This window comes from Meleagris gallopavo, chromosome Z, assembly GCF_905368555.1.
Source record: "Meleagris gallopavo chromosome Z, MGAL_WU_HG_1.1, whole genome shotgun sequence".
Taxonomy (NCBI): Eukaryota; Metazoa; Chordata; class Aves; order Galliformes; family Phasianidae; genus Meleagris; species Meleagris gallopavo.
In genome coordinates this window covers 52,346,888-52,418,976 of record NC_139435.1, presented here as the reverse complement: position 1 = coordinate 52,418,976, position 72,089 = coordinate 52,346,888, and the positions used below count along the sequence as shown (strand labels likewise).

General features: G+C 41.0%; 2 protein-coding genes across 2 annotated transcripts; both read left to right on the top strand.

The window, feature by feature from the left end:
• Positions 1-43,061: 43,061 nt before the first annotated feature.
• LOC146542279 (uncharacterized) lies at positions 43,062-44,051 on the top strand. Its single transcript, XM_085214014.1, has one exon. The coding sequence runs from the start codon at positions 43,062-43,064 to the stop codon at positions 44,049-44,051; it is 990 nt and encodes a 329-aa protein (XP_085070140.1).
• A 5,966-nt stretch (positions 44,052-50,017) lies between these two features.
• Positions 50,018-61,445, top strand: PHAX (phosphorylated adaptor for RNA export). The gene is made up of 5 exons (XM_085213521.1): positions 50,018-50,197; positions 51,626-52,245; positions 55,723-55,843; positions 57,513-57,596; positions 60,167-61,445. Exons 1-5 carry the CDS (start codon positions 50,105-50,107, stop codon positions 60,434-60,436), a joined length of 1,188 nt encoding a protein of 395 aa, XP_085069647.1. The 5' UTR covers positions 50,018-50,104; the 3' UTR covers positions 60,437-61,445.
• Positions 61,446-72,089: the final 10,644 nt, after the last annotated feature.

Below are 72,089 nucleotides of genomic sequence, written 5' to 3'. Positions count from 1 at the left end.
TCTCTATGGCACACAGGATAAAAGTGAATGAACACATAGCTCTGTTTGGCTTCATTGCAACTAATGAAATGTATTGTACGATATGAATAAGAGCAAATGAGTTTTACAGCTGAGTGTTGTGAGCAAGTGTGCTGTTAATAAGCCCTCACTGCCCCTGATGAGCTAACATAGCTGACTGGCACCTTCCACCTTTCCCACTCAATCTTCAAGATACATGTCCTGACCAGCTGGCTGCTTGTGCACCTGTCTGCAACATCAATCACTTGGTAAAGTCAGCAACGACACTGACCGAGGATGTGGCCCTTGGGCCTGTGCACCAGGCTAAGGGGTAGTATCCCACCTGAAGGGAGTCAAGATGGAGAGGAAGCATGGACGGCTCTGCTCAAAGACTCCTCTTGTTTAAGTGGGAAAACATCTCACCTGTGTTGCTGGTAATAGCAGACAGAAGACTGAAAGTGCATTTGGGTACAAGGGGCACATTTTCACATTGAAAAATGTGAGATACCCCACCTCTGCAGGCACTCAAGGCCAAGTTGGATCGGGCCCTGAGCAGCTGGTGGGGGGCAGTCCTGTTCATCCAGAGGGATCTGGATAGGCTTGAGAGATGGGCCTAATGAAGTTCAGCAAGGCCAAATGTAAGGTCCTGCACCTGGGTCAGGGCAATCCCAAGGAAAAATGGAACAGGTTGCCCAGAGAGACTGTGGATGTGTCCCTCACAGACACAATCAAGGCCATGCTGGATGGGGCTTTGAGCAACCTGGTCTAGTCAAAGGTGCCCCTGCCCATATAGGGGAAGGAGGAACTAGATGATCTTAAAAATTCCTTCCAACCCAAACCATTCTATGATTCTGTGATTCTATGATTCTATGATATGAGCTCAGTGAGGTGGTGGGTGGTGTGTTTCAGCAGTGGTAACAGCAACAGTGGGACACCTCTGCTGGTGTAGATTGTTGCAAGCATGGCATGCAGGCTCTCGTTCATTGCTGGTGAAAATGTGTAGGTAATGGTGGTGACTGTGTTGAAAAATCATTTCGTAGCTGAGAATTTGCTCCGTCAAACAGTGCTACCCTGTCATTTATATCTGTTGTTGTTTCCATGGAGATAAATAGGACACATTACTTTTAGAGTGACCTACACATAATTCTGTGATTCTATGAAAGCGGATGTTCTGGAAAGACCTTCTGGAAGCCATTGTTTTCCTTGGGAAAAGAAAGCAATTTATTGACTAGTGATTTGCAGGGCTGCCTGTTGTCATGCCCTGAATCAAGACTTTGAATTTTTTCTCCCGATAACAAAACATGATCACTTTTCCTCCATTTTCTAAATACCTGCTCTTTATGATAGAGAAAACACAATCCAGTTTTAATCCTGAGCATCCATGTTTTGTTTATATTGTACAAAGAGTTGCAGCTTGCCAGCTGCAAACCATTCACAGAAATTCCATAAAACAGATCTTGATTTCTGAGGCCTTTTTTTCTTCAAAGTTTAGTGGTATAAAGCTGGAATGACTTCATTCAAATGCAGTATTGCAGAGGCAAGAGCATTGGCATCTCAGCAAAAGTTTGCTCAAGGTTAGACCCTAAAACACAGCCAGAAAAGAGTTCTCATTGCCTTTTGAGCTCATTTTTTTAAGTCCAAAGGAATTTAGGAATTAAAATACTGTTTAATTTAATTCCTATATAAGCTGAGTAGACCAACATTGAACAAATGTATCTTTAGAGTTGGTTCAAATATGATATATAAGAATTCTTTTCTTTTTCAATTTAAAAGCAATGCGAGTAATACCTTTAATTTTGAAAACTTTTTTTCATACTGTAAATTTTAAAGAGGAATAAGTGGATAGAATGTTTTACAAAACCAAATCTAACCCAAATTAAGTTATTTCAGGTCAAGCAAATTATCTAAGTTGATCTGGAGTGTTTTTCTTCCTTCTTAATTGAGGAAAACAAAAACAGTTTGAGACACTCTGTTACCACAATTCTAATTCAATCAAAAAGAAAATGCTGTTCCCATTAACTTGCCAGACAGAATCATGCAGTTCAGATTCATCCAGACTTCCCCAACTGCTTGTCCCAGAAATATTCAAGGCTATCAAGTGTGTGAAGAAGTTCACAAATGAATAGAGTCTGTGAGATGATAACTTCAGTGAGAACGTAACCTCACTGAAATTATCCTCACTGTGTGTTGGTAGCTTTGCCACAACACACAAGAAGAAAGTTTTGAAAGGGTCTGCTTCAAAATAAGGCAAACGGGATATGCAGAACTCCATGATGGATACCACCACAAAAGCTGCTTTTGAGATGATAGTCTCATCAATCTAGAAGATTTTTTTTTCAGGTTAGGATAAGTTGGCTTTCAGCCTTAAATCTGTTCTTAAAAATCAGGAGGGAAAAAAAAAAAATCCACAAGGTTTTTTAACATTTTCCTTTATCTAATGTGTTTGTTCAGCACATACATGCATAGAGCAGCATTCCAAGACAATCAAATTCTTAGGGACCTGGGTACCTGATGTCCCTGTAATATTTATGAGTAAAGTGGGTTTGCTGCAGTTTTCTCAGAAGCACAGGCAGAAAATATAATGACAGCACTATTCACCATTTGGGCGAATTTCCAAGATTTCCACTCTGCAAAGGAACAGTGCTCCTATTGTCCTTCTGGCAGAGCATGTGTGCTCAGATGACAACCATGTGCATCCCAGTCTCAGTCACAAGAAATGCCTCCATCAGATGTACATTTTGGAATGAACATTGCAGGATGCTGCTGCCATTAAGTGAAATGCCTATGCTGCCCACTCAAAGCAGATGCAGGTGGAAGGTGAGTGGCCCTAGGGCTGAATCTCACAAGTGAAGACAATGTATTACTCCAGCAAGTGGACAGCAAGCTTCTGGTGGAAGCAAGTCATGTGAAATTTAGAGGACAAGAAGAGCACACCAGTCTGAGGCCCAGCAAAGATGTGACTCAGACCAGGCCAGTGGTTGTTTTGGTTAAAGGACGCTCATCCACCAGCTTCAGATGCCTTCTCTGTCCTCTGAGACAAGAGCTCTGATCACCCACCTCTAGGTAAAAAAACTGAGCACACTGCTTCCTCACTTATGCAGCAGCATTTATCATTTTTTATTTCTGTATATCAGGCACAGAGAGGTGATATCACGCAAGGATATCCAATTAGTCAGGCTGAATAATAGTGAAAAGGAAAAAAAAACCTTCATGAAAACACCGGCTATTACTGATATCTGTTTAAGTACAACAATAGCATAACAGTTTTCATACTGAATACAAATTTGAGTTTGACATTTTCACACCAGAAACATATATAGATATATGTATATGTCTGTAAGGGTATGTGTGAATGGATATATACATATTTAATGCAGACTGTGTATACAGATACAGATATTACATATATGCATTCCATATATACATATATACATATAGATGTTTAGCATACACATATAAAGCACATTTAAGTAGCATTTAGTGCAAAACACTTAAATTAAGAACTTTGAACAATGGTGCCCATTTATTAGACTCACAAGACAGATAGATCTGCATCATTTTAACCAGCATACCTAACCTTACCTAAAATATTTTCATCCATAACATGACAGTACTGTTCCTTAAAAAAAAAAAAAAAAGAAGAACACCACAAAAATCTAACATTTGGTTGATTAAGTTATTTTCTTTATATTAAAAACAGCAAGATATAGCTGATAATCAAATTTATCTTTGGAAAAAGATGAGATAGAATTTATTTAAAGCAATGAAAAAATAATCAATGTCAGAAACAGCTATGATCTTCTTTAAGGAGATATTCTCTAATATTTTCCTTGCAAAGATTGTCTACAGGCCCAGTCAGTGATGATTAAGCTGTCAGCCACATTCCCTGCAGAGATGTGCCTTGAGTTAAAATCAGTTACACCCCTGATACTAGCTAGAGAAATACACCGATATTCACAGTGAAAGCTTAATGTCCAGTGTCCCAGTTATCTGTTACATTCACTGTCCATTGTGTTTTTTAAGCACAGGGTTCTTTTTGGCATTTGTCATTGATCAGTTACAGTACAGGAACACCACAAAATGAAGATGTCATCATGCACTACAGGCTGGGTTTGAACTGTAATCAAGGAGTATAATATCTTTTTTCCCTTGAGATATCTGGTTTGGTGCTTCCAGTTTTTCTGTTGGGTGTTCAGGTGGTTGCTAACAGATAAAACATAGAAGGTAATGTGTTTCTGTATTTTGAAATCATAAAGGGTGCTGCACTCTAGATTTCATAAAAAGACCCTGCCCAACATCTGCTTTGAGACACGTGCAGCTACAAGCAATTACGTCCTCAGTGATAAGAACTGTTCATGACCTTGAGATTTTATTGAGTGCTTCCCTGTCCATACTGACATTTTGGACTACTGTCAACTTGGAAGAAAGAATACCATCTGTTGAATTGCTATGGATAAATGTAGCCTGTTTGGGATTTTTTTTTTTTTTTTTTTTTTTTTTGCAATAAACCTGTGGTATGCAGACGATGCTTTTCAATAAAGGAATGTTCTCATCAACTTTTGGATTCATGGAAAGTTACTCATCTTTCTACCTCAGAAAGAATAGGTATCTGATGCCTGAGAATAGCTATTACATCACATATGAATAGGTGAGGCAAAGTTGTGAAAATTTACAAGGCAGTGAAGATTGCCATGTAATCTATTCTCCTTTATTTGTATTGCATCTGTAGGAAATACTCTGCAATTAACATACTACGAACATTCTGGTCCTGTGAGATGACCTCATTCTACTGGCCTTTTCCATCTCTGATTATGCTTGAAGTGCAAGTTACAGCAGATATTCTTGCATTACTAACCCCATTGTCATCACTTGCTTCATTCATTCCATGATATAAGATGTGGTATCCTGTGAAAGCACTGTGTTTACACATTGTTATTATAGGGTACTGATGTCAAACTGGGAAAATGCCATTTGGTAAATGCTTAATAAATTATTGACTTTTGAGAAATGCATGGGAAAAAAAAATAGATAATGCATACTTGGAAATAAAATACAGATGAAAAAGTGCTACACAATCCTCTTGTGTGCTACACAAGCATTGTCAAAGACATGGGAAACAGAAATATGAGTAAGTTTTCTGAGGTATAAGATACAAACTACTGCAATTATTTTTGTGAACACAATTGACTGTGACTGGGACCTTCCAATATGGCTTAATGTCTTTCTTACCTGACATATCCTGCCTTGTCTAATTCTAAGTGTGGGTAAGAGAATCTTGCCAAATATTTGTCTGGACAACCCAATTCCATTTCAGCTTCATGTCATATTAATATGAGATGAGGTTTTTTGTTGTCTTCTAGGCACCTGATTATGTGTCTGAAAAAGAAACAAGCCTTCATTTGAAATTTGCAGAAACTGCTTGAAGGAGACTGGATGTTACTTGAAAGCTAGAGAGCTGTGCTAGCCATGTGCTATGCTTGACCTAGGAAACGTGTACTTACTAACAGGTTTTATTACTTTAAGCATAATGTCATGCTATCATGGCAAATGGTTCCTGTCCAATGTGGCTCAGAGGAGCTTGAGTCTGCCCATACATGTCCATGCTTTTATTCTACTAGGTGCACATGTTGAACATCCGTGTTTCAAGTCTACAACTGACTAATTTAGTGCCACAAATATAACCCTGAGCTTCTTAAAACCTTTGTTCAGCTGTGGTCACATCCTGGAGTTGATTAATATCCACAAATGTTCTTCTGGCTCCTACAGGTCTGCCTGGTGTGCCTGGGACTGCCTCAGACTTGAAAACATTGTATGAGTTAGGTATTTCTCTTCCCCTCTAACCTGTAGAGCTTGACCAGTGGTTGTGTTCAGTACTTTCCTACCCAGTCTGACTCTGCTCAAAAAACTGTTGGAGATTGACTACAAAACTACTAAAACACTACCTTTTTTATCCAGAATGGCAGTGGTATATGTACTTGTAGTCATGTAGACTGTCTCTACACCACTCAGACTGAAGAGACAGCATTCATCTGGAACTAGCTGTTTCATTGCATAGCTTATTTTTTTCAGCATTTATTGTAAGGGCGATGGATAAGGAGAGCAGGTTGGACTCGAGCTGTAGTGATGGTGATTGGCTTGTCAATTCCATTAGGATCCAGTACCACCAGATGTAGCATATACCACCAGTCTTTATTATTCTTACTAGAAGTCACCAGCATTTCACCTCACAGTGTGTTAAAAGAAAAAAATAAAAAAAAAAAAAAAATAAAAAAGCCTGAGCTGTCCCTCTGAAAGGAGCAAAATGTGTTTACTTCAAGAAAATCTTTAGATTCTCAACAGAAGGGATGAGCCACCTCTGTAAAATCTAGATGAATAGTATTGTAAAGTAGCTAAAAAGGATTTAGAAAATATTCTTGTCTTCACTGCTAATTTTTCACCACTTTACAAAATTTCTTATGCAAATAGTTACATTCAAAGTAGCCACATTATAGAGGGAACCTGGACTTGATCTTGGAAAATAAAACAGGAAGGCAGTAGATGGAGAAATATATTGCACAGTAATACAGCAAAATTACCACTGGGGTTTCTGCTTTCCTGTCAGATGGTAATGACAATACTTCAGTATAATGTAAGGATATGGTAACAAAAGGCATTTATTCCATTATTGCCATTATTACTGAATTCCTGAATGGCTAATAAAGGAGGAAAGGAGACCTCCGCTAAGTGAAAAATAAGTCTGGCTGCAAATGCTTTTGATAATTGGGAGTTTCTTCTGAAATAATTTAAAAGATATAGGGATGGATAATCAAGTAAAGTAATATGGACTTTATCTTGAATGAGGAATAGCATTTTTGTTGGATTTTTTTTCTTCTCTCCACTGACCACTTAAACATTTGATCTACTTCAATATGGTAATTGAATCTGGAAAATATACGAACATTGTTCAAAGAATATATGCTTATTATGTCCCTTGTTGTATCACTATTCTGTGCATCACTATGGTTACTGCAATAAAAAGGTAGGTTTTTTTCCCCCTTTTGTAACTTAGCAGAATAGGGCATAAATATTTACTAAACAGCATAGAAACTAAATCTCCAAAGTTCTTTAAAACAAATCTCTAATTATGGAACATAGTTCTACTAAATTACATGTCCAAACAAACATTCTCTGCTAGGATTTCAGTCATTTCAATGTTCATTTTGTGCTAGAGCTAAAAGGAAAAATTCTCTTCTGCATGTAGATTTATTTCTCTTTTATTTCTTTGATCACATCTAGGGTTTTTCTGGGTATTACATTGTAAATCTAAGCATAAACACTCCTGGGATAGTCAGATGCATGCAAGCTGATTCAATATTGAAACAAAGAGAAAACCCAAGCTCAAAAGTATTGACTAATCTAAAATTAAACAAATAATACCCTGACATGGTAAAACGGAATTCTTTGCCAAGATTTCCTTGGCCTCTTGTTCTCCAGCTAATATTAATGTTTTTCACTGTCCATGGCTTGGTTAAAATCTCAGATAGATAAGTTCCATATACGTGTTACATTTTATTCTTATTTAAAATAAGCCCTCAGGACAGACCTTATAGTACTCTGCATTCATATGATTTTAAGCAAGCTCAGGTGTGACTAAAGTACCCGCAAAAGGTCATTGGTTTCTTCTTTTTCTGTTCCATGTTCCACCCCTTGCTTTGTAACACATTTTTGGCCAGATTCCTGAAACAACTCAGCCTGTAAGCTCTGTTGAAATCCTGACCACACAGCTTTGGGGTCCAAATGGAGCAGAGCCCATTGCAGAATCCATTCTGAAAAACGCTGGTGTGGCTGGCAGGACTGTGCAATAAAAAACAGCTGCTTGTATCTTGAGAAGTTACCTCGTTTGGAAATGACCGTGCTGTGCTGTTCCTAAAAGTAACAGCAGTAAGATTAATGTCCTGCTGCATATTCCTCTCTGACCAGCAAATCTCAGGACTGGACATTTGGCTGGACATTTTGTTCTGCTAGCAAGTAGAAAAACCAAGTATCAGCTATTAAAATATACCTTTTAGTCTCTGAATATAGCAAATAAAAAATGCCAAGTTTGGCAAACCTGCTCTACTTTCACTAACCTTCCTCAGATTCATGCTCGCTCACATGATCATCTCCTGGCTCAGAGAAGTATAATTACAACATTATTCTGTGGGGACAACCTACATTTCCTGTTGAATTCAGCAGAAGTTTCATGAAGACTGATAATAAACTGTAAGAATGTCGAAATCTTATCTTGCCTCAGTAAGTGCACCTGCTGATGACCTTTGCAAGGTTTCTTTCCAAATAGTTATCTAACAAAAGTGGAGTGGGTTATTTGTTAAGTGCATCCTCTTAAGGCACCTGCTGGCTTGCAATCTGTGAGAATAAAACCAAGCCTGTTTCAAGGGAGGAGCATACAAAACTTGCTGAAATCTTCATATACTGTCATCTAGTATTAAATCATAGCAACTACAGGATATTGTTTGTAATTTTAATTCCTAAAACTACTAATAAATCACTAAAGTGCATAAACTTGTCAGTAAATGGTACTGAGCAATTCTGTAAGAGGGACTTTTGACTTTACTGGCATTGAAACTACACAAAGATAGCCTGTAAAACAGTTCACTGGCTGAAAATGAGGGAAGCCCTACCCAAAAAAGCAATATCATTAGTCATTTTTTATTACGCTGTGTTTGCGTAATTCCTCTCCTTGAGGGAGGTTTTGAACAGGAAGGAGGATGGCCTTTGGCTGCAGAAGTACAGGTAATAGTATTGACAGCCACTAAATTTGAATATGTCATGCTTGCTAACAAGCAAAACATGTAATACCTAAGATGCAATAAATGAGAACAGCTTGAAAACATCCATTACTCTGTTTCTCTCCATCTGTGTAATGTTAACTAATGAATTCATATACTGTGCATTTTTACAAAGCTTTAAATTAAGCAAAATTAAAATCTATTTAGAGATTTTCTCTTCTACAGGATTTCTTTTTCTGCACACCCTAGTAAAAATAAAAATGATGATAATACAATTAAACGTTATAGTAAACCTCTGGAACTGATATCTCCAGAAAAGGACTTATGTCAAAGTACTTATGGCAACTACAAATATTCAAAAGCTGTCTCTGTGTAAAAATAAAAGAACGATGCCATGCTTCCTGAGCATTTTCCAAAATGGCTGTCCATTTTCTGGATAGTTTTAAAAAGTATTGTCAGATCAAGATTTTAACTTGAAGCTCTCCTAGTTCAACAAGAAAAGATTCAGCTCCTGGTGTCTGTGGATGAAACAGAAACCTCTGTTTTCTGCATATTTCAGAAGTATTTCTGCATCTTAGGTGTCTGACGGAGGAATCTGAAACCATTATGAAAAATATATAAATAAGTAAAGTGCAATATCAAGGTATTCTCATTTTTTAAGTTCTTTTTTAATTCTTTTTAATTCTTCAGAAATCCTAGGCCGTGACTCTACACTTGTTGTCAATTCAGGTGATAATACTAAATGGACAAGTTTTTGCAATGGAAATATTCTGTAAAATGAGAAGTGGAAGAGCTTAGCTTCTTTGTGTCAGAGTTTGCTCACACACGCTCCTTCGAGAGCACCTCTAGAGCAGAGGGTGCATTTATGTGATGGCCTGGTGTGCCTGATGTACAACCTTAATGACTACAGGGACATTTTACAGCTGGAGTTAACTGGTGTTCCCTCTCAGCCATACATACGAGCTCTAGCCTAAGAGGGGTTGTTTGTCAGAACTTGGCTGGACTTTATTCATTTATTGCGCTGCTAGCACAATTTTTTTGGTTGTCAGCCAAGTGATTTAATGGTGCTTTTCCACAAATGCCTTTGCACTGAATCTGTATGTATTCTGGAAGGACCAAGTCCTACAACTTCTCCAGAAAACCCTAACAAAGCTATACAAGCAAAAGCACTGCTGAGATCCAAGGGGTTTACTCCTGGAAGTCATGCAAGTGTATGCTCTGTGCAAGTATCAGAGTGAACAAAGGAACTCACACATTATCTTTTATCACTGTTCTTACAAGTAAGTTGAATTAGGAACAAGGAAAATTTGTCCCTGTAAGGCAGGGAATCTGCACTGTAAAAACACACCAGTGCTTAGAGTCATTAGCGTCTTTGGTCTGCCAACTGTTTCTGTGGACAAATGCAGCTACTAAAGCAGAATTCAGATAAATTTAGCCATCTTCTTTTGTGTAAAAATCTTTGGCAAATCTTTTATTTTTCTTGTAGTTTCAGCATGGGAGCCATGTCCAAATTGCTATGGAAGCCACAGCCACTGAAGTGCATGTCCACTTTTTTGTAGGATATGACTGCACATGAGCTGTATATTAAAAAATCAAGGAAATGGTATGATTCAATGTTTTTTGTTTTTTTTATGCAATAATTTAAATCTTGTATTAGCTAAATGTTCAATGAAGCTGGAAACTTAGAAAGAACTTTGCTACGAACCAGATGTAATTTCCGTTACATTTTTGTCCACTTAATAGAACTGCTAGGGTTCTAGGCTGAAGTTCATTATGGCATCTGTGCTGTTTTTTCATGAGCAGATCTTGTTTGCTGTGCTGTAGTTAGAGTACTAACCATTTTTTTTTTTTTTTTGATTGAAACAGGAACCCATGAGAGAATATCATCAGATGGGATGATGACTAGTCAGCCATGCTTCCAAATGCTTAACCACATACTTTGTCTAGACCATGGGTGTCCAACCTTTCGGCTTGCATGGGCCACAGTGAGTGAAGATTGTCTCAGGATGATGTTTAGCTGTTGCGGAGTAATGAGTGCTTTCTTGGGGCCAGGCCAGGTCACTCAGGAAGGAAGCACTGCTGCCATGATGGAGTGGCAGAAGGGGCAGGGGTAACTTCTAGCTGTACAGGACCCCATGTGGCTCATAGGCTGTGGGTTGAACATGCCTGATCTAGTCTATAAAAGGAAAGTCCAAGGCTAGGTATGGAACTGAAAAGTGTCAGCAAACCCTTTCAGCAATGTAGCACTAGTGTCTTCCAGACGTTACTCAAGTGCAGGCATGGAGATTAACTCTAGTGCTTATTTTCCTAAGGTAACTGGCCATAGCAGTACTCTGGCTAGTTTTGCCCACGGCTGCCCAGGAACCAAGGGTCCTGGAGTTTGTAGTGCAGAAACATCTGTGTAAGTTGCATGTGAGCCTGCTCAGGCTAAGAAGCAGTTTAGCTGGTTAAACCCCATGTAATGCATGCTTCCATTTTGCCTGTATCATTGCACACTGATATCATGCTGAAGTTACTTCCTTTGTAAAACAATGGGACTCAGTGAAAGAACTTCATACAATTCAAGTTAATAAGTGAGCACCAGTTCTTCAGAGGTAATATTCAATTTTCTCACATGCCAGAATTGCTCTAGTACTACAGCCATTCAGAAAATAATTTTTTTTTTCTCCTGTGTTTTTCTCCAGAAGCACCACAGAAATATGTGAATAGTCCCAAGAACTTAATTTTTGTTAGGATTTTGACAATGAATATAACAGACAGATATAAGGAAGATTCTGTTGTAATCATTGATTTACAGCCTTTGCAGCTAGTTTTTGGCAAGGATGAATATGTGACTTTTAAAGGATGCCAGTGGCTTTCTTGATATGTGTAATCATAGCAGATAGCTAGCTGTTTAGGACAAGGAGTTATTTAGGAGTTATTTTGTGTTTTCATTAGTTTGACAGAGCCTCATGAAGTCCATAATCCTTTGATTTCACTGGAATGCAGTGCAGCTCTCTGTGAAAAAATTAAGATGCAACAATTTCTTTATTTCTGCCTTTATTTTCAGTGTAGGCTGTACAAGCTCTTTTTAAAAAGATTGTCTGCTTATTTGTTTTTATTTGTTTGTTTCATCTGAGTGAATTACTTTTGTTAAAAAAAAATACAGTAAAATGCCTTCATAGAAGGCACAATCTTAATTAAAAATACTCAAAACATAAATGATCAGACCATCTGGAACTTGAGCAAGGCTCGTACAGATGTTATTTTAAAGTAAGTAATGTAATCTATAAAGCTTTTTGTGGTTTCTGCTTACAAAAGAATGGCTTCCAAATTTTCATGTTGTCAAGCAGAGAAGATTCATTTTTATTCTTTTTTTTTCATATTTAACTCCAAAATAAATGAACTTCAAAATGAAATGAATAATCTGGAAGATACTAGAAAAATTATATTGCACCTTTATCTACAATTAATTTCAGATTTTAAAGTAATAAGTTAGACTGAAGGTCCATAGCATGTTGTTTGTTGCTTGTTTCTGAAAGTGTCTTACTCTCTCTGCAAAAACCAAGGGGAGCTGCTCAATGTTTTATACCACCAGATATGATTGAGAGAGACTAAGTCAATTGTTTTTGATCTCTGCAGGAAACTGGAGTATATGGTCCTTCTGATTTTAAAACTAACAGCTACATTGCCTAACCTTAGATCTGAAGCATAAAATAACAAAAGAAGGGAAACAATGTCAGGTTCCAAATGGGAATAAATACTGTCAAAGAAAATTTTGAGGGGTAAGCAGGTTCAAGGGCAACTGGGAATGGCTTTAACACTGAAGACACGTTGAGAAAGTTCTTCTGTTTCTCAGGAATTATCATATTTTTAACCAGATTTTAACCAGCCCCACGTGGAAAAACTTCAGCAACCTTGGAGTTTGTTTGCCATTCCTAGAATCCAGAGTGTCATGTACTCCACGGAAGAGGGGAAAAGTATCAGATTAAATCTGCTTTTCCTGGTTGGTAATTATCTCGAGTGGAATGTTAAGAAGCTTTGTGACTCTTGGGTAACAGAGCTTGTTTATCTTGGAGTTTGTTTGATCTCTGCCAAGCTCCTCCTGCTCTTTGCTCTCCAGTGACAGCTGCAAGTACAGGTTCTTCTGGGTCGTTCTTTCAGCCATTTTATGAAGCCAAATGTGTTCATTTCTCAGCACTCTGTGCAGGATGTGTAGGGATGAGTCATGAAACAAAAACTTGATAAACTGAAGACCCAGCAATTATGTTTTCCAAGCCTGAAAGAGAAACATTTGAATTCCTAAGTCTTCTATTTGAAAGATCAAAAGTAAAGACAGTAAAATGAAGACCACCTCAAGCTCACCTCAAAAAAAAAAAAAAAAAAAAAAAAAAATTTAGTGCTTTGTTGTCATTTGATTGGAATAATGATCTCTGGAAGTCACCTGTTCTGGGACCTGGAATATCTTTAATCTGGAAATAGTTGGCTTCACAATAACTGCCGTATGAAATGAGTTCAGGGGCTGTTTGATATGCTTTTCAGAAAACTTACCTACAGGTCCTGTAAGCTACATTTTGATTTCCTCCCAGTTATTGCTGGGAGCCCACAAGTGGTTTCTGCAGCTCTTTCGTTCAGAAAGTCTTTAAAGTCAGTACTTTATTTCTTTGAAGATAAAGTGGCAGCATGGCGAAGAAGTTTTACACTTGCAAGCAAAATGTTTTTTATAAAAAAAAACAATATTTTGTTTCATTGGTGTATACATTGCGATGAAGGCTCATTTAGCCATGCTGGAACATAGCTTGCTAGAAATACTCATATAGGCTGTTTAGCTCTATTAACAGTTGCTGTGAGTGCTCACTTTTCTTATTTTAACCACATGTTCATGAGAAGGCATTTTCTGCTGATGTCATGAAAAGTCTAATATCTCATGCAAGAATGGCAAAGAAAGACCAGCATAATGCAACAGAATGACGCTCCTTATTCTGTGTTGTTCTGAGATCTAAGCTGATGTGTTTTCTTTTTTTATGGAATATTTTAAAAGAAGTGGGATTTCACTGTGTTTTTTGTTTGTTTAATACTGCACCACCAGATCTTAGCATGCAGTGGGAGTTACAAGTTCAAAAGTATGGCAGTGATGGCAATTAAATTTCATTTTGTTTAAGGGGAAAAAAAAATGCTGTGGAATTCTTCTAAGTGGCTGCAAAGCTATTATTTAAAAAAACAAAAAAAACCAAAAAACAACAACAACAAAAAAAACCTTAAAGTACAAATCCCAGTACTGTTTGCATCTATGGATGGCAAGGGGATGTGTATGCAAGTGTACCACACAGGCCTAGCATAATATGCAACTAACTTAAGATTAGATCTAACCCCACAGAAATCAGCCAAAGCAATACACATAAAATCTTCCTTGCACTTTTGTTGGTTCTGAATGAAGTTATGTGTGCTGTGGCTTTAGTTCAAACTGGTAGCAGTGATGTCCATAATTAATATTTAGTACTGAAAGAGAAGTAAAAAAGTTTCCCCCATCACCAGCACTGAAGAATCATAGTCACAATTGGGTATTAAAGCATTTGCAGCAGTAAAACCTATGTTTTCAGTGATTTTTTTCCTGAAGCAAAAAATGAGTTAACTGGGTAAAATTTCAAGTTATATGTTAAAAATAAACACCTGGCAGAGTACTGCTACATCTGGAGCACACGACAGTATTTAAATTACATTTGGCTTGCCTCTGTGTGTTTCCCAGATGCTAGGGCACAGAGAAGAATAATTAAAAGCAGTAGGTTACCATGGTATTCAATATACTGCTGTTGAAGAATTTGTGTTTGTGATTTGAGTGAAAATCACCTGGGAAGTCATGGTTTTGGTGGAGGAAGATGACATTTATGAGTGACAATGAATTTATGAAAGCCATCTCAAGGGGAAGAAGCAAAGATTTCAGAGCAGTGAAAAGCTGTAGGAATCACAATGTAGTTAAATTAGAAAGGTACTTAAAGAAGAATAAAGTCCATCCTGCTGAAGAAGAAATATAAAATACATACATTAAAATGTCACAATATCAACTATTGTCAGCTAAGACCCTGATAAAGAAGAAAATGCAAGCAAAATAATGCTGGGTACTGACAAAAAATATGAAGAATGTAGAAAACTGTGGTAGTTGGGCTGCTTTTCTGGTGACCTGAGCTCAGGTCTCAGTTCTTCTACAGCTGGGTAGATTTCCTGATTGCATAGGATGCATTGGAGAGGCTGCCATTTAGTTCCCACCTCAGAGAGGACTCAGCAGACTCCCGTAATGTGCCTGTAACTTTGGATTTGAACACACGAAAGCGCACAGTGACATGACAGCTGAATATCCCTCTCCCCACAGACAACTATTTACAACCACATTTTGAGAAAAAAAGAAGAAAAAAAAAAAAAAAAAAGAAAGAAAGAAAAAAACCAAGGCCTTTTCAGCTTTGAAAAAGGCCTGTAGTGAGCTTATGGCAATCTTGATGTGAATGCCAGGAGCTGTAAGGAAATTGGAAGATTTTCAGTGCTGCCTAGTATGGTCCAAATAGATAAGGATAAGCTGTATTTGATTAATGTCTACAAATTCCAGATGAGCGTTTTTCTGAGTTTACTAGGATTTCATTCAACAATTCATTATTTTGCATCTTCATCTGAAAAAAAAAAAAGTCCATTTTATCTAGCAATCGCCTTATCTTTCTTCTGTTCTTTCTTGTGCAAACTCCCTAAACGTTCAGATGTTATGAGTCAGGATGGGCACTTCCCAAGATATCAAGAAAGCAAGCACTGATTTCAAGTGTGAGTTGAGTTCTTTGTATTTGTTTCAATTTCTGAAGTTGCATGATGCAGTCATCATATGTGTTCCTACTATTTTTTTTTTTAATAGCTTGGCAAGTAACAAACTTTTATTTTAAATTCATATGAAAACTGTGACTGTCATGTATGCACCTGTCTCCAGAGGCTGAAGTTTAAAGAATGAAACCAAACAGGTAAGACAGGACTTTGTGTTTCAACCCTGTGATCTGAAAGATCACGAGAAGCAGAAACTGTTAAAATAAAATAGGTGTCTGTATTTAACCAGAATACTCATGTAATAATACCTAATGAAGTCATCTCATTTGAGTTAATTTGCAGGCACTAATTCAAGTATAGGCACTCTGCATTATGTGAGGCTAAAACTTCTCCTCTATGGGTAATGTGACATCCCCTGGCAGGGGACCAACCAAACAAAAAAGATGGGAAAGGATTTTTTTACCTCAGCTTCCCCATCACAGCTTGCAGGCAAAACTCAGCTCAGCAGCTGCAGAGAAGGAAATGGCCGCTGTGGATCTTTTCTCTTTTAAAGGTAATGCAGTCACATGCTGCTTCTCACTCCAGGTCACAGCAGAGCCAACAATGAGCTGCCTTGCATTTTCTTCTACAGCTCTATTCTGAAATGCTCCAGGCTCCTTATGATATCATCTAAGCTTCAGAGTTGTCTTAATGTAAAGAGTAAACACTGAAGGATACATCCTGACATTTTTCTTTTACTTTGCACAACCTCTCAGTGCTTTTAATGGAGAGAGAATGGGTATATCAGGAGCTGGTAATCATTTGGTTTATTTTCAAAATGATCACAAATAAATTTTGGTTATGGTTACACCAGACTGGCAGTGTTTTTTCCTCTATGCACTTTTCTTTTTGAGGAAGTAATTGTAGAGTTTAATTGCGATATAGAGCAGTTGTGAAAATGCTAAGCTTTAACTCTTTTCATCAAACATATGTTTACTTTCTCTCCTGAATATTTATGAATGTTGTTTAGCATATTCTTTCAGAAACAGTATCTGTCTGCAACACTGCAAATCTATAATACATTAAATCTCAATTCTCTTTACTTACAGTGCATCCCTGTGGATTTCACGCAAACTGTGGTAAAAGTTTTGGCCATACCCCAGGATCCCATATTTAGAGCCTTGGTACTGGAAGCCATTCCTCATATGAAAAATCCTTAGTAAGATTTTTGTGTCAACATTCTCACATACGTTTATTATATATTACTCAAGGCATTTACTCAAAGTCAGGAATAAATATTGAGCGAAAACAAAAGTGTTTAGCTCTGTAGAAATAAGTAAAAAATGCAGACAACTGAAACCAAAGTAAATATACCTCAATTTTAGTATCTTTAAAATTGAGAACTTATCTTATAGTAGTTCCTTTATTCTATGTGAGCCATAATGTAAATAGCTTAAAAGTCAAAGTACACCAAATTGACCAGGCAGAATTTTAATCCAGCAAAGCAATTTATAACCATATAAGGCTCCATGCTCAAATAAAGGAAAGTACACAAAATAATCAATTTACAGTAATGGAGACCAAAGCAAAAAGAGAGATTGTGAACAACAGATTAATATTCACATGAAAAGCTACTCCTCTTTCATTTAAAAGAAGCCAACCAATATTTCTAAAAAACTTTTTCATAGTGATATACATTTTGCAATTAAATTTTCAAGTAAGTTTACATGGGAATAAGATCCCAAATTGGGTAGGGCATCACAATGCCCAGTAAGGCATGATTTATTTGCTGGTATTCACTGATTGAACATTATGTTCTATAAATTCACACTATAAATGTAATTAATAGTGATATGAAGATTTATGCAATTGTATAAGCATTTCAAGTATGCAAAGACTGAAAGCTGTAGAGGAGTTTTATGCCAGGTGGTAAATTTCTGATGATTCAAAGATCAAAATCTGGTAATGCATGTGTCATTACACATTTTGTGAGCATTACTGTTGTCTCATTACGTGGCCACTTCAATGCAGTCTTCTATTCACCCCACATCCTTGCGTTCCACCTTGCCCAGTGGATATCAGCTCTGTATGGAAATATGTCATGTGATTTCCACTTAAGTTCAGGCACATTAAAAGATTGGTACGTAGAAAATTCCCTCATCGAGCCAGACCATGGTGAACACTGGAGGTGTTCCTTGGGCTCTATTACACATGCTTCCTATTGCTAACTGGAATTCTACAATCATTATGATTTACACAGTTTTTAAAGTAACTTATTATGTGAAGTCAGCTTCTGTTGGAAGTGCCTCTTGGAAAGCAGAGTGCTCAGTGCGGAAACAGAAGCAGCTGGATTATCTTTGCACCACTAAAGGGTGTCATCTGGACTGATCAGCATGAGGAAATTTGCACCTGTCAGGTGTACTTCATTCTGACATAGAGAAAAATGGTTTCAGTTAGTGAAGGCTTCCAAGAGTGATATTAAACAAAACAAAACATAATAAAGGTTATCAGTTGTAAAACCTGTTCTTATTCTTCTCCAAGACCACAGCACATATCACATTCATAAAACCAGACATATAAGCAACTCCTTTTTATTCCTGTAAATAGAGAAAGCATCAGGTAGTTCTTTCTGCCACTTGGCCAACCATCTTTGGAAATGGCTATTACACACTGGGCGAAGAGACTTCCCAAATCACTGTACAGACAGGAGTTTTGAGAAAAAAAGAGTTTCTAAAGACATGGAGGTCACTGGTTTGTTTGCTTATAGCCTGTATTTGATAGGTGCTTTTGAAAACTTCCTTCTGTCAATATTCACTTTTTGTTCTGATTTTGCTGCAGTGTTGTTGGAAAGCTCTGCTATGTAATCCATGGCCAGGACATTAAAACAGACGTTGTTTTGTATGTCAGGACAGAGGGCCTCATCTGTGTCAAAGACTGCCTAAGATAAATGTCAGGAAGGAAGGAAGGATACAGAAATTTTCACCTTTTGATAATTAAATTTTTTTTTTCTCTAAGAAACAGGCAAAATTCCAGCAATCTTCTCTCTCTTACCACTGATATGCACTCTTTCTTTATGTATAGACGGCTTAACCAGGAACCGTAAGGTTCTGGTCCTGGTTCATAAAGTGCTGCCATGATCCCACAGCCAGAAAACTGGTAAAGATTAAAGTTACCTTTAGTATGTTCAAGAAGGCCATTTTTTGCACTTGCTAAACAAACAAATAAACAAGCAAACAAAGAAGATACATATCAAAATATTATTAAAATGTTTTCTTAAAGAGAATGCATGTTGGAGGGATGCCTGCCACTGGCTGGAGTAACTTGCTGTTTTACAGTCCTCTCCTATTTTTTCTTTTTCCTGAGGATATCCTTGCAAGGACAGACATTTTTTCCCTCCTGAAGTAGGATTCACTTGCAGCTGAGGAGCATCAAGCAGGAGGTAATGTCTTGAGTCCTGCAGGTCATCAAAGCCCAAATTGAAGCAGTGCTACTGTGGCAGTGTGAGCCATTTCTCCACCATGATCTCCCCATATTGCTTCTTCTCTTCAGCTGCTCTGCTAGCTACTACCGCTTCCCTTGGATTTGGTGTTGAATCAGGTCCCCAGCCAGGTCACACACAATATTTAGTAATATATTATCTATTTACATGTGCAGATCACTCTAAAGCAGATTTCCATTTCTTAGCCCCCAGCTAACTCTTAATTTTAGAACAATTTTCTCCTTCCATTAAAAGGAAAATTGAAAGCAAAGACTTTCACTCTCTGAGCGCTGTCTTGTTCATCACAAGGTTGACATCTGTTCCCTGAGATGTGGTGGGAAAAGGCTCACTTAAACATTGTTATGTAGGCCAGATTTTCATTTCCATTACTGCTGCAAACCATTACCATTTTTCCACTTTATGGAATGCATCTTCCATTTATTTTTAACAGAATTTTTTCCATACACAATAAAGCAACATATGTAAAATGTTCAGGCCTGTCTCCTAGACCTTTCTACTTATTTCCTCTTCCTTCCACTGGATTCCTACAGGGTACTTTGCTGTTTTTGGTAATCTTTTCAGAATTTGTTTGTTTTTCCTTTTTCTTTTGGACAGATGATTTCTCTATTAGGTGCCGGGGACCAGATTTTAATATCCAGTATATAGTATATGTAGTATACAAAACTGATGAGGCCTTAATAAGAAGTTTCCTATCCTCTTTCCTCTCTTCTGTCCCAAAATCCAGATCTTGGAAAATCAGAGACACAGTCCAGTGAAGAGAAAGGAAGCAAAGGAGTGGCAAGTGGTCATGCCTGAGTATAATTTGGTTTCATTTCCATTCCAAAGGGTGGTCATGTTGTAAAGGAGCAAAATATTGTGGATGGAATCAGGTCTAAGCAAACATGCTCAGATGGGCTTTCACCCTTATCTAATGTAGAACCATGAATCTTTGGAATGAAAAATATATTGTAAGAGAGATTTGTGAAAGATTTGTCAAGAACAGGGAACTGGAGGAGCAAAAGCAACTTTTTAGGACCTGATAGCAGTTGATCACATGTAGTTTAAGTGAGAGTTCACTGTCCTTTACTGCAGATTTATGACATGCCACAAGATTTGATACTGGGAGATATTAGAAGAAGCACTGGAAGGCTCCTCAGTTTTGACAGCAGAAATTCCAGAGAACTTTGAATAATTAATATTCCACTTAAATGAAAGAATAACTTTTTATGATGCATTATACTGGCTATATTCCTTTCCTACTTCCTGAAAAGTAGTTCTCTGGTTTCTACAAGTGAACTTTATTTTCATTAGTGAAGAGGCTGCTGAATCTTGCAGTTGAGTATGGGTAGTCATGTAAGAGTATGTGACTACAATAAGAGTTGATGCAGTGAGTCAACAAGAGGATGGAGATTTCTGTTTTTCTAAATTCTATAGCTGCTAAAGAACACTTTGTTCTTCTTTACCTAATCATTTAGAAATGTAGAGCAATAAATAGTCCAAATATTGCTCTAACCATCAAGAAAGCCAACCCCCTTGGGTTTTGCTGAATATCGGAAATCAAAGCTTTTGCAGAGAGGTTTCATTCCTGTTAAAGTGCATGGAGTACAGGCTGAGTTTTGACTGGAGCAGCCTTTGCTGTGAATACATTTACAAAAGTTTGCTGTGCCCAAGCGGAGGCACCAACACCACCTGCAGGTCCTGGTTCCTCTGTTAAGGAGACTGAAAATTCCCTCAGCACCCCAGGACAGACACAGGCGGCAATACACATCACCATCTCTGGTGATAGAGCCTATCTGCTCCACCTTTACAGGCTTTGACAATGATGAAGTGAGCTGCCTACAGGCTGCAGAATCCCCGGGCTACAGCTGCTTCCAGGGATGGCAGTGGTATGGCAGTTGCCCAGGGGCTGCTGAGTTGGACTGAGGTATCAGAGGTCTTATATGTGAGCCTGACCTCAACTCCTTCAAATCTGTGCTTTGGGAAATGTTACTAATGCTTGCTCTGAGGCAATGCTTTAGCACTAATCTTTTGCCTTTGCATCTCCAGGTTTGTGACAGTGGTCACTGTTCTGCACCATATTCAAAGAAGTATAATAAAAAACTGCAATCCATGTGAGAAGGGAGAAGAAACAGAGCATACGGGTAGTTTGATTCCCCACAAGACCTTAGTCTGACAGGCAAAGTTTCCTCTTCATACTTCTTAAAATTGACCCACATCCTTGTTTTTCTTCATTGTCCTTTTCTTCTTTACAAATTGGCTTGGTTCTAAGGACTGAAAATCAGGGGCAATAAAAGTAGGAGGGAGATATACATGGAAAGGAAGAAGACTACCTTATCCTATAATGGATCTGAGTATTTCATTGGTTATTAATTTTTATTGGTTTATTGTTGTTGTTGTTTTTTAATTTTGTAATAGCAACCTCTGGTGGTTCACAGCAACTTCCACAGTTCCGTAGTGAATATGTTTGTTATAGAAGTGCTTATGTCAGAAACACCACTATCTACTCCCAGATGAAAATTGTACTTTACTGTGAGCCAGCTTTCCAAGATTGGAAAATGATCCCACTCTTCTCTTATACCCAGATTTACTGTAAATTACTCTCCTCTTTCCCAAATAACACCTTTTTTGTGTTGGTGATATGCTTCAGATCATGTCTTATTCAGGATGCAGAAAAAGCAGGGAGCTGCAATTGAAAGTGATCCCACATCTGGCCTCTGCTTTGAAGGCTCTGCCAACCAGCTAGTGAAGGCAGGTGCAGGAATTATTGTTATCCCAGTTTTACAGATAAGGAAAGCAGGCACGGAGAGACTGGTTCCCAGTCTGAGTAGCATATACAAAGAATGGAGATGAGAAAGGTGGCAATCTGTACTTAAAAAACTATGGAGAAGACGAAATGTATGCAACAGATGCCTCTGTTCTGGTTTTGTTATCAAAGTTTACAGCTCAGAAAAGAAATGAGAAACCTGATTACAAAAAGAAGGGTATAAGCAGAAACATCCTAAACATTTCCTGCTGTATTCTGCCCTTTTAAATATTAGATGCACATGCTTCAGGCCTCGTGTGTGCTGTAATAGTATGTTTAAAAATGGAAAAGGAAGAAAGAAAAAAAAGGAGCTAATTTGCAGTTCTTTCAGTGAGACTGCAGTGCGTGAGCTCTCCCTAGTGGGATCACAGATGCCTGCACTGCAATAGCTGGGACTGGTTGCACTGTTTCCCATTCAACTTTTCCCCACTACCCACATCTACTGGCCAAGTATTCACGAGGGTCCTGTTCTGCAAATGAATTTAGGTGCAACGAGGACCAAAGATTCAACGAAGAATCTTAATTCTGAGAGATGCACAAATCTTATTTCATGTGACCCTCCTGGTGAATGTAGGATCCTTGAAAAGATTTTTTCCCCTGCCTGCAAGAAAGATGAAATGAGTAACACAAACAGCAGCTTCCAGTGAGAGAATAATTTCAGTTTCTCAGTGTTATTCAGTTTTAAAGATAATTTTTTGTTTTACATCATTGCTTGCTAAACAGAGTTTTCTCTTTTGCCCCAGCAAATGATAGTACTAATAATATGCAAATCTCTTTCTCAGCACTCTGAATCCTGGATTTTAAAAAGTCAGTGATCAGAACAGACTGTGATTTTTCATAAGGGGTTTGCCACATAAAATTTTAAAGTACAGAAGCATCAGCTAATCCCTTTTAAAAATCTTGCCAGTTTTCAGATAGAATTGTGATTTCCTCATGTTTCTGCAGTGGTCATATCTCTTCTTAAAACTGCATGTGTTTTTGAGGTGGAGGGGGGGAAACAGTGAACTGCCAAATGAAGATAGGCACATTTAAATTAGAAATAAGAAATACATATTAAACACTGCAGGAGATTAGTCACTGGCTGAGCTAATTCAGAAAAGGACGTGTCCACTATCTCCTAATGTTGTTCATGCAAGTTGGGTTGCTGTTCCAGAAATAGGCCTTAGCCCACAGTCTGTGTGGTTGGACAGTGCAATAGTAACTGCACAGAATTTCCTGGCCTTCAGTCGGACCAGATGAGTTAATGGTCTCTCTCTGGATTTAAAACTATGAATACACATTACAAAAGTTCAAAGAATTGATTGAGAGTTATTTGTGGCACAGATGTGCTGAAATTTTGCCACAGGCACCTTCTCAAAATGAAAAAGATGTTGATTTTAGTAACTGTTTCTGAGCGACCTTTTGTTCATGTTCATCATAATTAGGTTAAACTGTTTTTGATATTTTTTTTTTGTTTTTGAGATCAAGCCTGGACTGTCTGAGGTTAAATTTTTGAAACTATGAAGATAGCTGACTTCTACAGAATTCTGTGATTAACTACAGAAGGCACATGATTTCTATAGAATAATGTAATCACATGTCTTGCCCTCAATAGCTTAAGGTAACCAACACACGCTAGGTGTATCTATCTGCTCCTTAAGTAACTATCCCTTTACATTAAAGTAATTCTGCTATTGCATAAAGTTCATTGAAGAAAAAATTCTATGAGATCGACAAACACGCACAAGTTGCAAATCATTTCAGCTTTTATATTTTCAAATATGTCTTTTTAGAATGTCAAAGTCTAAAACAATCTAGTGAAAACAGGGATCCCATCAAGGTCTTTATCTAATGGAAAATAAATGTACTTTGGGGGAAAGTCATTCGGAGTGATGGTTTTAAATTAAATTCTTTTCTTCTGAAGTGTCACTGTGGAATAGGGAGGAATCTGTATGAAGTTTTTTTGAAAATGAAAAAATACATCCCACACTCATCCAATGCCTACAGATGACTTGGCATTCAGCTTAGCACCTTATCAGATGTTATCTTTGTAGGTGTCCTATCTGTAGATGGTTTAGAAAAAAAAGGCTTAACTTCATAAACCATAGGAACAATCACTTCCTGGCCTTAATATACATTCAAAGAATTTCTCTTTAACATCTCTGAAGTTGTCTGACTTAAGTATTCCACTTACATAATGCAGCACAGAGTGGTAATAATGAGAAACTGTATTCTGAAATCCTGCAGGGACTGTGTGAGTTTCAGTGTGCATCTCTTGGACCAGGACTGGAACATATCAAAATATCAACCTCAAGCCAAAATGTTGTACCTGTAGCATTTCTTGAAGAAAAAGTTTGGCAGAAGTTGAGACCAAAGAGGAAGAATGCACAGCACTGACTGTATTTATATTCACTATATAATTCATGTTAATATTCTTGTTCTAAAACTTCTCTTTTACAGCCTATGGCTTCTGACAGACTAGGTAGTAGCTATACCATAAGAACACGTGGATCAGACAGAGCAATGGGAGCAGATTTTTCTGTTTCCAACCCTGAATTGTTGTTAGCTAAAATCATCAGTCAATCTCACATGTTCTTCTATAGCCTCATGTTCAGTCCTTCTTCACAGATAAGACTGATGGTTAACACCTGCAAGAGATCACATTTTTCCATATTTTTTCAGAGTTCTGAAAGCTGAAGAGTAGAGAGAAAGCAATAAAACATGCTTAGCTGGCATCACATTTTTTATATTTATGCTGCATATGATAAGGGAGACTGTAAATAGGACATAAAAAGCATTGCTATTGAAAATGTGAGAGTATATCAATATATCAACATAGAAATGGAAGACTCTTCTTTGAGAAAGAACCAGCTCATATCTTCACTTTGAGGGAAATTATGGCTCAACCAGCATCTTTATTGTTTGATTCTGTTTCAACAGCTGTATGGACAAGGGCCTAATGGTGGTGGTGACTGCTGGCAGCTCCTCTCACTGCCAGCTGCATGCTGGCAGAAGGGCTACAGCAGTTTGTATACACTGCTGTTACCTACTTGCTCTCGCTCCCAGTTGATTTCTGCAATATCTGCAGCTTTCCTACTCCAGGAAAGCTCTGTCTTTGAATCCACAGTCAAGATTTGACCTGACGGACGTTGAAGTTAATATAAACCTTCCTTTGACATCATAAATAGTGTTTTTTAATGAGCCATATCTATGAACACACTGATTATTTCAAAATGCTTTGTGAAAAGAAGACAGTAGCTAGTCCAGGTCATGATTTTCCTTCACAAGGAAAACCGCCCAGTCTAGGGTCATACTTCAAGACTTACTTAGGTTTGTCCCAGCTATCTATGACTGCTTGGCTTTCACACAAATCTGCACTTTGCACTCAAAATACAAGACTAATACGAGCTCTACTTCCAAACGGATTAACTCTTTTGTTCTCTGTAATATAGAAGGAAGAGCTTTTCCCCTTCTTCAGTTCACATGCATACCATATCATCACTTTCCTGAAAGATACAGAATTTGTTATATATTTCATCTGTACCTTCACCCGCTTTGCAGTCACCCTCTCAGAAGAATAAGCACACTGTGGTTCTGAACAGGAAGATGAGGCCTCAGGGTACTTTTTCATTGCTATACATAACTTCTTCCGTGATCAGTGCAACATTCATTGAGTATCGTCTGTGAGTACATGTTGGAGATAAAAGGCACTATAGGAGTAAGGTCCACCTCTGCCAGGCCAGCACCTACACTACAGGAGCTATCCCACTAAACTCTGTAGAAAAGGGACATCATGCTGGAGAAAACATTTAGAGTTAACCACTCAACTAAGAAATGTAAATTGTTGTCTATAATCTATATTCTCATTCAGTGCTTTCTCATCACGCAAGGAGACACAACTGATTACAATATCTTACACTACTTGTGTTCAGTGCATACAATAACTGTGTTTGTACCTCTTCTCCTAGAATGACCTCTTTTTAGGTCATTCCTCTCCTCCCTAATATAGAAATCAAAGAGTGGAGGAAAACACAGTCTTCTCCATGCTCTTATACTGATGCCAATGAAGTATATCCATGCAGAGAGATTGAATGTGTGCTGTCATGACTGAATGACTGTACTACAACAAAGCAGAAAATAATCTGTAGCTTGGGTTGATGGGCTCCTGGTCTGGGAAGAAGGAATCGCCTGCATATTTGAAGAAACAGTAGCATATGTAAAAGTAATTTTTCAGTTGAAGAATTTTGGCAGAAGGTAGGAAATCATTTCTGGTGTATCGCATAATGGAAAAGAACAGTTCAGATCCTGGACTAGGACCATCCAGTCCTGAGGAAGGTGGTGAGACAGCCATTGCTGCCTATGTGTGCACTCACAGTCTGTATGTGCACCAATGCACGTATGTAAACAGACTTTCATTGGGTAGGAGAGAAAAATGCCTGGCTTTTCATTGCGGTTTCTGCATGTGTTATCTTTCACAGGAGGTAAGAATGACAGGACATGCCTGTGTTGAAATGTAATTGCAAAAAAAAAACTGCCTGAAAAAAGTGAAACTAGTTTTCATGATACGCGAATAAAAGTGTCACTAAAGAATTCCATACCAAGAGATAGAAAAAGAGGATATTAAAAATAGAAAGAGATCTTCGGTATGACTGTGCTTTTCTTCTTTTTAGTCCTTCCTTTTCTTTATTCATCACCTTAGGCTTGATTTTTCACCATATGTGTCCTCCCTAAATGAATAATAAGGGAAAGGCAAGCATTCTCTTCTTTCTTCCTCTCTATTCATTAAATAATAACAATAATTAAAAACAAAACAAAAACAAAATAAACAACAACAACAAAAAAAAACTGATACCTTTCCAATTATTTACATGTAAAACTCAGGAAAATGTCAAAACTGGATTCAGAAGTACAAAGATCTAATGAGCAATTGTATCAGAGTATCTTTCCAGGAAGTGATTTATTTTCCTTATTGGGAAGAGGAAATAATATGAAGCAGGAGAAACCATTAATAGACAGGGGATAGTGGTGCTGGGAAGTCCCAGCCCTGCTGAAATCCCCAGGACCAGAATTACAGACAGGTAATGGCTTCTTCTTATTTTAGACCAGTATATTCTATTCCTCTACAAATCTCCTAAAAATAATAAAATATTTTTATTTGCTTTTCAGTGAATGGGAGAGTAACACCTGTTACCAAGTGTTCCCAGCACATTATTTTTGGCAATTACATGTTTGATTCTGAACTGTTCAGATTGCCTCTGCTTCTGTTGTTTGCATTCATTAATCTAAGATGCAAGAACAAAGAAGGGATGACAGAGAGCACTTGGTATGTTTCTAAAAACATCTTCTTCTGCAATACCCTCTCCTGCATGCTGAGATAGGTAGAGCTGAGGGCTTGAATCTCTGTATAACTCAGTTTTCTTTATACCAGTTTGGCTGCAAGAAGGAATATTCCTTTTCCTTCTGTCTAAACTTGACATACTGTACATATTGGTGACTATTTTAACTACTGCAAGACCTGTTCATTCTGGTAGAGCACTTTGGTTTTAACACTACTTGTACACTTTGCTTCGGCTATAGGAGTAGAACTCTATCAAAGGAAAGGAAATACTTTAAAATCATTTGAGTTCCAGTGTGTGAGGACTCCATGCACACCCATTCCATTCCAAAGGTCTGCCTGCTTGATCTCAAGGTAGTGTACAGCCTTGAAAAGAGCCGTTGAGGAAAGCTATGAGAAATCTCCACAAGAAATCTCCAAAGGACTGCTTCTTTGGAGCTCTTTGTCTGAGCTACATTGCAGCCATACTGTGCCTGATGCTGTGTACTGTATAGTTCATAACCCAATGACTTGTCTTCCTGGATTGACCATGGACCTACCCCATCCTTACAGGCTTGTACTCTTTTTTCTGTATACCTTCCATAAGCACATGACTGGCTCACAGCTCTTCCTATTCACATGAGCAACCTCACACATGGGTTTGGTGAAACCTGACCCTTTTGTACCTTTGATTAGGGTGAATACAGCAAACACACTTCATATCAAGGCACGCAACACTGTGAGCACAAGACTGCTCTCACGTTTCTGTATTATATAACCCTTAATCTTTTGTTAAAAGAACTGGAATGTTTATCTCCCTGAGTTAATTCCCTGCTGCTGGGAGAGGCTGGGAGAGTCTACCTATCCTGTCAGTGCTTGCTCTCTTCATCTCCCCTGGAGCCTGGCAGATCTCTTCCCATGCTGCCTAGGTGGTCCCTCCTTCTCTCCTTCTAGGACAGCAGCACATTTAGCCTCCCCATTCACAGTCAATTCAAGGCTATTTTCCAGTAAGGCAACATTCCCTGAGGTTCATTGGAAGCTCCTATTGCTATGTCAGCTGCACTGTAAATATCACAGTGTCTTCTGTCAGGGTAATATTTTTAAAAGAAAACAATATCTGCATAGCATCTGTGCAAGAAAAAATTACTCATTTTTTCTGCACCACAGTTTGCACGATCTTCATTCGCCACATCCAGGGCTGAGTCCAAAACCATTAGAACTATTGCTTAGAGCAGCTTCTTGAACAGGCCTGCACTGAAAGCAAGATGTGGGAAAAAAAATTAATCATAGAATCATAGAATGGCCTGCGTTGAAAAGGACCACAATGATCATCGAGTTTCAACCCCCCTGCTATGTGCAGGGTCACCAACCACCAGACCAAGCTGCCCAGACCCACATCCAGCCTGGCCTTGAATGCCTTCAGGGATGAGGCATCCAGAACCTCCTTGGGCAACCTGTTCCAGTGTGTCACCACCATCTGTGTGAAAAAAACTCCTCCTAATACCTAACCTAACCTCCCCATTTGTCTGCAGATGTTAAAGGGCTGATTGGCCTCCTCCCACAGCTCGTGCTTGGCATGTGTCTGGGGGGCCACCATGGCAGCTGCTGCTCATGTTGTAATGGATATGTGTGGGAATACAAGAAAAGCTGTTCAGAGCAGCAGCTGTGGAGCAAGATAAACAGCATGAGAAGCAAGGACACCTCTAGAAGAAGAAAGAATGTCTCACAGCTCTGATGAGATAAGGGCCTGCATGAACAGTTGAAGAGTATTTATAGAATGCTCTGTTGACATGTAAAGGTGGATGGGAAATTTGTAGGGGTGGATGGGAAAGCTAGGGAAAGAAAACTTGTGAAGGTATATAAGTGATGTGAGAACTTGTAATAAACAATTTGGATCATTCACATCTGAGTCCATGCATCAGACGCTGCAGATATGTGCAATAGCAGACTGGCAGCAGTCTGTCCCTGGAACAGCTGGACAGAGTAGAGGCAACGCAGAAGAACTGCTTTCTACACTTACTAGATTTAAAATTAATGATAATAAAAGTAATATTCAAGGAGTCATCTCTTTTGCCCATTCTATCCCATCTGGCCCGTTTTGGGGAGATTTTGTTTTTGTTTTTAATTGTTTGGGGTGTTTGTTTGTTTCTTTGTTTGTTTGTTTGTTTTCCTCTACTTCTTAAAATACCAAAGCAATTGTGAACTTCAGGCAGAATGGCAATTTTGTCCTAACAAATTAGAAAACAGTAAGGATGTAGGGGTAGTTACCTTTAAGTCATTCTTTCTCAATTAGTCCAGTTTCAAAGCAATTGGTAGAAGGGGGAGCTGCACAGCTGTCACAGAGAAACAGACTGAGAAAAGGTATCCTTCTCAGCTACAGTGCTGCAATATAGGTTACACTTGTCTCTGCTGATTTGTGGTGTTCACTTCCCTTTTGGGAGAACAAATGTCAGCTTGGATCATACGCTTTTCAAAGGGGTGATGTCTAGTCTAGCTTCTCAAAGAAAGTACACAAGTTAAGTAAAACAACAGCTCTAAATCTTTCAGACTCAGCTGTTGAAGATGCTAGTCACCTCCTGTGAATTAAGTGTCAGTAGGAAATGTTCTGTAGGAAATGATGGTCTTTGCTGGCTAAATGAATGTACCATCCTGTTAAAAGAGATCACACATCCTCTGTAAAAAGGGATAAATAGTCAAGGCAACAGCATCAGCTGGTATATTAAATCCCATTTAAGCACATTAAGTACCTCTCTAGTCCTCATTGCCATCTAAGTGCTCTCTAGCTGTATTTTCATTTTAATTCTGTGAAATCAGGATGATCTATCAGTCTGATTTTATAAATCAGATGAATTTGCAGTGTGTATCGTGATTGTTCTTCTGCACAGGTATCCTCAGCACAGCAAATTGCACTTTGGTTTCTAGAGATAAATGGGTCTAATATATCCAGCTTGCTAACTCCAATTGGCTCTTCTTGTTTTTCATTCAGCTAAATATATTATTTTTTAATAGGGAAGTGACTTTATGTCTTTGAAAAAAAAAAAAAAGATTTTTTTTTTCAAATTTTTTGTATTCCCCTGTCCTCTTTGACCAATGTTCATCTCACTGCAACTAAATAGAAGTTAAAGAGATTGATCGCCCAAGGATTATATCCTCTATCGTATTTTCATTTTAACATTCCTGGTGTCTGTCCTGCAGTGGCTGAATCTCTGTCTGCCTTGATTCCATGCTGGCAAATCACTGAGTTGCTCTGATTAACTAAAGAAAAAAAGAAAAAAAAAAAAAGAGCTATTAACAATGATTGGAATTTTGACTGCAGATCACCAATGTGTCTATTTCCATGCAAGAAAGTCTCTACAAGTTTGCATTCCCACAGACCTCCGCCAGTTAGAAGCCGACTGCTCCCATGGCTGATACAGATTGTGATGAGGAGGTGACTTGCCTTGCCTTCTCTAAACGTTGAACTGTATTCAGTAGTCCTTGTTTTCACTTGCATCTTGTCTCCTGCATTAGCTCATTTTTGCATGCGAGTGCAGTGATAGCATACTCTCTCTTCATATTGTATGTTTCTTTTCTTTCTAGAACAATTACAAAAATGAACAAGAGAAGGCATTTTACTCTCTACTAACATTGGATCCCCCTACTCTGTCTTGTCAGAGTGGCTCTGAAAATCAGGATGGTCAATATTAAAAACACTTTTTAGATTAAGAAGTTTGTGAAGTAACTTGCATATCTCATGCTCATACAGCACTTCAGAAACAGAAATCTAGATTTTTTTAATAGACCCAAAGGGGAAGAAGTGATGGGCTTTTACAAATGAGTTAAGAATATCTTATGAAATCGGCACAATTATCAAAGGAAAATTGAGCAATTTAAACTGTTCTTTTTATATTTGCTGTCAATCTGTGGGCAGAAATTGTTCTTCCTGCAGTGGGCACAATCTATCTAGGAGCAGTTCTTTCCACAAAGAAACATCTATCTGCAGAGAGTATTTCCACAGTCCTGTACGGACTGCTAAGACCATGATAATTTTTCTTGCTCAGTGGAGAAAAAATTGCTTTGCAGTTCATTTCACTAAACCACATTGTAACTCCAAGGTGGCTTTGTTAATGTTTTTGAAGACAGACTTTCTGTTTGGTTTGCACTTCTCCCTGAGCCAGGAAGCTGAAGAGGGAAAGAATCCTAACTGATTGGAATTGGACTTGAATTACACATTGTAAGCAACTCACTAAGCCCATGTCAACTCCAGCAGTTGTTAAAGTCACTAACCAGAATATACATTTCTGTTGTTTGCACTGCAATTTAACAATCCTCTGGAGTCAAACTGAATACTATTTGTGATATTCATCTATGAATTACGTATGTATTTATGTATTACTTAAACAAACGAGTCCCTAGAATGAAGGTATCTCATGTTTCTAATGTGAAATCTGTAATAATGGGTACCAGTTTCAGTTACAGCAGAAAATGTGAAAGGTTTTGATTTTCTTTGCCTGAAAGATGTTCATTTTTGAATACCCTCAGATGATCATTTTCATTAACGCATGTAGCTTCTTGAAGATGATTTTCTTAACTTTCCTCATTTCTGTTTGTCTACATTTTGTGGAAGTTTTATCTGCAGATTCCTTTTCACTCAGTGCAGCCCAGGCAAGCCAAAGATTGGACACCCATAGTCTAGATCATTACCAGCTTGAGTTCTTGTGGCTGACAAGAGGGTCAGCTCTTCCTCTCACTGACAGTAATATGCTCCTGTCCTCAATCTCACATCAGCACTAGGGAGTCCGTGGTTACACATTGCTACACTATTATCATGTTTCGATAGCATTTTTTTTCTTCATGTTGTCCATCCCTCATATCTGATGCCCCCTCCTTAACATATTGACCCAGGTCTTGGCAGGACTGAGATGTAAAAGGAAGCGCTAAGCTGAAAAAAAAAAAAAAACACGCTGCTTTAGCTGGGGTTACTGCTGTGCAGCCTTATTAAACATTATTCTGGTAGAGGAAAGACGTTAGTGGACCTCAGCACACTACAGATGGAGCAGCTGGAGGAAGAAACATTTTCCTCTGCTTCACTGTCAGAGAAAACAAAGAGCAGCCCTCGTCTTGTTACGTTGCCACTGTTTCAATGACAAAGCCAAAAGAAAGGCAGTCTTAACCAGCATTCCTCTAATCATGATTACAGTCATGCAGTATTCTCTTAGTTCGACCTACCGTGTCTATATCACTACAGTTGAACAACTCAGCAAAGGAAATGACTTGTAAGAACAAGTAGGCTTTTAAAGGAATTTTCCAAGATTTCCTAGTGGTTGTCTCTGACCTGCTTCTAACGACAAAGTTGCATTCACTTTCAGACATGCAAAATTTATGTTGTGAAATCTTTCAAACTCAGTATTCCATAAGATGTGGTCATGCCAGCAAAGGCATTAGGTATTTTTGTAATGTGAATGAATTCATTGTTGAAAATTTCCTGTAACAGTTTAATCTTTCTAAGAGAAAAACTGATAGTCACGCATGCAATGAGATTGAGATCTTTAATTTCTTGGATAAACTACATTAATCTGAATTTTATCTGAATCTACAGAACAGGAATGGTTAGTTCTTTTTCTTTTGCTTCTACCCCAAGACATAAGTCCTCTAAACTCCAGCGCACTAGCATAATAATAGCAGAAGTCTCACTTCAGTAAGTATTTACAGCTTAAACCCCTGACAAAACAAAATATAAAATCCGTTGTCTGACTTCCATATTTTTTTTTTGCTTATGCAGATTAATAGTAGGGGGCAAGTAACAGTATGGAGTAGCTTCCCAGCAGCTGCAATGCCCAGTGAAGCACCTCCAGGCTACCAGCCTTCAGGTAATCCTTGCTCCTCTGTTATCAAAGCCTGCTTCTGGTGTAGGTTTTTCACCTTTCCTGCCAGGACAGCAGATCATAGTGCAGATCTAGCTCTGATAAGACTGTCAAGTGAGATAGCTGAGCTGACCTGACAGCTGGCTCTGGAGGTAGGCAAAAGCCTATGGAGAGCTATGTGTCTCCTCAAACCCTCCATCACTTCTTTTGGTCTCTTAGTGACCCATATCAGGTCATGAGCATGGCCAGCATCTCAGTCCCTTTTGGAGGAAGTAGGCTTTCTGCTGGAACCAAACCTTTCCATCCCCAAGGGCCAAGTGTAAGAACCCATGAAGAGGATGCCACAGCAGTGCACATCTGCTACACCTCAAAAATCTGAGTGCTACCACATGAGAGTCCACTTGGCAATGAGTTTTGCTTTAACATATGACATAAAATTAATGATAACTGCAGCTCCAGCCTCACGAACTGATCTGTCTTTTGTTTAGACAATCATTGACGAGTTTTTGGTTACGCAGCTCATGCAAACTAGTCTCACATTTTCTTCTTTTAATGAAGATTTCATTTTTTAGTGAGGGAAGAAAACAAAAGCAATCAGAGCTGTTCCCTACCTGTCATACTTGAGATGCATCTTAGAAATTCAAGGCAAGCAGTGCTAATGCAGGGTAAGCTAGTACAAAACAAAGCTCTGTTCTGCATTTTAGTTTGCAATATTTTTCCTATGCTAAAACACCAACTCCATGGCTTGATAAAATAAATTCACAAAAAAAGATATATTTGGCAGATTTCATATATCTGCAAGGAACAAGTACAAATTATAATGTTCTAGGCACACACTGCACTGCACTGTACATCAGAAAAATCCAGGATTTGGGAGTTGTCCAAACTGCTGCAACAGAGTAGGAGTGAGTACTGACACTGTTCTGCAAACAGAACTGAAATTGTGCTTTCCTGTAAGGAGAGGGTGTTAGAGAGGCAGAGAGGAGCCATCTGAACTGTCAAGTGGAGATGCAAAGTGAATAAAGCTTTCTTAAGAAGCAGCAGAGTGATAGGCTTTTGCAAGGTATACAAGAAAACCTGAAACAGCAACTGTGCCTGTGAATTTGTGAGAAGGGTCTTTTCCCAAATAAACTTAGTAATTCATAGTTTTCAGGGTAACAAATAGAAATAATTTTAATTAGCCTTTGACCCATGCAACATAAAAATTGATGACTTATCTGACAGAGATATAACCTGGAAGGTTCATTTGCTATATTAAATTGAAAGGCCAAAAAAGAGAAACTCGTATTCAGTTACACTTTCAGGAACTCAAGTATCCACATATCATAACTTCAGCATGAATATAGTTAAGAGAAGCACAAACTTTTGTGAGATTTCTTCTTATTATGCAATCAATATAAAGTGCATGCATCACTATAAATGAAGTGATATGTATGTTTAGAGACATCCCATCAATTCAACAATTTCTTTGTAACTCTTAACTAGGAAATCGCTCTCCTCTCCACTCCAGACCAATCCACTCTCTTCCCTCCCGTGTCCTCTCTCCCCTTCTCTCTCTTCTCCTTGCATTAGTTTACTTTCTGATAAAGTAAGGATAAATACTTTGAGTTTTTTATAAATCCTTAGCCTGGCTCAGATTTCAAAATACCATTTTTCTGATTACACCTCTTGTACCATGTATCATAGTTGAGAGAAATGGCAAGCTAACAGGTCTCCCATAAAACCTAAGTCACATGGCCTAACCCCAAAGCTTTAGCTATCCCCTGTTCAGTGACAAGATTCCATTTACTGTTACTCTCAACTCATTTACTTCACCGCAATCATCACAATAATCTGTTGGAATGCTTGGTTAGATTCAGTCAAGCACCTGCAGGAATTTGCTAAAGACTGAAACAGAGCATACCAAATATTTACTTAATTTGATGCATACAGAGGCTGAAAATATTAAGTCAAAGGAAATGTGAGTATTGGCAGGGTGAAGGACACTGGGACTTGCTTTCAGCTAGTAAAAAAACCATCAGTGGTGTCTGAATAGCCACTACCTCTAAAGAAAGATGACCTGCAGCTTAGTAAAACCTGTGGTTAAGATTTTTTGCCCCTTGGATCCCCTTCTGGGAATCACATGGGGAGCTCCCAGAGTTCTTAAGATTAAGATTCAGCAGAAACTTGCAGTGGAAAAGAGCTCCGAGGTTTTAAAATATAACCAAAACGTGATGCTATGAGTTTCACTCTAAGTCATTTTGTTTGCTTATTTTAAGAATGAAAAACTGTTTTCCATTTGCAAACTTTTTACTCTGTATAGTCATATAGGTTGAAAGCAATTTCTCCAACTCTTTGTAATAATCTTTTCATTTTCTTTCAAAGGACTGGTTGAAGTCCACAGTTTTAAACCACCAGCTGAAAAGGTAAAAATGTGCAGCAAGGTCAGAATAGTTTCTTCAAATTTCAATCTCATTTATCTACTTATTTCCTTTTTTTTTCCAAGTAAGACAAGTAGAAAAGTCCAAGGCACTCTGTGACTGCAGTTAATGATAGAAGGGAAAAACAAAAATTAGAAATTTCATATATAACTTCAGTGTTCAAAATGTCTTACCCTTTTGGAACAGGCAGGCGGAGGGAATTCAACCAGTAGATTCTCATGAAATAAATGATTACAGTTTTTAAGTGGCATTTACTAATCTTGGTTCTCACTTTGATGCTTTGTATCAAAATTTGGCTGTGGTTGATACACCTATGGCATAGCTGCTGCATAATTGCTCTCCCAGTTAGTAAATACAAAGACTGTTATTTATTAGTCTGGAAATACCGCAATGTGAGGAGCAGTAGTTCTAAGTTAGTGAAAACATCACTGATGCTAATTGTCCTTGCTTGAATTTATATAATGACAGGTATGTTTATACAATATTTCTGCTCTCTTGACACGCATGCAAGCTGAGCTCCAAAGAATGGAAGAAAACAAAGTGGTTTTATTCCACCTACAGGGAATAAAGCTACAACTCAGCTCAGACCAGTATCTATCTGAGTTACTCTCAGACTACACAGGCAGGCTTCTGTATACAGACACTCATGCACAGAATGTCTGTTCAAAAAAAACCCAAAACAAAACAAAACACAAAGCTAGCTTATTTGTATCTTGATATAAAGTACTGATCACCTGGGGAAGCAAATATCTTAAGGATTGGTTGTAGTGGAAGAAGTCCCTGTTGCAGGGACTTGCAACCTACGTTGTTGAATAACAGTTTTTAAATTATTCCTGGCACAGCAGGAACTGCCCTGAGAGAAATTCATCAGGACAGTCAGAAATTCTCAACCAGAGACCTCCTGCACCACTTAGTCAAATCTTCTGTGAGGATGGCTAGGAGCTCAGCCACTCACCTACATTCAAATCAGTCCATTTTTACAAACCATTATCTCATCTATGAAAATATCTAGAAATGGAGTTTCTGGACCACCCAGGGAATTAATTATGAAAGTGAACCAGGTGTGTACAAAGGTGTTGCCCTTATACCCAGGAATACTTCAATTATAAATAAATGATTACTCATACCTCACTTCTAAGTTAAATCCCATAAATCTTGCAAAACTTTGGTATAAATAAAAGCAATAGGTTTGGCTTCTTCTGTGAGAGGCAGGACATTAGTCCTAGACACCAGTGGCCATTCCACTCACTACTCAGCAGACAACAGAGTGAGCAAATCCTGACTTCATACAATCATAGAGTTGTTTGGGTTGGAAGGGACCCTAAAAGGCCATCTAGTCCAACTCCCGTGCACCACTGAACAGGGATCCTACAAGTAAATCACACCGGTCAAATCCCCATCCCACTTGATTTTGAATGTCTTCAGGGATGGGGCATTTACCACCTCTCTGAGCAACCTGTGCCATTGTCTCACCACCCTGATTGTAAAAATCTTTTTCCTCATATCCAATCTAAATCTCCCCTCTTTTACTTTGAAACCATTTCCCTTTTCTTGTCACAAAAGACCCTGGTAAAGAGTCTCTTCCCTTCCTTCTTACAGCCACCCTTAGATACTCAAAGATTGTTATCTGGTCTGCTCAGAGCTTTCTCTTCTCCTACCTGAACAGCCGCAGCTCACTCAGGCTGTCCTTGCTGGGGAGGTGTTCCATCCCTTGGATCATTTTTGTGGCCCTCCTCAGGACATGCTCCAACAGATCCATACCTCTCCTGCACTGAGGACTCCACACATGAACGCAGTACTCCAGGTGAGGTCTCACCAGAACAGAGCAGAGCAGAGGAGCAGGATCACCTCCCTCACCCTGCTGACCATGCTTCTTTAGATACAGCCCAGGATATAGTTGGCTTTCTGGGCTGTGAGGGCACATTGCTGGCTCATGTCCAGTTGCCACCCACCAGTACCCCAAGTTCTTTTCCCATCAGTATCCCTGAGTCCTTTTGGTAGGGCTGTGCTCTATCCTTTCATCCCCCAGATCATACTGATGGTGGGGGCTGCCTCAACCTAAATGCAAGATTGTGGCTTTATTTAACTTTACAAGGTTCTCCAAGGCCCTCTGTTTGAGTCTGCCTAGGTCTCTCTAGATGGCATCCCAACTTCAGGCATCACACCTGATACATACATAGATCACACCACAGTTTGGTGTTATCCACAAACTGCTAAGAATGCACTCAATCCTGATCTCAGTGTCACTGATGAAGAGTTTAAACAGTACTGGTTCCAGTACTGAGGGACCCAACTTATCACTGAGGGACACAACTTATCACTGATCTCCATCAAAACACTGAGCCATTGACCACCACCATCTGGATCCTATCTCACAACTATTTCCTTACCCATCAAAGAGTCTACCCATCAAACTCACATAGTTTCCAATTTGGAAATGAGGATGTTGTCAAACACCTTACTTAAGTCCAGATAGATGACATCAGCACCTCTTCTCTTGTCCAGTGATGCAGTAACACCATTAGACTTTGACTTTAGGTTTATAAAAGTTGTTCAAAACAGACCACCCTTCCTTAGGAAAGGGACATTCAGAGAAGTTGTAGCAGACTTTTGCAACGGCAAAGGAAAACAGAAAAAGCAGGATCTCATAAAAAGCATGGCTTTTCTCATGGGTACAGAAGGACAGGATGAAACTGTGAGATCAGCTTTGCTCATTTATCTGTGTGCCTAAGTCCTGCCACAGAGCCAGGCCTCACTCACAGCTGAGTCGCCCAAAAAGTGTCAAGTACACAGTGATATCAAACCCAGAAAACATGGTTATTTTCCACTACGCATGGTGTGTCAATGATTTTCTAGACGGAAGATTTTGCCATACAATGTGTATGAAAAATGGTAGTTCTGCTGAAGAAAATGTATCTGAAAACTTTATCTAGAATTAAAATGTGAATGCCTGTGTGAGCATTGAATTGTTTTTCACATTTTTTTCCAGCTCCGATCTCTTTTAATTCCCTTTGAAGCTTTTTCCAGTTCTAACTGGAATGGAGACAAAAAAAAAAAACTATGAAGATCTTTTCCTAGATTTGCTAATATTATCCAGCATTTATCAAATATAGCTAATCAACAATAATGTCAGGTATATAGTCAGTGTGGCTCTGGTTTTAAACCACTCTGCTGTTGCTGTTGGAAAGAAGAATGGTAAATACCCTCATGTATTTCTGTGTTTCCTGCTCATGCAGGCTCTAGCCCAAACATTTCTGACATTTTCCTTAGCACTTTTGTGTCTTATCTGAAAACAGACAGCTGCAGTACAGTCACAAGACATTTTCTGCCCTGTTTTGCCTTCATAGTAAAGCAATACATGAAAACAGAGACAAGAAAGATGTCGTGAACATTTTGTCTGCAATATCTGTCAATTGATATATTTCATGCTCCCTGTGGCAGTCTGTTTCTAACTAGAAGTTAGAGCAGCTGCTTTCAAGGAAATAAAAAGCACAAGACTGCTCACCAAGCAATGCTGACTGAGATCTCAGTGCTGGCTGTTGAAAAGCTTTATTGGCAAAGTCCAAGCCTCCTGGAAGCATCAACTGCTACAGCTGCTTTCCACTTTTACTAGTGTAAGGGAACTGGGAAGGAGTTGATGCTCAATCATGTTGCTCAGTCAGGCAACAGATTTGTACTGGGCCCAGTCTGTTCAACTTCTTCATCAATGACCTGGAAAAAGGCATAGAGTGCACCTTCAGGAAGTTCACTGGTTATACCAAATTGGGTGGAGCAGACATAACAAAGGACTGTGATGCCATTCAGAGAGACCTCAACAGGATACAGCAATGGGCAGAGAAGAACATCATGAGGTTCAAAAGGGCAAGTGCATAGTCCTACACCTGGGAAGGAATAACAGCATGCATTTGTATAGGCTGGGGACTGACCTACTGGAAAGAAGCTCTGCAGAAAAGGACCTGGGTGTCCTGGTGGACAGCAGGTTGGTCATGAGCCAGTGGAGTGCATGGCAAAGAAGGCCAATGGCATCCTGGAGTGCATTAAAACAAATGTGGCCAGGAGGGCAAAAGAGGTGATCCTCTCCCTCTGCTGAGCCCTGCCGAGGTCAAATACGGAGTAATGTACGCAGATCTGGGCTTCCCAGTACAAGAAAGATGTGGAGGCTCCTAAGGCAAGTGAAAGAGGGGGGCTACAAAGTTGAATAAGAGGCTGGAGTGTCTGTCTCTCCTATGAGGAAAGACTGAGGGACTTGGGGAAGGTCAGCCTAGAGAAGAGAAGACTGAGGAAGAATTTAATCAATGTGTATAAATATCTTAAAGGAGGGTGTCAAAAAGATGAGATCGGGCTGTTTCAGTGGTACTGGGTAAAAGGACAAGAAGCTGTGGGCTCAAACTGAAACACAGGAAGAAAAAACCTATATGGCAGTAAAAAAAATTGTGGCACATAAGAAAAAACTTCTTCACTGTGTGGGTGACAGAGCACTGGAACAGACTGTCCAGAGAGGCTGTGGATTCTCCTGCTCTGGAGATATTCAAAACATAGTGTGTTTTAGGTGACCCTGCTTGAAGCAGGGAGTTTGGACTAGACGATCTCAAATTGTTCCTTCTAAATTCAACCATTCTGTGATTCTGTGATTTTGTTATAGGAGCAGTAAGGCTGAGCTGGTTGTCCTGCAGACACACCATTCAGATCCAGTCTTCCAGACTGCAAATAAAGTTTTGTCACAGATTCTTTCAAAGACTGCTATTTATCCTTTTTGAGATTTCACTGAAGCCTTGGGAGCAGTTTCAGCTATGGTTTGGTCGTTTTTTAATCACCATATTTTTAAGAGACAATATTTCTTTTGGAATAAGTAATGGGGTTTTTTTGAAATATTTATTTTGAAATAATTTCCTAAAAACTTACAGCAAACATTTTGTTAATCAAAAGCAGTTACATAGAGAAGTAATTCAACAAGATGAGTAGCAGTTATGTTCCTCAGCTTAAGCAGAGTCCCTTTCAGCATGTTAAAAAGGAAGAAAAATGTGCACTCACCAAGTTTTTGTTCCACTGTTGTCTTGACTGTGTGATAGCTCTGTCCTGACAGTTATCTTGTGAACAACCTTGCAGCTTGTGATCTTAAAACAAGTAACAGAAAATCAAAGCATGGCAAGCTGCTAAGGTTCATCTATGTATGCAACGGGCAAGATAAATCATTGATGAATCTGAAACAGAACAGAGGGCATCTGTTCTCAGCATTAGCCATCACTGAAGACAATAGACTTGTGCAAACTATAAGTTGACCAAAGCACTTATATTTTCACATTATTTTGTTTTTATTAGCTTGACATACATCGATAACTTTGTTCCACACTTTGTTTTTGTATTCCTCCGGTTTTTTTTTAAGAATCAGACTTGTTGAAATATTTAAATATTTATCTTGTTATTTAAAGGTACTGTATTTTCATCACTCATGGTTTCTTCATCCATATAACAAAAGCGATAGGACTTGACAAAGCATGAACTCATTTTTTTCCATTAAAAAATGAAAAGCAAGTACAGAACTGATGGACAGTAATGACGGACAATTGGCTGAATATGAGCCCGCAGTAAGCAAGGACAGAACTGATGGACAGTAATGACGGACATTTGGCTGAATATGAGCCAGCGGTGTGCCCAGGTGGCTGAGAAGGCCAATGGCATTCTGGCTTTTATCAGGAATGGTGTGCTGAGCAGGATCAGGAAAGTCATCCTGCCCTGTATTCAGCATTGGTGAGGCCCCACCTCAAGAACTGTGTTCAGTTTTGGGCACCTCAATACAGAAAGTGCTGACCAATACATTGAGGTGCTGGAGCAGGTCCAAAGAAAGGCAACAAGGCTTGTGAAGGGCTTGGAATATGCCCTACGAGGAGAGACGGAAGGATCTAGGGCTGTTCAGTCTGGGGAAAAGGAGGCTGAGGGGAGACCTTACTGATCTCTTCCAATATTTGAAAGGTGCTTACAGCGAGAGCGGGGTTGGTCTCTTCTCACTGGTGACAGGTGACAGGATGAGAGGAAATGGCCTTAAGTTGTGCCAGGGGAGGTTAGGTTGGATATCAGGAAAAACTTCTTTACAGAAAGGGTTGTTAAGCACTGGAATAGGCTCCCCAGGGAGGTGGTTGTGTCACCATCCCTGGATGTGTTTAAAAAAACCATTTGGATGTGGTGCTCAGGGACATGGTTTAGCAGAGTTAGGGTAGTATGATTAGGTTGCAGTTGGACTTGATGATCTTTAAGGTCTTTTCCTTAAAGATGATCTTTTAAGGTCTTTGCCACGGGAGAGTGCCTGATGTCACTTCCCTTGATTTGATGGTGTCTCAACCAGTCCTGGAACTGGGACAAGAGAAGGCTCAGGAAGTCTAGGCACTGGGGCCTATAGGTCAGGACATATACCAGTCTAGGGAGAGGTCCTTTCCCTCCACACCTGACACCCCAACTGGCAGATCAGATACTGGATCCAGGATTGCTGATCTCTATCCATGCCCATAACCCACCATTCACCCCTTAATTCTTTCCTCCTAATGTTGCTAAGACAAGGTTTCCCAAAAGTTGTGAAGTAGCTCAAGGCTGACTTGATTTCCCATAAAACTGCAAACCTTAAGTAGATATAATTGTGAGAGGACCAGCAACTGCAGGACAGCTGTTCTATATAAATTTCCCACTAAAGTAGATGATTAGGTATGGACCGTGAGCATTATTTCACCTTGAGCCATCCAAAAGGAATTCATGAATGTTACTTGCACCCACCCCCCGCAAGTGCAATGCAGCACTCAGACATTAGGAAGGCGATAATAGAAGATATTCCAGGAAAGCACCTGAGAAGGAGAATGCTGACAAAAGAGCAATGAGGGAAAGTTTGAAAAGGCATTCCCAAAGCAGGACAAGGGGAAGGCCAAACCCGATTTCTACGCAACATATTAGTGAAAAATCTACAGGTTAATACTGAAGAAACAGAGGAAACAGATGAACAAGTAGAGTTGGTTTAATCAGAGAAAAAGAAAGGCCTGCGCATTAATGTCAAATGTCGAGCATAAAAGGTGGACAGGAATGAAGGGGAAGGTAGAGCAAATCAGGAACAGGAAAAGGAGGTAATATCTGAACAAGCTGGGTGCTGTGGGGGGGGACAGCCCATGGCAACGTCGCCAACCAACAGTCTGTGACATCACCGGGTGACGGATTGTGACAGCTTTGCCCTCACTGCTCATAGTGGGGTGCCAGCAGAGCCTGGCTCAGTCTGGCTCGTTCCTGTACCGTGCTGAGCAGCTCTGCGAGGCTTGGAGGTCGAGCAAGGTTTTTGGCTGTGCTGTGCCGGGTCGTGCCTGGGGCTGCTCGCAGCATCTCAGTGCCTGACCCCGCAGTATCGCTCCTATTTCCCCGGCCCTGCCCAGTGCAGGCAACCGGGACCCTACTGAGCGCACCCGCAGCAGCGGAGGTGAGTGGTGCAGGGACACCTGGGTCCCTCAGGGCAGCCGTGGGGAGCCTGGCCCTGTGCCAGCGGGGAGCACGAGAAGGCCCAGTCATGGGCTTGGGAGGGCTTTCTGCTTAGGGGCTGTGGAGGACTTTCACACCCTGGGACAATGAGTGACTGTGACCTCCCTTCCTCTTGCAGGGCGAGACACCACCTCTGCAGCTGCCTTGAAGGAGAACAACTCATCCTCAGTTCTCCCGGCCCCTGCAGCAAGAAGACCATGGCTGCAGAAGAGGCATGGACGTGTCCTGTCTGCCGCGACGTACGGCAGGACACGGCCTGTGTGATTCCCTGCAATCACACCTTCTGCTTTGGCTGCATCCAGCGGTGGGCGAGGCTGAGGGACAGCTGCCCGCTGTGCAGGACGGCCATGCAGACCATCCGGGTCTCTGTGCGGGGAGACAATCAGTACGTGGACTGCATCGTCTCCCCGCCTGCAGTGCCGGTGCCCGTCGGCTTTGGCACCATCACTGCCACCAACCCTGACATCGAAGAGGACCTTCTTGCACCCCTTCCACCACTGTCCCCTGAGCCCATGGACGCAGAACCTGAGAGAGTGGGCGGCCTCCTGCTGGAGGAGTGGGCGGCACTTTTCAGGGGGCGACGAGACATCCTCGACCCGGTTCTGCCCTGGCTGGAGCAGGAATTGCGCCGCAACGGGGAGCTACGCTGGTGGAAGATCAACTGGCTCAAAAGCATGATCCTGGCATTCCTGTGCCAGGTGGGGCCGGACAGGGACGTCCTGGTGGAGTGCACAGAGCACGCCCTGGGACCCGTCTCCGCACCGCTCATCGACGGCCTCATCGCAACCATCGAGAGCCGGTGCGGCCAGGAGGCCCGGAGGCTGCTGGGCATCGAAGATCCCAGCGCTGCCCAGGAGCAGCAGGACGGCCCCGCGGCCCCGTCTGGTCCCGCAGCCTCCCCGCAAGACACCGTCGCTCCCAGCGCCGTGCCCTCCGGCAGCTCCGCGGGTCCCGACGCGGAGGAGCTCCCCGGCACGTCCAGCGGGGCCCTCGGCACAGGTCCTGCCGAGGAGCCGGGTCCCGAGGCAGCCGGTCCCTCTGGTCAGCGCCGCAGCCGCGGCCCCCCCGCTCGCGGCCGGGGCAGGAAGCGCTCGGCTGGGGCGCCCCGGCGCCCCACGAAGAGGAGGGCCGGCAGCGCACAGCGCGCTCCTCCACCCTGCAAGAGGCGGCGCCCCCGGCGCCTCTAGCGGGGCTTACCCGCATTTCCAATAAAAGATTAAAACATAGAAGCACGTGTTGTTCCCAGTATCCATCTTTTGGGACGATTGGCCCTTCACGCACGGTCCCATACTGCCAATACCGCGCCGCACGAGAGCCAGTGCTCTCAGCACCCTTTCTGCTCTCTTCAAATACCTGAAAGTTGACTGCAGCAAAAGCTGCTGACAGGACGAGGGGAAATCGTCTCAAGTTGCGCCAGAGGAGGTTTGGGTTGGATATCAGGAAAAACATGTTTACATTTTCATTTGGAACTTTTGCAGTATTCTGGCAGACTGGCAAGTTTATTTCAAACAATCTACAGTTATAATCTTTTTCCAGCACAAGAAAACACTGATCTGGGGGTGCCAGTTTTATTTACTCTTCTAAATTTAATCCTCGCTACGCTCAGATGTAATTCTGCATGAAAACAAAAGTCATTGTTACTGTCTGGTTTAAATAAGCTGACATCAGAGAGGACAAGAAAGCCCAGACAGGATTTGTCTGAGTGCTGGTTAGCTTGCTCTAGGCATTTAACTGCAGGTCATCCTTTCCTTCTGCTCATAAACGAAGGCAGACTAGGGTACGTTCCACCTCTCTCCTCGGCTGTTTCAACCTTCCCATATTAATTGCTTCTTTATGCAAATAAGAAAAAGACTCTCAAGTTCACATTCTCTAAGATTTTGATTATGCATTCCTGGACACTTTCTTGAAATGCCAGCTGCCATACAAAGCAGCTTAGCTGGAAAGAGAAACTCTTGCTGTTGTTTTATTATGTTGATCAGATCACAGAATCACAGAATCACAGAATCACAGAATTACAGGGGTTGGAAGGGACCTCCAGAGATCATCGAGACCAACCCCCCTGCCAAAGCAGGTTCCCTACACCAGGTCGCACAGGTAGGCGTCCAGGCGAGACTTGAATATCTCCAGAGAAGGAGACTCCACAACCTCCCTGGGCAGCCTGTTCCAGTGCTCCGTCACCTCACCGTGAAGAAGTTCTTACGCACATTCGTGCGAAACTTCCTATGTGCAGCTTATGTCCGTTTCCCCTCGTCCTGTCTCCACGTACCACTGAAAAGAGACTGGCCTCACCACTATGGCCGCCACACCTCAGATATTTATAAACCTGGATCAGGTCTCCTCTCAGTCGTCTTTTCTCAAGGCTAAACAGACCCAGTTCACTTAGCCTTTCTTTATAGGGGAGATGCTCCAGGCCCTTCACCATCTTTGTGGCCCTCCGCTGGACTCTTTCCAGGACATCCCTGTCTTTTTTCTACTGGGGAGCCCAGAACTGCACACAGTACTCCAGGTGAGGCCTTACCAAGGCAGAGTAGAAGGGGAGGATCACCTCCCTCGACCTGCTGGCCACGCCCTTCTTAATGCACCCCAGAATGCCATTGGCCTTTTTGGCCACGAGGGCACACTGCTGGCTCATGGCCAACCTGTCGTCCACCAGGACGCCCAGGTCCCTCTCTGCAGAGCTCCTCTCCAGCAGCTCATCCCCCAGCCTGTATTGGTGCATGCAATTATTCCTCCCTAGGTGTAAGACTCTACACTTGCTTTTGTTGAACCTCATCCGGTTTCTTACTGCCCAGCTCTCCAGCCTGTCCAGGTCTCGCTGAATGGCAGCACAGCCTTCAGGCGTGTCAGCCAATCCTCCCAACTTTGTATCATCAGCAAACTTGCTGAGGGTGGCCACTATCCCCTCATCAAGGTCATTGATGAAGATGTTGAACAAGACCGGACCCAGCACAGACCCCCGGGGGACACCACTGGTTACAGGTCTCCAGCCAGACTCTGCACCACCAACGACGACCCTCTGCGCTCTGCCAGTCAGCCAGTTCTCAACCCACCTCACTGTCCACTCATCTATCCCACACTTCCTCAGCTTTGTTATAAGGATGTCGTGGGAGACAGTATCAAATGCCTTTCTAAAATCAAGGTAGACTAAATCTACCGCTCTTCCCTCATCCACCCAGCATGTGACAGCATCATAGAAGGCCACCAGGTTGGTCAAGCACGACCTCCCCTTGGTGAACCCATGCTGACTACTCCTGATAACCTCCTTTTCTCCCAGTTGTCTGGAGATGGTATCCAGCACAAGCTGTTCCATTACCTTTCCAGGGACAGAGGTGAGGCTGACAGGCCTATAATTACCCGGATCTTCCTTCTTGCCCTTTTTGAAGACCGGAGTGACAGTGGCTATCCTCCAGTCTTCAGGGACCTCCCCTGTTGTCCAAGACCTCTCAAAAATGATGGAGAGCGGTTCGGCAATGACCTCCGCCAGCTCCCTCAGCACACGTGGTTGCACCCCATCAGGTCCCATGGACTTGTGGACCTTAGTACTGCCTAGGCGTTCACACATGTCCTCTTTCCTGACTAAAGGGAAGTCTCCCATTCCCCAGACCCTCTCCCTAACCTCCAGGGTGTGGGATTCCTGCAGGAGAGCCTTTTCACTGAAGACGGAAGTAAAGAAGGCATTCAGTATCTCTGCCTTCTCAGCATCCCCCGTTACCAGAACCCCCCCCTCACTTAGTAAGGGGCCCACATTCTCTCTAGATTTCCTTTTGCTGTTAACATACTTGAAGAAGCCTTTTTTATTATCCTTTATCACTTTAGCTAGATTCAATTCCAGGCGGGCTTTAGCCTTCCTCGTTGCATCCCTACAGGCCCTGACTACATTCCTGTATTCTTCCCAAGTGGTCAGACCCTTTTTCCACATTTCATGGACCTTCTTCTTTCCTTTGAGCTTGCGCATGAGCTCCTTGCTCATCCACAAAGGTCTCCTGCCACCTTTTCCCGATTTCTTGCTCACTAGATGCTGTTAGATCTAACAATATTTAACTTGCTTATGTTAGCCCTTTAGCCAGACGTTTGATATCTAAATGGGGAAAGGAAATATGGTTTAAAAATCAATTCTATCAGATGTATCTGCATGTATGTGTTCCTCTGCCACAGCTGTGTAAGAGGTAACCTTCTGTAAATCAGAAGGGCCCTGAAGCACAGGAAAAGTAAGAGGCTGAGCTGTTGGAACTCACATGTATAAGCATCAGTACCAATGGGTAAGAAAAACTACTTCCATATCTTACTCTTGTAGCTATATTTCTCAGCAATTAACATTCCTGCCACTTTGTTGATCTGCCTGCTGCACTGATGCAGCCACCAGCAAACAGAATTCATGCATCCTGCTGCATGGAGAAAACAACTGCTGCCATCGTGGTTTCCTGTGATGTCCTCTGCCCCACCAGCCAGATCCTACACTCACACTCACTCCAGTAGATGTCTGAGAGTGAACTGAGCAAAAAAGCAAACGGCATCCGCTCTTCAACAAAGGTATTTTTTCCAAGCTTAAACAACTAGTGTCTTCTTCTACTCTATCCAAAGTAATAAATAGCAAAGAATTTATAGAAAATTGTTTATCTCCTAAATAATGTATCAAGTCAGTGCTGGACAAGTACCTTGGAAGCTGCAACCCTGGCTGTACATACAAAATGGGGGATGCAACAGTATAGGGCAGCCCCACAGAAAGGCATGTGTGTTCTGGCTGATGGTAAGCCGAACATGAGGCAGCAGTGTGCCCTGGAGCCCAAACGGCCAACGGTACCCTGGGGTGCAGCAGGCCCAGCGCTCCCACCAGGTGAGGTGAGAAGCTGCCCCTTCTACTCTGTGCTGTGTGGCCTCACCTACAGCACTGTGTGGAGTTGGATTCAATGATCTTTTAGAATCATTAGAATAATTAAGGTTTTAAAAGACCGTCCAGTCACCAACCCATCACCACCATACCTACCGAGAGTCCTTTCCAACTCGGGATATTCTGTAATTCTATAACTCTGTCATTTTCTATATTGTGAAATAGTGATAGACCTAATGCTAGTGTGAGATGTCACATAGCAGTAAAATCAGTTCTCTTGGTTTAGTTGATCTCATTAGCTGGATCTGGGTGGCTCCTTGCTTCAGATGTTAATGAAGATTTTTGCTTAGCTCTCCGCTGCATTAGGAGCCTCAGTGCCTAACTCTGGATTCCCAAATGTTACCCAGCGACATAGTAGTCTGCGTACCGCAGTTGTAAACACAGCTGCGGGACTATGTATATATTAATTATTTATATTAATTATTGAAGGAAATATATTAATTACTGAAGAAAGGCGTAAGCTAAATTGATCCACCTAGCATTAATCAGAGCTAAAATAACCAGAATCACTGAATTTAACAGTCTGACTGCCTGATTTGACATGGATTAGACTGTTGTGATAGAAACAAAAAGAACTCAATTTCTGATAATCAACCCCTTAAGTAAACTATTACTTTATATTCATTGATCCACTTAAAAGAACCAGAGATAGACTGTTGGACACTGACTTTTCTATCTTTGTACTGAACCCACAGTGGCTTTTGAGACTCATCTGAAGTAACCCATATTGTCACACAGTAACTCTGGCCAGAAATGGGTCATCTTGCAGGGCACTGAGAGATGTGGTTTAGTGAGCATGGTGGTGGTGGGCTGATGGCTGTCATACAAGATGGTGCAATACTGTTAAGTTTGCTAATATTCATTGATGGATAACCCTGTAGTTGGTTTAGAAAAGAGGAAGAATCTGTGCCCTTGTACCACATAATGATGTACTGACCTCCTTATATACCAGGCAGATACGGAAATTCTGCTTGGATCTGCTGATACTGTGAAAGCACCTTGTGTGACCAAGGCAAGGAGTTAACTGAGCATGCATAAAGACTGGGTTCAGCCAGCAAACAAGCAAGGAAGGCTACTAACTTTATCCAGAGGGTCTCAGGACCACTGTGACAAAAAGACTGAGCATGCGCGAGGAGGTGGAACCCTATGATAATAATTTTGGAGGAACTACTGAATAGACATCTTCTGCTGGGGAAAATGTTTACATATGTAACACATGTGTAGCAGAGGTGCTTTGTACCAGGTATGCACAATCAGGTGGAAGCACTCTGAACGTAGTAGGGGTGTTGAAACTAAATGAGCATTGTGGTCCTTTTCAGCCCAAGCCATTCTATGATTCTATGATCCCCTTGTTGGAAATATCCAAATAATTTTGTCAGGACAATATCTCTGATAAAAACAGATTTTATTTGCGATTGCAATGGCGAGCATCCTGCAAGCAGGAGCGCATCTATGGACACAACATGACAGTCTTTATACCCTGTTTTCTCCCCCTTGCCTCCGCCCCTCCCCTGTTTCCCCACTGGCTGGGTACTCCAGGTTCACAATCTTATTAGAGGATTTACATTTGTCATTTACTTGTTAATTTGTTTTGTTATCTGGTGTCAGTCAGTCGCCATCATGTTGTTTCCAAGATGTCTCAGTGCTCTTCTTGTCGTATTGATGATGATTTGCTTCCAAGCCTTCGTTAAACAAGGATCACCGGGGCGGGGGATGATGCCAGGCCTTCCGATGTCTCTTCAGGCGCTTCCTCGGGCATGCCATGACTTGTTCTCTGGTTTGATCTCGTGCAGGATATTCTTGCAGTGTGTATGACAAAATATACATATATACACCTATATACACCTATATACAGAGCGTGCGTCCCTGGGAAGGTTTATCTAGACGATAAGTGACATAAACTATCAGAGATCTTCCCCAAGTAAAGCAGAAAGACTCCCAAAAAGAACTATGACAGCGGAGATCATGAAATAAAAATATATATATTATCCAATTCTAATGCAGAAACAACATTTGATTCCCACACCCTCATGCATCCAGCGCCAAGAATAAAGAATGTTTTCTAACACTGCAGCTTGAGTCATAGAGGGCTTCCTGATCGACCGATTAACGGTATGAGTTGGACTACATGATCTATGCATGTTTGTTTATCCGCAGCCTCTTCTGCGCCCACAACACCTCCCACCTCCACCGCGGCGCCGATGAACGCGCGCAGCTCCAACAGGGGGCGGTGCACAGCACAAGATGGCGGCGGCGCACAGCGCGCCATCGCCCCGCCCCGCGCTGCTGCAGACGCTTCCGACATGCCCCGCGTCCCCGCCCCCGCCGCCACAGGGGGATCGCTGCGCGGTGATGGCGCTGGAGGTGCGGCGCATGGAGGACGGCGAGCTCTCCGACTCGGACTCCGACATGCTCGGCGCCGGCTCCCCCAGGGAGCGGCAGCAGGTGAGCAACGGGAGGCGGTGGCAAGGCGGCTCCGGGCGGGGCCCGGCCTCCTCCGTCCTCACTGCCGGAGGCGCCCTGCAGGCCCAGCCAGGAAGACGGGCTGCTGCGGGCCTGCTGGGGGTGGAGAGCGGCACCGGGCCCGGGGCTGTGCTGGTCGGGCCTGGCCGTGCGGCCGGGCCGGGTGAGTTGCGTGGCCCCGCTGGCCGTACCGTGGGCTCCGGCGGAGCGGGCTGGTTCCCGTGGCTCTGAGGAGCCGGATGCGGTGAGGAAGGAGAATGCTGGGTGTCCCGGTTCGGCCTTACACGAACAATAGGGGCAAAGCGTTCGTCCGCACGTGGGAGCGATGGGTAACGACCGCCCTGTGCTGTGAATGTACTGCTCTCACCCGTAAACCGCCGTTCATGGTTCTGTTTCTTCCCGAGGACTAAGAGCTTCCACGTTAAGACGTATTGTAATATTTGAACTTCATTTGTTCTCACTTCCGTAATAGGAAGGGAGGAAACGGTGCCATACCTGTGGTGAGATAATTAAAAACGATTTTTAAACTCTGATTGAAGAAAGTCTGATCTTAAAGATCTTAGGGTAGCATATAAGAAGAAATCAACCAGGGAAAAACGAAATTAACCGTAAAAAAAAAAAAAAAAAAAAAAAATTACTGTAGAATGGCATAGACAGCATGGCGAGAAGTTCCCTGAAATGTTAATATTAGAATTCTGGCCTATGTAACCTGTGATGTCTCTGCAGGTGATGCAGATTTGAGCAGGCTTGCCTTTTTGTTTAGTGTGCCAGTCAGAATGATGGAGAAGTGACAGCTCTTGAATGTTTTTTGGAGCAGTAAGACTCATTTGTAAAGCATTTTAAAACCTTTAGGGTTTTGTTTTTGCCCTGTTAAATAATGGCCGCAGTGAGTCAGTAGCACTTTGTTTTAAAGCAGAGAAGAAATCTGATTCTTATGTGAGGCATTACCATTAAATGGTGATGCCTTGTCCTTAGTGAATCGAAATTACCAGACGCTATTAGCTTTTCAAAGTCTTGAGTAGCATCTGTCTTTGCTTTTTGTTCTTTTTTTTTTTTTTTTCATTTCACGTAAATTTCAGGGAAGACTGCTGTTGTTGCACATCACTGGACGCTCACTCTCTTTCTGACAGATTAGACTCCAGAGAAAACTGTTAATTTCTCTACTGTTATGAGAACTGCCACCAAAGTATTGTAATAGTTTTCTTTCTTAAAACTACTGTGCACATCTGTCATTGTCTGGGCTGGTAATTGTAGTAGCCTTTCTAGTCTTGAGATGCTTACAGGGTACTGCTCAAAATGCCACTAGTTGAGATTAAGAATTTCAAGCTAATGAAATTTTTTGCATGACATGATGGCTCTCTTTCTCTGCATGAGTAATTGAGTTAATGTACATTTGCTTCTTCATTTCAGAAATCACACAATGGCACTAATGCAGGCAGACCTTTCCAGAGCACCATTTCATCAGGTGCACCAGACGTTCCTTATCGATCAACCAAGAGTGTGGATTCAAGTGATGAAAGCTTTTCTGAATCTGATGATGATAGCTGTCTGTGGAAACGAAAACGACAGAAATGTTTCAACCTTCCTCCTGCTAAATCTGAGCCTTTTCCACTTACTCAGAGTCACACGAAACAAACTGCTCTAGGTGGTAAGAAAGTTAACAACATTTGGGGTGTGGTGCTCCAGGAGCAAAATCAGGATGCCGTGGCTACTGAACTTGGGATTCTAGGAATGGATGGAAGTATTGACAGGAGCAGGCAGTCAGAGACTTACAATTATTTATTGGCTAAAAAGTTGATGAAGGAAGCTCAGCAAAAGGAGGCAGAGACTTTGGATAAAGAACTGGATGAATACATGCATGATGACAAGAAAGCATTGCCAGCAGAAGAAGAAAATGGACAAGGCTTTCTCAAACGAAAGCGATCTATAAAAGACAGACTGGGTGAAAGACAAGAAATGAAATACAAAGGAAGATATGAAATAACTGAAGAAGATTCGGAGGAAAAAGTAGCAGATGAAATTGCTTACCGGTAAGCTAGATAATCGTATATCTACTTAAAATATTGGTAAACTATGCATGGAAAAGAACACACAAAAAAAGACCTTGATTTGCTGTCTCTGTGACGCGTTGTACTAGGCTACAAAAGGCATGAATAAGTGCCTTCTGGCTATTTCCGAAATCCTGAAATTAAAATGCAGCATTTTATGTGGTGTCTTTTAGAAGCATACAGTAATGGTCTAGCCTTTTTTTCCCTTTTGAGTCAGTCAGGTAGAATTGATTTTAATGGCTTGTTTTTTTTTAACAGTGGCTATCAAAAATACTATTTCTTGTTATTTAGATTTAGTAGTGGCTATTTGAGGAATTGTGCCATGATTAAAGATGTGAATTTTAAGTTGGTAACTAGTGTACATAAGCTGTTGTCACTGTGAAAATGTGGCTAAGTTATAAATCTTTTGCAACTGTAGTTGACTTCAGTAGGATAATGTTTTTGAGGGCACTGCTTCCAAAATACATGTGTTGTTTACATAGATCATCCTATATTCAGAGACATTTCACTGCTGCTCAAACTAAGATTACTAGATGCTAGCACTGAAAGCGAGACAATATTATGAAGCTTTGCTGCAGTTCTGTGCCAGCCTGTGCCAGCCACTGTTAGAGCTACAAAGCTTGAGTTGTGCACAGAATCATTGGTATTGGAAGGGACCTCTGCAGATTGAGTCCAAACCTTTCTAAAGCAGGTTCCCTACAGTAGGTCACACAGGAAAGTGCCCAGGCAGGTCTTGATTATCTCCAGAAAAGGAGACTCCAGAACCTTTCTGGGCAGTCTTTTCTAGTGCTCTGTCTCCTTCAAAGTAAATTAGTTTTTTCTCATATTCAGATGGAACCTCTCATGTTTCAGTCTGTATCCACTGGCCTTTGTTTTGTTGCTGGGCACAGTTGGAAAGAGCCTGGCCCCATTCTCTTGACACCTGTCTTTTAGGTATTAATAAGCATCGGTAAAATCCCCTCTGTTTTCTCCAAGCTGAGCAGTCACAGGGCCCTCAGCCCTTTCTCATACAGGAGATGCTCCAGGCATCCTTGTGGCTCTCTGCTGGGCTCTCTGTAGAAGTTCTTTGTCTTTCTTGAAATGGGGAGCTCAGAACAGGACACAGCACTCCAGATGTGGCCTCACCTAGGCTGAGTAGAGGGACAGGATCACCTCTCTTGACCTGCTGGCCATGTTCTTTTTATTGCACCCCAAGATTGTTTTGGCCACAAGGACATAGTGCTGGCTGACGGCCAAATGGATGCCCAGTTCCTTCTCTGCAGGGCTCCTTTCCAGGAGGTTAGCCTCCAACCTGTACTGATGCACACCATCTTATTCTTTTCACGGTCCTGTGCACTGGGCTAAGAACTTACCTGTTTTCATGTAAGTTTGTTTTCCAAACCAGTTTGCTGCACAATTTCCTTTGAACTTGTACTGGACTAATACTTCGAGAGGAAAAGAAGAAGCATATGGTAGTAGTAAGGTGTACTTAAATTAATTTAAGTTTGACAGAGCTTTTTTTCAGCAACAAAGGAACAAAATTGTTAACTGGAGAACAAGAGTTACACGTCTTACTAATTTGTAGGATGACATCTAAATAAACTGGTTTTGTTGATTGTTGTTTATTTCTGTGATACCTGTGTGGTGTTGCCAGCTGCTGAAATATTGCAGTTAGACTAACGCTGTTATCAGACCTCAGTAGCTTTTCACTTAAGAATTTGAAAACCCAGAGCATATCTCTTGTAATCAAGTTCTCTTTGTTCTGTTGGATTTCATTAAATTAAGGGCAGAAGCCCCCTTTTTTTTAACTGCTTATAGGAATAGCTGCACCAAATTGTATCAGTAGAACTTTGATTATACACGATAGCAGTGTTATTTAAGCTGTGCTTGGCCTTCTATGCCTGGATTTGTAACCTTTTGCAGTGCTGTCCCACACAGTGAACAGAATCCAAAGAGCTTTTTTGTCTGTTTTGTGCCATTTTTTCCCTTTATCTTTTTTGGTTCCTGTTGCCTTGCAGAAATTCAGTGATTGTAGAGGATTAGAGTAAGCACTAGATGGAGATGGAACTGAGCTGCTGTCACTGCTACCAACAGGAAGTCTATTTAACTAGCTCTTTAGAGAATTCTAGTTATCTTAAAGTTGGCTACATCTTTAAGAAACATTTACTCCCTTTCAGTAACTCACAGTTTAGAGCTCATTCCTGTAGATATTTAAGAAATCATTTTATTTCTGAAGCATTGCCATCACTGAATTCAGTGAGATTAAACACTGTATGGGGCTGCTGAATCACGGCCTACACCTCTGATTAATCACCTGAGGCGAGCAATGAGTCAGCCACGGGAGCGCAGGTGAAGGCAATTCACCTATGCTGCAGGAAGGGGTGGAGCCTGGCTCCACCTCTCCTAGACCCATTTAAGAGCTGACTGCCAGAGGGGAAGGATTTCTTCTGGAGATCTGCTCCACTGGAGTCTATCACGTGAGCCCAGGATAGGGTGAGTGTCCTTTTTCCCTACTCTAGTATAATAATTACATCAGCCAAACTCCTGGATATACTATATCATCTGTATATTCATTGATTGTACAACACAAAATACAAAGTGAGGCTGGTTGGGTGAACATTTGAGAGCTTAAACAATTGTTAAATGGAGAGCTTTAATATTTAATTTCACATAATCTGTTCTAAAAATGAAGCAGTTCAAACTAGATAGCCTGGTTGTAGATAGTTGTCCAACTTAATGGTCAAGCAGATTCTATTGTTATAGCTGTTGTAGTGTGAGTAGTTTTGTAGCTTATGTCACTTAAAGCACTTGAATATGTGGTGGTCTTCAATAAATGTTGTAGTTAATGCAGTACGTTGCCCCCCTCTGCTTTCCCTCCCCCCCCACACATTTAAAATCACTCTGCTGTGTAGTTCCAATCACTCTGCTTGGAACTGTGTATCATTAGCTTTGTCATTTAAGGACAAAAAAAAAATTAGAATATGATTCGTGTTTTATACAGTTAGTTTTTTATCTGTGGGCTTATACTTTTTTTCCAGTGGACTAAAGATGCTGGCCAAGCAAATAGATGCTCTGTAAGCTGACTTTGTATTCAAACTCTTAGTTACAATTTAGTGTTATACTCCTTTAATATGTGGCAGACTTTCATCCTCTTGCTTCAGAGGTTTATGTAGGGCTTTGCAGTTTCTGATATAGTTTAACTTTTCACTAATTAATAGAGGGAAAACAGCCACTCAAAGCATTTTTGTTCAGACAGACTTTTAACGTGAATGCATGCTTTAGAGATTACTGTCCTTCAGAAGCTCAGTACTGTAAATTGAGATTTAAGAAGCCACTGAAACACATTTAAGTGTAGAAACTCATTATTAATAGCATAGTTCTGTATCACATAGAATGAATTGCTCATTATGGAAGTGCTGTGGTTGATTTTACTTGAAGTTCTACAGACTGAATGTGTTTGTTTCCCCCCATCTCCTCAAGGCTTTGTGAACCAAAGAAAGATTTGATTGCTCGAGTAGTGAAAATAATTGGAAAGAGAAAATCTATTGAGCTGCTTGTGGAAACTGCTGAAGTGGAACAAAATGGTGGACTGTTCATAGTGGTAAGAAAAATGTGATACTGTGGCAGGGGGTAGAGGGGATGCTTTTTATTTGCAGAATGTTTGTGTAATTCTATTACATAGCTTTCACATTTGACAGGTTCTTCTAGATTCCGTGCATTATTATTTTTTTTTTTAGCAATCTTTCCTTGGGAAGTTTATCTTTTCTCTGAGCAATGAAAGTCAATTAGCAATAAACACTAGCATAACCCTCTAGCGGAGTTTGAGTAATCAGTGAGATGAATGGGTCTGGAAATTACTCCACTTCTTGTCCTCAAATCAGTATCTGATTTGCAGTGATAGCATAACAGTTACCTGCCTTACCTTAGGATGTTTCCCTCATGACCTTAAGACATTCTAAATCTTGAATAAAAGCTTGTACTTCTGGGATGAAGCTTTTAGTAGATTACTCTGTTAAGTCCGATGGTTGTTCTAGATAGCAGCACTGAGCTATCTAGGTTAATCAGCATACAGTCAGAGGTCAGCATGGTATGTTGCAGGTGTTCCTAATGTCACTTCCAAAACATAACTCTCAGTAGGGAATCTGTTAGCTTTGTTGTAAGACCTGTGTACCAGCAGTGCAGAACTGAGGACAGATTTCTTTTACAAGTCAAGGTAAAAATTCTATACATAATGATCAGGTTATCAGTTTCTGTGTGTGTTTTTGTTAAATAGCGAGCTGTGGGGTGAAAGTTGATTGTTTGTTTTTTAACTTTCGTGGTTGCAAGGCAGGAGGTAGGTTTTCCAGCCAGTGACTTCTCTTAGAAGCAATGTGTTTTTATGAGTGATTTAAATTATAATCAACAAGTATTCACCATGAAGATGAAAGGGTACAACTCCTAGTGGCACCTTTGGCTGCAGGTCAGCATATACCATTTGAAAGGTAGATACAGTGTACGGTTTTTTAAATTGAGATTTTGTGCTACTAGTATGATAAAAATTTGTGGTGTCTGCTCTTTCAAATTGAGCTTCCCTGTTCTTAAACTTCTGGATTGTGTTGTTTGTTATTTACTAGAAAAGCATTGCTGTTAATAGAGTATCAGGACATTGGAGTAACAGTTCAACTTCATGTACTCTGAATGGTAATTGTAAAATATTCTGGTAGTTAGTCTTTATAATTTACAGAGGTTTCAAAGCTGTCTATTCATGCACCAGCATGATACTTCACTGTTGTTCATTTGAAATCTACTGAAGTGTGGAGCATGGAACTAACACGTTACAGGCAGAAACTTTTGCCTTGGGAGTAATGCAAGATCCTGCAGATAAACAAATGAGATTTCACATAATTTTATGAGATTAATTTTTGAAATTTTACTAGGCTTCCTTGTTAATAATGTTCTGAATATCTAACCTAATATATATGTGTTATTCCAGATGGCTGTGAGAGTATCTGAAATACATAAGTACTTTGTTTTTTCACTGTCAAAATTAGATTTACTTATGAACAGTTGATATTTCTGTCCACATGTAGCAAGCTGGTTGTTGACTATATCAGCCATAAACAAAAATTAAAAAATAGCCAGGGTTTTTGTGGTTATGAAACAACTAGAACATCAGAACTTTGTTTTCTGAATTCAGTTTCAATAGAAAGCATTGTATTTTATGCCATTCTTGTATCAACAATTACATTTTAATTTTGCTAACATTGCTAATTTTTTCTTTCTATGTAAAGAACGGTACTAGGAGAAGAACACCAGGGGGTGTTTATTTAAACCTGCTGAAGAATACACCCAGTATCAAAGAAGAACATATCAAGGTAAAATTGTTAAGAGTGCATGTGATTGTCCAAAGTTAATTTTGTGGAGTTTTTTTTTTTCTGCTAGAGAGCTTATAACTGAGTTCTTCTCAAGACTTCTAGCAATTTTATTATTTCAAAGAAAGGTGCTTTTCATATTCAAAATATACGCAAATAACAGTTCACAAACTGCATTGACACCTGGCTAAAAAAAAACACCATTTATGTATTGCCAGTGACAGAAAACAGATGAGGAAACCGTAGCACCTGATGAAGAGTTGCATACTGAATTTTTCATAATTTTTGTATACCCTACAGTAATGTTATTTAGAGTTGTCTTTCTACTTGGACATTGCTTAATTATACATTAATTTAATAATTTGCTCTTAATAAAATATTCTTGTCTTATATAGCTTCAGCTGTAGCACCAGACAATACTTTCCCTTTATCCAGATTATTATCTGAATCTAGTCTTAATTGCTCACTGGTCTAATGTGCTTGCCACACTAGCTTAGTGACCTTGTAAATATTACTGCCTTTCCTTTCATAGTGCTATATAGTCTGAAATGTCTTTTTTTTTTTTTAATTCTTTTAAAGCTGTTTTACTTTTTTAGCTCACTTGTCATGTTAGCCCACCATTTTGTACTGGGAATTAGAGGTGAATCAGTTTAATCTGGGATTGTCTGTCACACATTAAAAATCCAGAAAAACAACAATAACAAAAAAAAACCAAACAAGCACAACCTTCCATAGCTTACAATGGTTGCAAAAAGTTGTGGGTTTGATTATTTTGTCTCACTTTCAGGAAAATGTACTGTACACCCCCTCATCCATGCCTTTATGATTGTGCCTTGTTACTCTCTTGCTGATTTTTGTCAGTTGTTTAATGAGACAGCAGTTCTTACTCAGTGAACCTGACTGATGGTGTGAGACACCATTTGATACACAGTTTGATAGAAAAAAATGTGTAATCTTGTTATCACAGAGGTTGTCGTGTACAACTCACACATCTGTGTACTTAGCATTTGACTTGCATCTCTTGGAGTGAAAAAAGCATTAATGTTTTCAGTGTGAGACTTTGATTTTCATTCTTAAAAAATAGAAAAAAAGGCATATAGCTGCAGTTAGTTAATCTACATACATGATCTTTTCCACCTTTGAAATAAGGAGGAAGCTTCTTAAAGTTGTGCTTTATAGGAGTGAAAACGTTACTGGCATTCAAAAAAGTTTTGCTGTAGAGATGTGGCCTCAAATTTCATTTTTTGAGGAAGAGTTTTGTCAAAGTGCAATAGAACCTTTTGCTTGAGATTTCACTATAGGCTACCTTTAACTGTTTTCTTTCATCTTGACATAAAAGATTTTCTTTTAAAATCAAGAGTGATGTAGGTTGAAGGAGACCTTTGCAAGTCCTTTGGTCCAGCCCACCTGCTCAAGCAGGGCTCCACTGGAAGAGATTGCCAAGAGCCATGTCAAGATGGCTTCTGATCGGTGGAATTCCCATTTCTTGAAACAACTCTGGGAAGATATCTCTGCCAATGCTCAGTCATTGTCATAGTCAAAAAGTGTCAGCCAGTGTTCAGAGGGAACCTTCTATCTTTGTACTCATAGCCTCTTATCCTTTCTCTGAGTACCACTGAGAAGAGCCTGACTTTTCATTTATTTGCACTCTCCCTTCAGGTGTTTATACATAAGATCTCTCCTTGAGCCTTCTCTTCTCCAAGCTTATATCTTAGTGTCCTCTAATTGTAGTCTCTCCAGTCTGTATGTCTTCAGTACTGGGGAGCCCAGAACTGGACGCGCTACCTGAGGTGTGGCTTTTCCAGCCCTAAGGAGGGGGAAGGGTTCATTTCCCTGCACCTGCTGGCAATATTTGCCTAAGGCGGCTCAGAACATTATTATCTTTCTTCGTGGCAAGGACACACTATTGGCTTCTTGTTCACCTTTATGTCTACTAGGATCTCTTGATCCTTTTCTGCCACTATATTTTCTGGGCATTTGGCCAGAAAAGTATGTCCTTGTGTCATTCATCTGCAGATGTAGAATCACAGTCATCAGGGTTGGAAAAGACCTCCAAGATCATCCAGTCCAGCTTTCCACCTACCACAATATTTCCTCACTCAACCATGCCCTTTAGTACGACATCTAAACTTTGCATTCTTTTTGAACTTTGTGAAATAAAGTCTGGATGAGGAGCTACAAGATATGGTTTAGTAGCTTGTGTTAGTAATGGTAATCAGAGGATGGTTGGACTAGGTGATCTTCTAGATCCTTTCCAACGTTGTGATTCTATGGTTCTGTGAAATTGCTGTCAGTCCGTTTCTCCAGACTGCTGAAATCCCTTTGGATGGCACCAGCATGGCACTGGTGTATTAACCACTCCCAGTTTTGTGTCATCTGCGTGCTTGGAATGAAAAATTTAGTGTTGCTTACATAAAAGCTTCAAATCAAACTAAGTGCAATTTGTACTCCTACTCTGAATAATGTGAATGTTCATTACTGTTGAGCAGTATTAGAAGTTAAAAGGATTTTTGCTTGATGTTTTCTTCAGGAAATTAATGTCTTTTTTTTTTTAATTTATATTTTCATTCAAGGAAATATTCTATCTGGAAAACCAAAAGGAATATGAAAACAAAAAAGCTGCTAAGAAGAGAAGAATACAAATTCTAGGAAAGAAGATGAAAAAAGCCATTAAAGGGCTTAACCTGCAAGAATATGATGATGCATCTCGTGAGACTTTTGCTAGTGACACAAACGAAGCTCTGGCTTCTCTGGATGATTTACAGGATGGGCATCATGAAACCAAGATGGAACCTGAAGATATTATAGAAATTGATAATGCTCATGATTTGGAGATCTTTTAGATACTAAGGATAACAAAGTCTCTGTAAAACGTATGAAACTTCTAAAATTATACCATAACTTCTTGTTTTCATAAATTGCAGAAACATAGGAAATATTTGATAAAGAAGAAAATGGCATAGTTCATAGTTAAGTTTTAACACCATGAAAGATGTTAACTGTCTTATTATTTGTTTGCTGAATCCTCAAAAATTGATAAGATTTTTCTCAATAACAGTTCTGCATCAGTGTTATATAGGAAAGCTGTTTTAGCCACATGTTAATTTTAGTAATATCTAACAAAAGAAATCCAGCTTAATCTGCTGAAGCTGACAAAGTTGCCATTAAATAGGAGATGTTCCTGATTACACTTGAACAGATACACAGTAACAGAAAAGTTATTCTTGATGTAAAAGATTATGTAATGTTACTTTGACCGTGTGCTGACAAGAACAGCAGTGTTTATGTGATTAAGACCTGTAAAATGAGATCAGTTTGTGAAATTAACTGCATTTTAATGTTGGCAATCTTAGAAGAACAATCTTGTAAATAGGTACTGCTGAGCAATGTATGTTTTAAATTTCTGCAGTTTATTCCATTTAATAATAGTGGTTTGAGCTTCCTAATTATTCTACCTAAACTTTTTCTATGAATAAACATGCACAAATGACACATCTTTGTTCTAAAACGCAGCTCTTTCTGATTAGAGAGATTGTATTAATGTGTTTGCTTTGAGTGTCTTTATACCCTACATGCAGGTATAAACATTGCAGTTCTTGTTTCCAAGCTTTTTCTTGTGGTAGAATGAAGTAATGTGCAGCTTGCAGGAATTATAAAGTTTATGTTTGCTGAATTTTAAGAAAACAAGGTGTGCAAAGGTAGCTTCTACTTGACACAAAACACCTTTTGAAGTTTGAAGATAATGTTTTGGTTGTAACTGAAGAAAGTTTGTGACATTGATGTGTATATGTTTACTTTGTCACTACTGAGTTGTGTTTTCTGTGAATAGACACATTATTTTGCAATATAAAATACTGTTGTGATTTAATTGGGCAGGCAGTGAAGTGCCACACAGATGTTTTCTGATTGCCATGTCCAGGGGAACTGGGGAGAGAATCAGAGGAGAAAAAAAAAAGGTAAAACTCATGGATTGAGATAAATGTAACATACTAAGGCAGAAAACTAAGGGAAAATAGTAGTAATTATAATAATATGTATCTTTTCAATACAAATGATGCACAGCACAATTGCCATCTGCTGGCTGATGTCCATCCCGTCCCCAACAAGCAGCAGCTGTCCCCATCCCTACCCCTTGTTCCAGCCAGCTTCCCCATTTTTGCTGCATGATGTCATATGGTATGGGATGTCCCTTTGGCCAGTCTGAGCCAGCCATCCTGGCTCCCCTGTGCACTGCAAACCCCCTTGCTGATAGAGCAACGTGAAAAGCAGAAATGTCCCCACCTCCATGCAGCACTGTTCAGTTACAACCCAACCTGGTGGCTTTTTTCTCCAAAGCACAACTGGCCTTCATAAAGAAAATCAACTAACCTAGCTGAAGCCAACAAACATTTTGGTGTTCTTAATGGATTAATTGACTTCTAAAGCCAACAACGTATCTGTAAACTTTCCTCATTTGGGAGTTCAGGGATTTCAGAAACAAGGCGTGTCACTGAAACACATAATGAAGTTATAAAATTGTCAAGAGCTGGTATTTAAAGGGACCTCCAGAGATCATTGAGACCAACCCCCCTGCCAAAGCAGGTTCCCTACACCAGGTCACACAGGTAGGCGTCCAGGCGAGACTTGAATATCTCCAGAGAAGGAGACTCCACAACCCCCTGGGCAGCCTGTTCCAGTGCTCCGTCACCCTCACCGTAAAGAAGTTCTTACGCACATTCGTGCGGAACTTCCTATGCTGCAGCTGATGTCTGTTTCCCCTCGTCCTGTCTCCACGTACCACTGAAAAGAGACTGGCCTCACCGCTATGGCCGCCACACCTCAGATATTTATAAACCTGGATCAGGTCCCCTCTCAGTCGTCTTTTCTCAAGGCTAAACAGACCCAGTTCACTTAGCCTTTCTTCATAGGGGAGATGCTCCAGGCCCTTCACCATCTTTGTGGCCCTCCGCTGGACTCTTTCCAGGACATCCCTGTCTTTTTTCTACTGGGGAGCCCAGAACTGGACACAGTACTCCAGGTGAGGCCTTACCAGGGCAGAGTAGAGGGGGAGGATCACCTCCCTCGACCTGCTGGCCACGCCCTTCTTAATGCACCCCAGAATGCTGTTGGCCTTTTTGGCCACGAGGGCACACTGCTGGCTCATGGCCAACCTGTCGTCCACCAGGACGCCCAGGTCCCTCTCTGCAGAGCTCCTCTCCAGCAGCTCATCCCCCAGCCTGTATTGGTGCATGCAATTATTCCTCCCTAGGTGTAAGACCCTACACTTGCTTGTGTTGAACCTCATCCGGTTTCTTACTGCCCAGCTCTCCAGCCTGTCCAGGTCTCGCTGAATGGCAGCACAGCCTTCAGGCGTGTCAGCCAATCCTCCCAACTTCGTATCATCAGCAAACTTGCTGAGGGTGGCCACTATCCCCTCATCAAGGTCATTGATGAAGATGTTGAACAAGACCGGACCCAGCACAGACCCCTGGGGGACACCACTGGTTACAGGTCTCCAGCCAGACTCTGCACCTCCAATGACGACCCTCTGCGCTCTGCCAGTCAGCCAGTTCTCAACCCACCTCACTGTCCACTCGTCTATCCCACACTTCCTCAGCTTTGTTATAAGGATGTCGTGGGAGACAGTATCAAATGCCTTTCTAAAATCAGGGTAGACTACATCTACCCCTCTTCCCCCACCCACCCAGCATGTGACAGCATCATAGAAGGCCACCAAGTTGGTCGAGCACGACCTCCCCTTGGTGAACCCATGCTGACTACTCCTGATAACCTCCTTTTCTCCCAGTTGTCTGGAGATGGTATCCAGCACAAGCTGTTCCATCACCTTTCCAGGGACAGAGTTGAGGCTGACAGGCCTATAATTACCCGGATCTTCCTTCTTGCCCTTTTTGAAGACCGGAGTGACAGTGGCTATCCTCCAGTCTTCAGGGACCTCCCCTGTTGTCCAAGACCTCTCAAAAATGATGGAGAGCGGTTCGGCAATGACCTCCGCCAGCTCCCTCAGCACACGTGGATGCACCTCATCAGGTCCCATGGACTTGTGGACCTTAGTACTGCCTAGGCGCTCACGCACGTCCTCTTTCCTGACTAAAGGGAAGTCTCCCATTCCCCAGACCCTCTCCCTAACCTCCAGGGTGTGGGATTCCTGCAGGAGAGCCTTTTCACTGAAGACGGAAGTAAAGAAGGCATTCAGTATCTCTGCCTTCTCAGCATCCCCCGTTACCAGAACCCCCCCCTCACTTAGTAAGGGGCCCACATTCTCTCTAGTTTTTCTTTTGCTGTTAACATACTTGAAGAAGCCTTTTCTATTATCCCTTATCACTTTAGCCAAATTCAATTCCAGGCGGGTTTTAGCCTTCCTCATTACATCGGTGCAGGCCCTGACTACATTCCTATATTCTTCCCAAATGGTCAGACCCTTTTTCCACATTTCATGGACCTTCTTCTTTCCTTTGAGCTTGTGAATGAGCTTCTTGCTCATCCACACAGGTCTCCTGCCACCTTTTCCCAATTTCTTGCTCACAGGGACGCACCGATCCTGAGCTTGGAAGAAGAGCTGTTTAAATGCTGACCAGCTCTCAGAGGCCCCCTTACCTTCTAACACCAAGCCCATGGGATAGCTCCAAGTAGGTCCCGGAAGAGATCGAAGTTGGCTTTCCTAAAGCCCAGGGTAGCAATCCTACTTTTTGCTTTGCTTCTTCCACTCAGGATCTTGAACTTCAATGGTGACTACAACTCAAGCTGTCCCCAACCTTTACTTCCTTAACAAGTCCATCCCTGTTGGTGAGAATAAGGTCCAGCAACACCCCTCCCCGCGTCGGTTCCTCCACCACCTGCATCAGAAAGTTGTCTTCAACACACTGCAAGAACCGTCTGGACCGTGCGTGCCTGGCCATGTTGGTCGTCCAGCAAATATCTGGATAATTGAAGTCCCCCATAAGCACCAGTGCCTGGGAACGTGACACTACATCCAGTTGCTTTTGGAAGGCCTCATCAGCCTCCTCATCCTGATGATCAGGGGGCCTGTAGTACACACCCACAACAGCGTCACCCTTACCAGCCTGCCCCTTGATTCTCACCCATAAGCTCTCCACTGCTACATCACTCTCCCCCAAGTGAAGTTCAATACATTCTAGCTGCTCTCTCACATAAAGAGCAACTCCACCACCCCGCCTAGCCAGCCAATCTTTCCTAAAAAGCACATAGCCCTCCATGACAACATTCCAGTCATGCGAGCTGTCCCACCACATCTCTGTGATCGCTATGAGATCATGACCTCGCGACCGCACGCAGAACTCCAGCTCTTCCTGTTTATTCCCCATGCTACACGCATCAGTAAACAGGCACTTAAGAGAAGCAGCATCCCCCCACCCCTCTCCAAGCCTTTGAACTCCATTGTCTCCACCCATCAAGTTCTGTTTGGAGCCTCGAACGGCCCCCTCAGTCCCAGCGGTCCTCATTTTGTCCCCTTCCCCCTTCATACCTAGTTTAAACACCTGTCAATAAGTCCCGCCAGTTCCTCGGCAAGAACCCTCTTTCCCCATGGAGACAGGCTGCTTCCATTTGCAGCCATCATGCCAGGTGCCGAGTAAATTGCCCCGTGACCAAAAAAAAACAAAACTCCTGCGTTTGCACCAACTCCGAAGCCATTTGTTCAAGAGATGGGTTTTTAGGCTCATCCCAGTATCCTTTCCTGCCACTGAAGGTACAGATGTAATAACCACCTGCACACCTGTTCCTTCAACTACCCGCCCCAGTCCCCTGAAGTATCTTTGATAGCCTTCAGTCTTTTCTCACGAACTTCTTCACTGCCAGCCTGTACTATCAATAGTGGATAGTATCAGAAGGGCAGATCAGTCTGGGAAGTCTCCTAGCAATGTCCCTGACTCGTGCCCCAGGGAGGGAGCACACCTCTCTGCGGGTAGAGTCAGGCCGGCATATAGGGCCTTCGGTTCCTTGCAGCAGGGAGTTGCCTATGACAACCACCCTTCTATCCTTCCGGATGGAGGAAGTCTTGAGTCACGGGGGGAAGTCTTGAGGCACGGGGCCTGTTACTTGTCAGGTGCTTTTGCTGGAAACAGGCTGTCAACAAAATAGTATGATTGTTAACTTTCCTAATACAGCTGTAATGATAAGTGTACTAAAATGATAAGTCATGCACAATACTTGATTAGTTCGAGACAGTACTTGTTGGTCGTAGTTTTTATAATTGCTTGGGAATGTCTTCCAAAAAATGGCATATAGAACACTAATTTTTATGGGTTAAGGTTTCTGTTTATTTGTTGATTTTTTTTTTTTCCATTATTAGATAATTTTATGTTATGTTGTTGTTGTTGGTTTTTTTGCTTTTGTTTTTGTTTATTTAAGTGTTAATATTTTTAGTGTTCATTTCCTAGGTAAGGATTATTCAAACAGTGTTTGAGGTCATCTCTTCAAGGGAAGAATGATACAGAGCATCAGTTCCTTCTTTGTCTGCCTCGTGTTTTCTCTCTCATCTTTGGCTTTTACTGTGTTCCTTTCAAAAGAACATGCATTCAAAATATTTGATCATTCAGTCTTCGTTCTGTTTGCATCAATGGGTATCAAAAAGAATGTGTTAAGTGGGAACATTTATGTGTCAGTGTAGCGTCTGGAGTCAGGTGTTAGCTGCTCCGGGCAGTCCTGGGGCTGTGTTCTCCCTCTGCAGCCTTTTCTAGCAGAGTTTGGCATCAGCAACCTTTGGGCTGAGCATGGACAATCCTGGAGTTGAGGAACCCAGAGATTTGAGTCAGATTTGAAATCTCATTGAGTCAACATTCCTCCCTGCTATGTTTTCTTCCAGCAAAACTACTGCAGGAACTAGAAATACGAGTGTCTTTGAATGTTTTTCTTGATTCCACATACTTTTGTTTATTCTGTCCTGGGCTGCTGCTTGCAGAGATAGTGGTTCTTTCTCTGGTTTGACCAATCAGGACTGTGTATTGTGTAAAACCTGATGTTCCTGGCTTTTCAGGATTTTAGAAGCAGGCACTGCACAGACTAAAATGCAAATGTAAGGATTAATGGTTTTTGTTCTTGGGAAATTTTCGTGATGGGCGCGTGACTCACACATCAGCTTTTCTACCAGGATAGATGCTGTCCTCTGTCTAGTGGGAATATACAAAACCATCTGTGTCATGTCTGAAGCTGTCAGTGGCAAATAGGGGAAATATGCTGTGATTTGAATCTGCCGCATCCTGTCTCCTGTGCGGCTCACCAAGCCTTAGAGAAGTCTTGCAGAAAAAAAAGTTTCCCAGTATTTAGAAAGGATGTAGTTGAAACTTTCTCACCTCCTTATTTGCAAAACTGGTAGATGACACTTTTTCAGAGCTGTGAGTATTGCCCAACAGAGAACAATTCTAGAATCACAGCTGGACCTGAATGCTGGTAACCAGTGGAAATGACAAGTACATGTCTGAAGTCATAACACACAAATAGGTAATCAAGATGCTAACCTAAGGTCACAACTTTTGGCTTGAATGGAAACATTCATTTTTAATTTTTTGTTTTGTTTTGTTTTTAATCTATCATTAAATGCAGAAAAATGTTTCTTATCTTGAAAAAATTTCCCCTGAAAGATATTTCTTATCTTGAAATGTTGTTTGTGATTTGGCATATCAGCATTCTTCTTTGGCACATCATACCTTTGAAAAGTATAATTTTTTCCCAGAAACAGCACTTCGTAATCTGCTTCCTAAATTCTTCATTTCTTCTACAAGTTTGGTGTTTGTTCATTTGTTTGCCAGTTTTCCCAATTACCTTTTCAAAAAGGTATTTATGGTTACTAGTTTGCAAGTCTTTTGTTACCACTGTCTGAGTTTTCCACCAGCAACCTTTCAGCACTGGTATTCCTTTATTCAGCATGCAGAACTTGCTGGAGTACATACCAGAGCTCTGGAAGACAGTTTGTTTTTGGAGGTGCAGGAAAGACTTTTGCATGGAGAAAGAAAAAGCCCCCAAGAAAAATAAAAAAGAATGCTTCAAGTAATCAAAGAATCCATAGAGTTGGAAGGGACCTTTAAAGGTCATCTACTCCAACTCCCCTGCAATGGACAGAGACGTACAGCTAAATAAGGTTGCTCAGGTCCTGATCAGCCTCATCTTGAAAGTCTCGGGATGGAGCATCCACTACATCTCTAGGTAATTGGTTCCAGTGCCACATCTCCCTCACTGTAGAAGACTTTTTCCTCCTATCTTACTTAAATCTACCCTCTTTAAATTTGAAGCCATTTCTGTTTTTCTGCCACCACAGACCCTGCTAAACAATCTGTCCCCTTCCTTCCTGTAGCCTCCCCTTTAGACACTGAAAGGCCGCTATCAGGTCCCAGACCCTTCTCTTCTCTGGGCTGAACAGCCCCAGTTTTCTCAGCCTGTTCTCATAGGAGAGGTGTTCCATCCCTTGAATCATTTGCATTCCTCCTCAAGATGCATTCCACTAGGTCTGTGTTTCCTGTACTGAGAATTCTACATCAGGATGCAGTACTCCAGGTGAGGCCTCACCATTGCAGAGCAGGGTGGCAGGGTTACCTCCCTCACCCTGCTGGCTGCTCCTCATTTGATGCAGCCCAGGATATGGTCGGCTTTCTGAGCTGCAGGGGCACATTGCTGGCTCGTGTCCAGCTTTTGTTCAGCAAGACCTGAATAGACTGGAGAGTTAGCCAGCAATAAACCAGGTGAGGTTTAACAAAAGCAAGTGTAGAGTCTTGCACCTGGGTAGGAATAGCCACAATTATCAGTATGGGTTGGTACATGACCTGCTGGAGGGGAGCTCTGTGGAGAAGGAACTGGAGGTCCTGGTGGATAACAGATTGGCCACGAGCCAGCTCTGGTGTGTGCCCTGGTGGCCAAGAAGGCCAATGGGATCTTGGGGTGCATTAAGAGGAGTATGGCCAGCAGGTTTGTAGGTAATCCCCCCCCCCTCTATTCTGCTCTGATGAAGCATCACCTCGAGTACTGTGTCCAGTTCTGGGTTCCCTGGTACAAAATAGGCAGGGATCTCCTGGAGAGAGTCCAGCAAAGGGTCACAAAGATTATAAAGGGCCTGAAGCATCTTCCATCCAAGGAAAGGCTGAGCGAAATGGGACTGTTCAGCCTTGAAAAAAGAAGACTCAGAGGTGATCCTGTTAATGTTAATAAGTGTGGGATTCAAAGAGACATGACCAACCTCTGCAGTAGAGGGCAACACCTCCTTCACTCCTTCCTCACCTGTCCTTTATGGACAGCTGCAGCTGCCAATAGCCACACTCCAGTCATGGGAATCATCCCACTGCCAAGTTTTGGTGAAGACAACAATATCATGGTTTTCTAGTAGCACAGTATCTTCCAGGCTCCTGTTTTTTTTCCCAGGCTGTGTGCATTGCTGTAGAGGCACTTCAGCTGGGAAGCCAGTCTTGTCACCTCGTTAAAGGATAACACTTTAAATCTTTTTAAATATTTCTCTTGATTTTCCCCACTCTCTTCTCCTATAGCTCCAGCAGCCACTGCCTCATCATTATACAATTTCATATGTGTTGCAGTATTGCCAACACCTCTCAAGGCAGTAGGTCCTTCAAGGACCCGACTAGTACCCTATCCCTCTAATCTAGCTATGCCATCCCACACCTTGTCATGGGAAGGCTCACTATTCCCCCCATCCCCCTTCAGACCAGTTTAAAGCCCTCCCAATGAGCCCTGAACCCCCACCAGTGCCCACAAAGTTGGTACCATATAGGTCATTTGGTTGTCAAAAAACCACCAGCCACAAAGCTAGGTATATTTACAGATGAGAGTCTTTGATTTGTTTCCATGTCCTTACCCAATACAGGAGGTAGAGAAGAAAAGATGATCTGCAATGTTAGTTGCTGATATCACCCATACAATTAAATTTTTCCACATGCCGAACACCTGTGATTGCTCTTGCCTACAGGAGAAAACTGACTTCCTTTCCTGCCCATGTAACCAAGCTGGAATGGTCTGTAAAGTTCAAATTGCTTAATATGAAATTAACCAAACTGTTTCATGGGCTATTTTTTTGTATGGACAAAAGTGAAAAAAAAAAAAAAAAAGAGTAACTTAAAGTTGACCTGCTATTCTTCATAAAGGAAACCAAAGTATTTTGAACTTGAGATTGTGATGGAAAGTCAAATGTACATGTAGATGGAGAAGAGAGTAGTGTCAGCCCAGTCCCATGTTGTCTCCTGGTGGCTTTCTCCCCTTCTTCCTGAACCTTCTGAGAGTGATACCATTCACTGTTCCTTCTTTCCCTTCAAAAGTATTTGTCAGATTCACTTTGAATTTTCTTGTTTAAGCAGTATTCCTATTTCCCTGTCTAAATCAAACATAATTAAAACACCTTTCTGAAAGATCTACATCAAATGTGCAGTTATGTAGCATCAGCTTCTGAAAACTGTGCAAATCATTTTGCTTTAAGTTTGTCTCTAACTCCTTTGTAGTGGGGATAAAATGTTCCCAGACATACAACAGTGAAGTAAATTTTTTTCTGAAGGAAGAATTTCGGACCTACAGTCACTGGCAGCCCACAAAAGAAAATTAGATGAGTGCAAAAGGATTCTGAAGGGCTACGAGGGAAAATACGTGCTGCACATCTAAGTAAAAAGTAATCTTCTGCAAATAAAGCATAAAAAAATAAGCTCCACAAATGACAGCAATTGGCCGCAGCCTTCTGAAAACCTGTCCTATCATGCTATCAGTCCAAACCGGGTATACATAAGAAGAAATGCCATTTAATTTTCTTTTGTGATTCTCTTACCAATTCCTCACTGTGGAAATGCAGTTTAAAGCTGAAGCACAGCAAGTGGGAAATAATAAGGAAAAAAAAATGTTATTTTCCGAGGTGTTGAATATTTTGTGTTTTTCAAAAGTTTTTAATATCCTGGATATCCGTTTGACAGATAGGCGATACATAAAGTTTTTTACTGCAATGTTCATTTAAATACATATAACTGACTTTTAAAATGGGATATACTGAAGCTTTCTTTTAGTTTACTCTCTACAAAAGGCATTTTATTCCAATTAACTCTATTTTCATATTCTGTTTTGTGGCAGACTTCATGAAACCCAATGGACAGAAGATGGCTTCAATTTTTGTTGGTAACAAAAATTCAGAATTGCCATGGAAACAAATCAGCAGAAGGGCTTTGAAGATTTTCTACAATTACTATTAATTTAATTTTATGTACACAATAATCACGAAACAGTGAGCTGGCTTTTTCCCTTGTGTGCCTCAAATGTAAAAAATAAAAAAAAATAAAAAAAAATAAAAAAAACGAAAAACCGTTTTTAAAATTCTTCAGCAAATTAAATTGTGTGTATTTTGTACTTTGATGTTTCTCCCTGTGGAATTTGTCATGGTGGATACAAATCTATGGCTGATACAAGATTCTATTCTAGAGAAGGTAATAAATTAAGGTAATATTGCTGTTAACAGTAGGTGAGTCTGTTTCCCTGCTCTCAAAAAACATGTGTTCTCTTGTTCTATCTTCATTTGATTTAGATTTTTGATGCTTTTCCTCTGAGCTGTTTTCTGAAGTGTTTCATTTCATACACTATCCAAAATTTACCCAGTGAAAGACGTTCAAGGTTAGTTTCTGTGTTCAAACACCTACAGTATCCTTTACAAGACCAGCGCTTTAGTAAAGTCTTTTTTTGTTGTTGTTGCTGGCAAAATCTGTGTAGGCAAATAAAACCAGATTTGTGATTGGTTTGCATTTTATGCAGTGAGCTATTGATTGCACAGTGCTGTGTCAGTAATTTCAGTCTGGAAGATTACTTCTGAAGAACTCAGGACATGTGCTCATGAAAGGGGAACAGCAATTCCATATATATATATATATATTTTTTTTTTTTTTTTTAATGGGTCAATTATAATTGCTTGTTGCCAAAATTCTTTATATGGGAATTAGAGTGCAGAGTACATTTGTGAAGTTTTCCACAGAAATTATCTGACAGCACCCACTACTCCAATTTAACATCTCAATCTCTTTCCTCTGTGGGTTACAAATTGAAGGTGTTCTTGGCATCTTTCAATTTTTGCCACCTTGTATATTCAAAAGTTGGCCAAAAAGAATAGAGCAGATGAATACCTGAGCACCACAGCTGCAATCTTTTAATCCTTTTAGCACTTTTCAGCATGATTGAATGGAAAGAAGCAAGGGTCAGCCTGTTAGAAAAGAAAGGGCCTTAGTGCTTCTTACCTTTTGCCCTCAGCTGAACAGAGGAGTTTTTCCTGCACTCTCTGCCCAGGCAGTCTGCCCTAGCTCTCAAGAATTTTCTGTGCACAGCAGTTGTTCCTGGAATTGGGCTTCCTGCAGATAGGCATAAAGGCACATACTGGATAGGCAGTAAGCCAGTTTGCCTGACCTCTATGAAGTATGTTCCTTCCTCCCTTGCTTCCTTCCTCCCTTTTCCAGTTTTGTTTACTGTTTTCCACTAGCCACAGGAAAATGAAGCCTCAGCAGCAGATTCCACACTAGGAGGGAG

What these genes read in the sequence shown, in the direction of transcription:
- LOC146542279 (XM_085214014.1), top strand. Translation starts at nt 43,062, where the DNA reads ATGGCTGCAGAAGAGGCATGGACGTGTCCTGTCTGCCGCGACGTACGG.
- PHAX (XM_085213521.1), top strand. Translation starts at nt 50,105, where the DNA reads ATGGCGCTGGAGGTGCGGCGCATGGAGGACGGCGAGCTCTCCGACTCG. An exon ending in CCCCCAGGGAGCGGCAGCAG is followed by an intron (nt 50,198 to 51,625) that starts GTGAGCAACGGG and finishes TCTTCATTTCAG; the next exon opens with AAATCACACAATGGCACTAA. An exon ending in TCAAAGAAGAACATATCAAG is followed by an intron (nt 57,597 to 60,166) that starts GTAAAATTGTTA and finishes TTTTCATTCAAG; the next exon opens with GAAATATTCTATCTGGAAAA.